This window comes from Oncorhynchus masou, chromosome 18 (genome assembly GCF_036934945.1).
Source record: "Oncorhynchus masou masou isolate Uvic2021 chromosome 18, UVic_Omas_1.1, whole genome shotgun sequence".
In the NCBI taxonomy this organism is placed as follows: Eukaryota; Metazoa; Chordata; class Actinopteri; order Salmoniformes; family Salmonidae; genus Oncorhynchus; species Oncorhynchus masou.
Genome location: NC_088229.1, coordinates 27027298 through 27099386, shown reverse-complemented (window position 1 = coordinate 27099386; position 72089 = coordinate 27027298). Strand labels below are relative to the sequence as shown.

General features: G+C 40.5%; 1 protein-coding gene across 1 annotated transcript; it reads left to right on the top strand.

Annotated features, from left to right (window-relative positions):
- Nucleotides 1-32695: 32695 nt before the first annotated feature.
- On the top strand, nucleotides 32696-61662 carry LOC135503660 (adherens junction-associated protein 1-like). Its single transcript, XM_064921812.1, has 5 exons — nucleotides 32696-32775; nucleotides 37663-38414; nucleotides 60126-60213; nucleotides 60371-60613; nucleotides 61590-61662. The coding sequence occupies exons 2-5, from the start codon at nucleotides 37667-37669 to the stop codon at nucleotides 61660-61662; spliced, it is 1152 nt and encodes a 383-aa protein (XP_064777884.1). The 5' UTR covers nucleotides 32696-32775; nucleotides 37663-37666.
- The last annotated feature ends 10427 nt before the right edge of the window (nucleotides 61663-72089 follow it).

Below are 72089 nucleotides of genomic sequence, written 5' to 3'. Positions count from 1 at the left end.
ATGTGTTGGCAGCAGCCACTCAATGTTAGTGGTGGCTGTTTTAACAGTCTGATGGCCTTGAGATAGAAGCTGTTTTTCAGTCTCTCGGTCCCTGCTTTATGCTACTGTACTGACCTTGCCTTCCGGATGATAGCTGGGTGAACATGCAGTGGCTCGGGTGGTGTTGTCCTTGATCATCTTTATGGCCTTCCTGTGACATCTGGTGGTGTAGGTGTCCTAGAGGTGCCAATTATCAAATTAAATCAAATCTATCCCCACTTCCAAAAAATCATGTCAACAATTAGCGGGGCTGATTTATCCCAACCATTTAGCCACTGTTATCCAAAGCCTGCCAGAGTGTGATGCTTATCTCTTCTCCAGACCGTCCCTAGTCACCCACCTTTCCCCCTGTATGCCCCCTCCACGACACTGATACTCTTTAGGAGGCCAAGCCCTTTCTATCTTCAATTAACTTAATGAAACGACAGAGCATATTAAGACCTTTATTGGAAAAAGGGAAAAAACATGGGCAAAAAAGGATTAAAAGAACTATAGACAAAATTGCTAATGGCCCTAGTTTGAAGCACTGCCACAATGTGACATTTACTCACAGGATTATGTGAGATAAGTAATGCATTGATGTCTCAAAAGAACACTTAATATTTTCCAGGCTTTGATAATAAGGCTGCAGATTCAGTGCCAACGGTAGTTTTGGATAGAATGCAAGCTACAGTAATATGGAATGAGGCACTTTATATCTTGTATTTCCTAATTCTGTATCCTGAGACTACCGGCACCGCATTTACTTATTGTCTGTGACTGTGCATGTCTTAAAGTGAGATAGAATAGGCCTAGCTTTTTTTCCATGATGATTTGACTGTATGAATGAATAACGAACTTGAAAATAGATTACACTTTTTCTCTTCTACTCATGTCAGAATATAGCACATTCAATAACAGAAGATATTTGGTTTTTCCCAAAGTCTGGAGGTCTGCCGGGCTGGAGCTGGATACATAAAATTAAAATTAAAATGTAATAATGGAAGCAGCCATGTATCCTCATCATTCATACATTTCTAATGCGGCTGCATTCATCAGTCCCTCCGAATCCCTCTCAGTATTTTGTATACATTCTGACGTATTCAATTTACCTTATCGTTAGTAATTCATTGAGTTTATTGGCCTGGAAAGCAGGGCTGCCATATTTTTCATTTGAATAACACAATTTTCAGTGAAGTCTGGCCATTGTAAATGTCTATATACCTCCAGCAAATGATAGCTGGTGTTTTCCCGACATCACGGATTGATTAGCTGAATTGTACGTTAGAGATGAACATAATTTCAGACGTTAGCTCTTGAGAGACACTTGCATTACAGTGCATTAAGCTTAATTCAGAGAAAGAGGATGCCATTGTCAATGAACATTCTCCCCTTTCTCTGCAGTGGACTAAGTGTTAGTCTCACTCAAACTATCTGTAGAATAACAATTGGTCAGTGATTCATCCATCATCTGCAGAATCAGAATTTCCCTTGATGGCTATGTTAACCATTCCTGACCAGGGTGATTGAGAATAAGGTCTTAAGAGTGATCAGTGTTGTAAATCTTCATAAGTACATCTCTAATAATTCCAGCCCAACCATTTATAAGTGCCAGTCAGCACTGTAATATATCTCTCCTTTTCCTAATGATATCTGAATTGTAATGTGAGGCCGGTGATGGAGGTATTGGGAAAGAATGCTGTGGAGATTGTATCTCCTCTGTTGACGTGAGTGCTTCACCTAATTGGCAAGGAAGGACCACATCATCTGCCCCCCTATTCCAACCCTCAAACCTACCTAGCCATAAAAGTGCTTTTTGAGCAAGCAAACCCACCAGCCCTTCAAAAAAAAACAGTATGAAACCACAGGCTTCTTGAGGCTTTATTTGTTTTAATCTCTTGGCTGTTTCAAGGTTCTGATGTAAAGAGAAATCAGCCTTGGAGACAGACTCCCTTTAACACAGCTCATTCACTTCTGTGCAATGTGAAAAGTTGTCATAAGGGGGACAAAAATGGGGCTTTTTGAAATCTCTCCGTAGTTTCCTTGTTTAAAAAATAATATTGATAGGGGCCAGTCCAGTCATTCAGTTCAGTCGTTTGAAGCAAGGCTGCTTAGCTATCTAGGGTTTAAAGTCCATTTCCACTGACCTCGACTTAAAAACAGTGATTATTCTGGGTCAGTCTCCCTTAAACCTGCAACGTTCATATTAATGGAAGTGCCATACCCTTCAGTAAAAGTACAAAGAAACTGCATGACCCGCGTTCTTCCTTATCTACTTAGGGTCAAAATAATCTCCCAGTGATGTCTAAAGCAATATAGAAAGCAAAATACTAATATGTAAAAAAAAAAAAATATATGCTGCATATGAATCATCGAGACACAACCACTTACTATTTTGGTAATTCACACTTCTAATGTAATTAATTATGGGGTAATGGCCATCCTATGGTGCTTGTGTGTGTTTTGTGCACCAATCTAGACTTCGGGGGGGATTTACTTTTCCTCTACTTCTGATAATAATCGTGATGCTAATATGAAATGCTCAACATAGTCTTCCAATATGAAAAACATGTTTTCCTATTCCAATCAAGGTGAACTTCATTCTTCTGAAACAACAATGAATGGTTGCATGGAAGCATGTTCATTAGTTTCTGTCGATGAAACCTTTTATGACATAGCTATAGCAGCATTCATTGGAACAAGACCAGCATGCTTTTTCCCATCTAGAATCACTGTTGAGGTCCACTGACACATTGTTGTTTGGGTTATGCACCAAAATGAAGTCAGCCTGTAATACCACATTCAGCTGCTGCACCAAAAACAATAGCAGAGCCCCGGTCCCCTCATCCCTCTCCCTGCATGCTTGAAGCTATTCATTAAACCATGGGCCTCGGCTCTTCTCCGCTTTCCTCTTAACTGCATTCATGGGACCATTGTTGTAGTTTAATGAAGCGGTCAAATTTGCCCTGCTGACAGTGATCTCCCAATCTCTGATTCTGTCTACACTGACCCTGTGAGTCAGATGAAAGGGATGGGTCCTTGTTCCATGGCCTGTATACAATCACATAGTTTCCCCCCAGTGGGGCAGGACTACCACACCACTGTGCAACTGTTCAAGAGCTCCTCTCAAGGTAATGCAGCCCCCCCACTCTTATATTTGAAGTATCATTACCCCTATGGGGCAGGTGCTCCGGGCTGCCAGTTTCAGGAGAGGGGAGGTAGAATGAATGGATTCACATTGTATGAGCTCCTGCTGATATTCAGCTAAAGTGTCAGATGACTTTCAATGCTCTTCATGCAGAGATGGACCTGGTTCTTAGTGTCATGACTCAAACTGTGTGGTTTAAGTATGTCGTACCCGACTCCCGCGTCCCCTCAAGGTGTTGGAAAGCCATGACAATGCTGTGTCTTTGCAATGAGAAATAAGGAATAAAAAGCAGCCTTTTTAGACAACTTGCCTAAAAATAACAGTCTTATGTCAGAATACACACAGGCATAAAATGAAAGAGGTCATAGAATTCCCATTCCCTTTCAGCCAACTGGAAATTGATCCTGTTATGTAAATCACCATACTCTTCTCCAGAGTTGTGAAATATGTAATTATTTATTAATTAAGGCACCCATTATGACAAGCTTTGTAATACATTATACCATTGTTCATATTGTTACATTTACATTTAGGTAATTTTAATAGCAGATGCTCTTATCCAGAGCTTGGGGTCTGACCGATTTAGATTTTTCAACACCGATACCGATTATTGGAGGACAAAAAAGCTGATTAATCGGCCGATTTTAAATTTGTATTTATTTAAATATATATATATATACACACACACACACACACATACACATACACACACACACACACACACATTTTTGTAATAATGGCAATTGCAACAGTACTGAATGAACAATGAACACTTATTTTAACTTAATATAATACATAAATAAAATCAATTTAGTCTCAAACAACATGAGAATATATGTTAAAAGGAACCACCAGCTTTCATGGGTCTTCATTATTCCCAGTTAAAAAGTTTTAGAACACACACAGAGCTCTGAAGTGACAATGATGCTGTCTGCTTAGGAGACAAATACTCTCAACTGTTGTCACATTCTGACCTTAGTTCCTTTGTTTTTGTCTGTGTTTTAGTATGGTCAGGGCGTGAGTTGGGGTGGGAAGTCTGTTTGTTTTTCTATGTTGGTTTTTGAGTTCGGCCTAGTATGGTTCTCAATCAGAGGCAGCTGTCAATTGTTGTCCCTGATTGAGAATCATACTTAGGTAGCCTAGGTTTCACTTTTGGTTTGTGGGTGTTTGTTTCCGTGTGAGTGTTTGGGCCACATAGTACTGTTTCGGTTTTGTAAATTCACGTTGTCATTTAATGTTTAGTGTTCTGAGTTTGAATTAAAAATCATCATGAACACTTACTACGCTGCAAATTGGTCCTCCGATCCTTCTCGCTACTCCTTCTCAGAAGAGGAGGATGAGATCCCTTACAACTGTTTGAATAAAAATAGAGTTTAAGTTACCTGTGATGAATGTTGAAAACAAAAACTAATTTCTATATGCAAATCCTATTTTAATAATGGGCATGGTAAGAATTGACTACCAAAGTTCGAGTCATAATTCCCATGACACCTTCTAGCAAAATCTGAAAAGCGGTTCCTTCATTCATTTATTCCATAGGATATTTTTAGATTCACTTAAAATAAGGTCTGTGTTTCGTGTAGGCTTACAACACCTTGCCAATTTTATAACTGTGTAGATATCCATAGGACAAGGTAACTCTGATCAATATTTGCTAAATATAAGCGAAGATAAAAAAAATTGTAGAGTGGATTTCTGAAAATATGTGTCACGCAGGACTAGGTGGGTGAGGAAGGAGTCAGGCGCAGAGAGTTCCACAGGGAAAAGGTGCACTTTAATGCGGCACAAAACAACAAGCCCACAACACAGGGCGCGGACAATAATATGGACCACCCAAAACACAGGGTGCCAGGTCCAGAACACAAACACCTCTACCTAACGCACACACGTAACACAAAATCAATCCCGCACAAAACAAGGGCGGGTACACGTACTTTAAATAAGGAAGCCCATCAAGCACGTACAACAGGACACAGGTGAAACTAATAAGACAAAACAAATAGAAAACGAAAAAGGGATCGGTGGCGGCTAGTAGGCCGGTGACGACGACCGCCGAGCACCGCCTGAACAGGCAGGGGAGCATGACAATATGTTGTGAACATATGTTGACAAACGTTACCTTATCCTAGTGAGATTTACACGGGTATCAAAACGCTGAGGTGGTTTAAGCCTGCACAAAACACAGAACTTATTTGAAGTAGATCAAGACATTCTCTATGGAAGACATGAACGGTAAAATAATGAAAGAACCCCTTTCAAGTTCAACCGCAAGTTATTACAGGAATTATAACTCGTTGACTATTTCTCTCTAAACCATATACTGTACCTTTGACTATTACAAGCCTGCTGCTGCCTATCACCCCTCAGTCAGACTGCTCTATCAAATATCAAATAATAGACTTAACTATAATAAACACACAGAAATACGAGCCTTAGGTTAAATCCGGAAACTATCACCTCGTAAACAAAACGTTTATTCCGTTCCGTATTTTATCTAACGGGTGGCATCCATGAGTCTAAATATTCCTGTTACATTGCACAACCTTCAATGTTATGTCATAATTATGTAAAATTCTGGAAAATTAGTTTGCAAAGAGCCAGGCGGCCCAAACTGTTGCATATACCCTGACTCTGCGTGCAATGAACGCAAGAGGTGACACAATTTCACCTGGTTAATATTGCCTGCTAACCTGGATTTCTTTTCGCTTAATATGCAGGTTTCAAAAATATATACTTGTGTATTGATTTTAAGAAAGGCATCGATGTTTATGGTTAAGTACACATTGGAGCAACGATAGTCGTTGATTGATTGTTTTTTATAAGATAAGTTTACCTTGGCTTCTACTGCATTCGAGTAACAGGCAGGCTCCTCGTGGAGTGCTATGTAATCAGGTGGTTAGAGCGTTGGACTAGTTAATTGTCAGGTTGCAAGACTGGATCCCCCGAGCTGACAAGGTAAAAATCTGTCCTAGGTTTCTAGGCCGTCATTGAAAATAAGAATGTGTTCTTAATTAACTGACTTGCCTAGTTAAAATAAATATGTAAAAAAAAAAAAAGATTTCCGATTGTTATGAAAACTAATTGGCTCTAATTAATCGGCCGACCTCTAATCCAGAGTGTATGACTGGTGTTATAAAGGCTTTATAAATGCATCAGGAGTACTGCAGTAAAGTGTTACCAATAAGGCATATCTGAAGATGGTGAATAGTTTACCAGCACACCTAAGGTTAACCTTGTTAACACCGCAAGTGTAAGGTCTCCACTAAACATGTCACCAGTTAAATGTTGTGCTGACTTTGCACATCCATTTTGGAGTAGGCCTACTGTAGCTGCTTAGTACATTATTTTTACTGTGGATGTTTTCCTATCTTATATCTAATGGCCAGTTAGGCATGTGTATTGGAAATTGACCCTTTGCTAAGCCCCGCTGCAGAATGTTGGGCAACCAATCGTAGCACGCCGGTGAATAGCAACTGTAGCTAACCATCTTGACTCTGATTCCTCAGGCAAGCTTAAGTTTCAAATGCATGCAAGCCAATAAGGGCAATGGCAAAAACAGTTTATCAAAAATAAATAGTCTAAATGGCTAAATAATTGAATAGTGCACCAGTGGTACTGACTTTCAAATCCAAAATTATATTGTTACATTATTTGCTAGCTGGTTAGCTAACTCTCGTTGACTGTCATTGAAGATGTTGCTAACAGTAGCATGCTAGCTAGCCAGTTAATAAAACATGTTTTTTTCTAAATGTATGTTTGCTACTGTAGCTAAGTTAGCTATATTATGAATATACTGTAACTCATGTGCTGTAGACATCAAGATACGATTTGAGAGCACTAGTAACTCCAAAAGTGGTTAGTAGCTTTACTGCATGCTGACAGAAAATTAAGAGCCATCCAGTGGCTAGCAACAATACAAACTTAATTTTATCAGGTTTCCCATGAAGCAATTGTAATGACAGTCCACCACAACATACTCCAAAGTCTCCAGAGTCCTATAATATGAATCAAGTTTGAGGAGTATCTTTGGGCAACACATTTTAGCCAGGTACATTTCTATAGCAACAAATCAATCAGAGGTAAGTGAGTTCAGGACCAATGAAATCAGATTCCCCCCTCTGATTGATTAAATATTTTATTAACACCTTTTTATTTGTGTGTTAAAAAATAGCAATGTTAAAATACATATCAGAATACACATTAGGAATGACAGAATGCATTTTGATGATTGATGATTGACGAATTGATGATTTAATACAATTATTTTATGGATTCAATTGGGATAAAAGGTTATTGTGCATTGATAAGCACACCAAAGCACACCAAAGGTGACATTAACGTTAAGTAATAAGATAAAGACTGCATTTCTAAAAGCCTGTTTCACACCATAGCCTGCTTTTGATATCTTTTCTTTCATTTTGATATCAGCACAAATGAAAATGTGGCACTGACTCGCCCATCGATTAATGTTTCGGCATTGTCTCAATGAAGAGCTTCGCGGTCGACTAGCCATGTGCGACATGCACACGCAGTTACAAGCCTGCTAGAGTTAGCGGCAGGTAGACAAGCAATATCCACAGTTGTAGTACAGATGAAGCGCTGGAATGTTTGTCAGCTGCACTGAAGGACTACATGAAAGATGAAAGTCCGTTTGTCTTGTAAAACAATCTCACGATAATTGAAATATTATTAACCTGTCTAGGACTGGGGTTCCGCTCGCAACAACCAGTGAAAGTACAGGGCGCCAAATTCAAAACAACAAAATTCTCATACTTAAAATATCCTCAAGCATACACCATTTTAAAGATACATTCTTGTTAATCCAGCCAGTGTCTGATTTCAAAAAGGATTCACAGCGAAAGCAACACAAACGATTATGTTAGGTCACCACCAAGCCACAGAGAGAAGTCACAAAAAGTACAAATAGAGATAAAATTAGGTCACCACCAAGCCACAGAGAGGAGTCACAAAAAGTACAAATAGAGATAAAATTAGTCACTAACCTTTGGTGATCTTCATCAGATGACACTCATAGGACTTCATGTTACACAATACATGTGTGTTTTGTTTGATAAAGTTCATATTTATATAAAAACAATCTGAGTTTACATTGGTGCGTTACGTTCAGTAGTTCTAAAACATGCGGTGATATTGCAGAGAGCCACATCAAGTTACAGAAATACTCATAATAAACATTGATAAAGATATGACTATTATACATGGCACTTTAGATAAACTTCTCCTTAATGCAACCGCTGTGTCAGATTTCAACAAAACTTTACGGAGAATGCAAATCATGCAATAATCTGAGTGCAGCCTGTAGACAACAAAGCAGCCAAAAAGATACCCGCCATATTGGGTAGTCAACATTACTCAGAAATAGCATTTTAAATATTCACTTACCTTTGATGATCTTCATCAGAATGCACTCCCAAGAATCCCAGTTCCACAATAAATGTTTTGATTTGTTCGATAATGTCCATCAGTTATGTCCAAATATCTTCTTTTGTTAGTGCGTTTGGTAAACAAATCCAAAAGCGCGTTCAGGTTGCACCGAACGTCGGGCGAAAAGTTCAAAAAGTTCCATTACAGCCGTAGAAACATGCCAACCTAAGTATGGAATCAATTTTTAGGATTGTTTTAACATTACACTTCATTAATTTAGGGTATGTGGGACGCTAGCGTCCCAACCGGCCAACATCCAGTGAGGTTGCAAAGCGCCAAAATCAATTACAGAAATGCTCATTATAAAAATTCAGAAAACAAAACATATTTTACATAGGTTTAAAGATTAACTTCTTGTTAAACCAACCACAGTGTCATATTTATAAAATGCTTTTCGGCGAAAGCATACCTAGCCCAGAACATACCTAGCCCAGAACATAGCCCAGTTGACAAATTATTACAAACAGTAACCATCCAAGCAGAAGCTTTACAAAACTCAGAAATAGAGATAAAATTAATCCCTTACCTTTGATGATCTTCATATGGTGGCAATCAGAAGACATTAATTTACTCAATAAATGTTCCTTTTGTTCGATGAAGTCTCTTTATATCCAAAAAACGTCATCCTTAGGCTCAAACTCAGTCAAAACAATTAGACAAAGAATCCAAATTCTATCCGTAAAGTTCATAGAAACATGTCAAATGATGTTTATATTCAATCCACAGGTTGTTTTTTATCCTAAATGATCTATAATATTTCAACCGCACAATAACGTTGTCAATATAAAAAGGTAAACAAGAAATGCACATGCGCCTGAAAAAACTATGCGTCACGTTAGGGTCCACTCATTCAGACTGGTCTTACTCCCTCATTTATAAGAAAACAAGCCTGAAACGATTTCTAAAGACTGTTGACATCTAGTGGAAGGCATAGGAACTGCAAATGGAGTCCTAAGTCAATGGATACTGTAATGGCATTGAATAGAAAATTACAAAACCAAAAAAGAACTACTTCCTGAATTGATTTTTTTCTCAGGTTTTCGCCTGCAAAATCAGTTCTGTTATACTCACAGAAACTATTTTAACAGTTTTGGAAACTTTAGTGTTTTCCATCCAAATCTACCAGTTATATGCATAACCTGCATAAGCAATTGGCCTTTCTTCACCTGATGGCATGTTGTGTGAGACAACCGCACCAACGCCATAAGGTGATGCACCACATGCCAACTGTAATGGCAAGTTGGGGTTGATGTGGGTTAGGGTCTCTGACTGAGCTAAGGCTGTTTTCACTTTCTTGAAGGCCTCCTCACATCTGTCTGTCCACTTCCACTGTTTGGGTTTGTTCAAAAGTTCATGCAGTGGCTTTAACATGTTAGCTAGGTTTGGCACACATTTTCGTAGTATGTCAGTAGTCCTAAGAATGATCTCAGCTGACTCACGTTCTGTGGGGATGGAGCTTCCGCAACGGCCTTCACCTTCGATGGCGCCTTGTGGAGCCCCAAACTGTCGATGACGTGGCCCAGGTACTCAACAGAGGGCCGGACAAACTTGCATTTGTCCTTCCGGACCCTCAGACCGTACTCCTCCAATCTCTGTAGTGTAGCGTTCAGGCCCGAGTAGCAGCCCGTTTAATTTGGACATGCTTTTCATCCAAAATTCAGAATGCTGCCCCCTACCCTAGAGAGGTTAATGTTCCAACTGGACAATTCCTTTGTCTGTACAAATTAAGTGGAACGTAGCTACCTTTCACGTGAGCGCGCCAGACCAAGGCTGTGGCACTCTGCCAGACCACTTACACAAAGAGCCCTTATGAGCCCCTGCTTCAGAGTAGAATCCTCAAAACAGGTTCTAAATACTGTTGACATCTAGTGGAAGCCTTGGGAAGTGAAAGATAACTAATATCACCCTGTATCTTCGATGGGGGCTGAATTGAAAAACTACAAACCTCAGATTTCCCACTTCCTGGTTGGATTTCTCTCAGGTTTTCGCCTGCCATATGAGTTCTGTTATACTCACAGACATCATTCAAACAGTTTTAGAAACTTCAGAGTGTTTTATATCCAATACTAATAATAATATGCATATATTAGCATCTGGGACAGAGTAGTAGGCAGTTCACTCTGGGCACGCTATTCAGCCAAAAGTGAAAATGCTGCCCCCTATCCCAAAAAGGTTAGTTGCCCCAATGCCTCTACTCTTATTACATGGAAACAAAGGTGAGATTAATGACTGCAAAAGGGCACCACCACCTTAGGGTGGGAAAATGGAATGCATTGCTGTTGAAAATAACAGGAAAACTGATTTCAAGGATAGTTTCATCCCCTGAAAATGCTAATTTAAACCCTCAGATGTATACATGGATCATCCAAACTGTACCACCTACTGTAGAAATGAATCACATGCTATCTGAAGCTTGCAAATTTTCCACCATTGATTTGACCTCGGGACCATTTTTATATACTTTGTGTGGGAGAGAGCGGGATACAACAATAGCTGGCATAAACACATCATCAATTGCTAGACACTTCCCAACAGAAAGCGTAACTTACTGTAAAGCCTCAAAAATTTTAACACGAGACCTGTCTCGGGGGCTATAAATCACATAAAAAAGAGGGGAGCTGAGTGGAGAGGCCAGGGGTGAACTAGATATAAAGGCCTGCCTTTCTCACCTCCCTCTGGTGAAGGACCTGGATCTGCCAAAGGCCTTGTGTCTGCTGCTAACTGACTCCCAGGAAGAGTTCTAATTACAACCTACATTAAACACAGGATTACTATACTGTGACCATGGCAGACCTTTGCTAGCCAAGCCAGAAGACAAACATTAAAGAGATAATAACTGATTTGTTTCATAGGCAATGTTTTTCAATAGCACTTTAAAAAATATATTGTGTTTATACTGTAGGCATATTGTGTATTTTGTGTGTTTTTATGGTCACTGGGTACATGACTGCCGACTGCATATTTTTCTATGTTACTGGGTACGTGACTGCATTTAGAGTATGCTGGAGATACAATGACTATAGAACAAACCTACAGTACTGCATTATTATTTTCTAGACCACATTCAATCAATCGATACAAACTGACAGGAGAGCACTATGGTCAGACCTTGTATATAGCAACGTGCATATTGCAAGGAACAGCCATTTATCCTTTGTGTTGTCTGTAGGATGACTTAAATGGTGTTTTCCCTAAACCTTTCTCGTTGGAGTGGTGTGCATAACCAGTTTCAGGTATCTGCCAAAATAAAAGAAGCACCGACAAAATGTCTTAACAGGGTGTTGGGCAACCACGAGCCAGAACAGCTTCAAAGCACCTTGGCATAGATTCTAGTGCAACACCATTCTTCCACAAGTCATTCCTTCATTTGGTGTTTTGTTGATGGTGGTGGACAACTCTGTCCAAGGTGCCGCTCTACAATCTCCCATAAGTGTTCAATTGGGTTTAGATCTGGTGACTGAGACAGCCATATGGTAAGCATATGGTTTATATCTTTTTCATGCTCATCCAAACATTCAGTGACCACTCGTGCCCTGTGGATGGGTGCCCTTAGCACGATGGAATGCTAATTACTTAATTAACCCAGGAACAACACCTGTGTGGAAGCAACTGCATTCAATATACTAATTTTCTGAAGTGTTTCCATTATTTTGGCAGTTACTTGTACATGGTGTTATTGTCCTTGAAACGAATACTTCGCAGCTGTGCTGAAACTGCATGAAACTGCACATCCCTGTGTGCCTTTTCCTGGATGGTATCGTTAGTCTCTATCGCTGCCAGTGTAACCACAACTGCATAGTGACACAACCCTCCTGCGTGAGATGAGGCTTTGTACTCAGTCCTCCTTGCCCTTTGTTTTCTCATAACCACTGAATGTTATCCAGCCTGGCCTCATAACACACCTGAGATCTGAACACCAGGCACAAGCGCTCATAAATCCGTTCCCAAACAGGGAATTACAACTTAACCATCCATTCAATTACTCTCTGATTACAGAGATGGATATCTCTCCCGGTCTTCCAGGTTTGTGCCTCTCGACCTTTCAGGAAACATTAGCCAACCATGTTCGATGACAAAAGCCCCCAGGGCAGACTCTGAACTCAAGTGGCCCATTGTGCGTTCGTCAGTGGCCCCTGAGTGGAGACCTGAAGGCCGTGCCTAAGACTGGGACCGTCTGTGAACTGCCAACAGTGGGAAGGGTAGAGGCAAATGTCACTGGTTCTCTGTTACAAGTGTCTTAGTCATCCTGCCATTGAGCGTGAGGACCATTGAACCGTTGTTGCCCTCTCTCAGAATGCATAGATCACAGAGAGCCCAGTGCTATAGACTTAAAGCACAGCAAACATGCAGCACAGTTCACTACATCACTTTGTCAATGAGCTGAAAAGGCATATAGGCCACATCCTCTATCCACAGCAAGATCCGAGCTGTAATTCCATAAATACATTGAATGAATGATTTTTTCTTACCTCCAAACATTCGAATCAGGATGATTTCCCAAATCCTTTGTTGAACTGACATCAAAAGAAGGTAATTCTATTATATGCTCATTTAGCCTTTGGATGGCTTTTTGATGCAAGTCATGGCATTAAGTAGTTGTGCAGAATGGATTTCTGATGAATATGCATTTCCTTTTTTTAATGGATCACAGTTTCTTGTTTTCTGTATGTTCGTATTGAAAGTTTGTTAACACTTTACATGAAGCTTGCAAGTATAATGCTGCACAAGCCTTAATATAATGTCTTACAATCAGGCTTATAAAATGCAGTTTCTCTAAGTATTAACATTTCAACTGACTTGAAATGTCTGTTATTTAGGCAGGATCATTAGGAGATGATTATAATATATTATAAGGTGGTCATTCTTGCTCATAACATGTCTTAGAATGTATTATAACTGCATCATAATGTATTATTATACCTTTAGGCTTTATCCGTTACTGAAAGTTCACACAATTTATTATATATTTTTTTGCGGAATGCATTTTCAGAGTATACTTTAATCTCATTTGTGAGTCAATTCACGAGAAAGAATGCTCTTTTAGGAAAGTGCTTTTTAGACCATGGGCCTGCTTTAAACATAATCACAGAATATCATTTTTCATGACTTACCCTAAAATGCAATTTAACTGTGTAAATCAAGTCTTGAGTCATATGCCAATGATATTTTTATTAATATGAAAACCTATAAATTCAAAAGCAGGGTTCAAAAGCTGGAATGTCCCGGATCCCTCCGGCACTTTCATTACGCACATCTGGCCCCTATTCCCAGTGATTAGTAATTGTATAATTGTGCCCTTGGTTTACCATTGTCCTGTCGATTATTGTTACATTGTCCGTTGGTCGTGTGAGTACCTGTGCTTTGTTGTTTTGGCTTTCATGCCATTGTGGAGTGCGTAGATGATTACGGGCGGCAGGGTAGCCTAGTGGTTAGAGCGTTGGACTAGTAACCGGAAGGTTGTGAGTTCAAATCCCCAAGTACAAATCTGAACAGGCAGTTAACCCATCCCAGGCCGTCATTGAAAATAAGAATCTGTTCTTAACTGACTTGCCTGGTTAAATAAAGGTAAAAAATTAACTTGTAAGTCGCTCTGGATAAGAGCGTCTGCTAAATGACTTAAATGTAAATGTAATCCCATGTGATAATCATTGTGCGCTAGTGTAATTTATTCAAGGTACTCCTCGCTCTTTTGTTTGGGTTTCAACCCTGTGTGTTGTATACATGTTTGTTTGGTATTTGTCCCCGTGCCTTTACATGGTACACTCTAATTTGGGGTAATAAAAAACACTATTACGCATTCCTGCACCTATCTCCCAAATCATTCATACCAATGTGACATGGAATTCAATGAAAACCTCACAGCTTTAGAGAGGAAACACACCAGAGCAACGGATGTCAGTGGATAGGGTGGCCATCCTATCAGCGCTGACCAAAATATCGGTTGCCAATTTCAGTTAGTTTCCAGACAATTCTAGATGTTGAATCGCAACTGTTTGTCTCCACCCAGCAGATAATCGCTAACACACTGCTGCTTCCCACTGCCATTCAACTCTGCTGTGTTTTTATTCTCTTACACCCACAGAAATAATATTGTTATTGCCTCAAACAAAAGCATATTTGAAATTCAACCCGTTAATTAACTATTATTAGGCAATATTTATGGGTTTTGTTGTTGATGAAAATTTAGATTTTTCCATGGATAAAGAATGGGATTCTTCCAGAGTGGAGAATATCTGCAGTGTGGGTTTGATTGAAATCATGCCTTAAGCCACTCCCTGTTCTGGGAGCCCCCACAGTGGCTAATGACTCATAACAGAAACATGATCCCATACTGCGTCTCTGCTCTGAGCATCATACTTGGAAGATCAATAGGTACAAGGAGAGAGAACATTCACTGAGTAAACATACACTGAATGCATACGTTATATTTCGACAAGGTGTGTGTGTGTACCTGCACTTGTATGTGAGCCTGTGTGTGCGTGCTCTCTCTTGTTGCCTGTTTTCTCCATTCAGGGAAGTCTTTACCTGACCTTCAAGCCCATGTCTCCAGGCGAACTGACACACTAATTAATGGGGCGCTCTACAGCTTCACAAAGTAATTCCCTTCCCTGTATGACTTCAGCTGCAGAATGGACATGCATATTGAGATCCAGGCACAGATAGCTGAGCCTGCCGGATGTCTAAAGAGAGCCTGAAAGATGCATATTGTTTACAATCAACTTATCCTTTGCCAGTCTCTAAGCACTAAGACGTGCATATGCATGTGGATATGTGGGCTCCCTTTCTGAGTAATTGTGTCCTTCCTCCTGTTTTACTGGGCATGAAGATCAATGAAGCTGCACCAACCATGATGACTCCCTTTCTCCCTTTCCTTGCCAGCACGATTCAGACACTAATGCTTGTGATGCAGAGATATATATCATGCTACATGTGTCATCACGTTTATGATCCCCTCATACAATGACCTTACTGCTTTCACAGAGCAACACGTTCATGATTACGGCATCGCAGGTGGCATATATGAACCACTGTACCATGGGATCAGGCAACCATGAGACCTACAACAACACTTTATTTTCTTTACCCATGATAATTCACACTCACATAGGGCTGCAAAAGAACAGTATGGTACTCTGCCAGTCTTCTATGTGGCTGTAATGGAACCCAGTAGAGCAGTTGGATAGATGCTGAACCAAGGTGGTCATTAAACATCCCCTGGCACTTTTTGACAGGGCAGAGGTGTTATCCCCCATCACCTACTAGAATCAACATTATTCAGGACGGGTAACAACTCCCCTTATCAGAGACTACATTCATTTCAGAACCCTTAGATATAGCAATCTTAGGTGAGAATGTAGTCACTTTAAAATTGTGCTTTTTAGAAAGTACACAGCTTGGTTTGAGAGCAGGACCAATCCAAGTCACTAGACGTAACAAAATACAGTAGACCATGTTTTATCTTTTAAGCTATAGTCATGTGAACTTTCACCCTCTGTCAAAAATGTGAGAACCGTTTGGTGTATTTTCCCAGAACCTTGCACACATCAACAACCCACCAAAATAAGTAAACACTGAAATAACTAATAATTGTATTAAATGTATTAAATTAAAAAATTTTCCTGCACTGTGCTTTTGAACACCAGCATTTTTTATAATATGGCAGTTGACTTTTTCCTTCTTTGTGGGTTTTTCATACCCCTCAGCAGTGTGCAAGTTTTTGCCCTTTTGATGTTTTATGATGACTGTGATTCCCATGCATGGAAAACAACTGATGTTTAGTATGCACAGTCCCATCCTACTTTTACTATGTTTACCGACCCCGAAAACCTTTCCATTGTCCAAATTCAATTCAATCATTTAGTGGATACAGTAGTTTAAACAAAATTGTTTAAGTCCTTGTTGAGTTTTGGTATTCAATTGTTAACTTGCTCAATGAAAAAATTCAAGCAATTGAAATTAAACTGACTGAGACTGACTGAGACTGCTATATCTTTTAAAAAGTCACAGTCGAAATGAGCTGGGAACTTGTCTTAAAATGTTTAAAATGTTTTAGGTGTGTATTTCTTTGTTTGTTTACTGCTAGGTATTACTGCTCTGTTGGAGCTAGAAACACAAGCATTTTGCTGCACCCGCAAAAACATAATCGAGGTACGCGACCAATAAAATGTGATTGTTTTAATGAAATTGTTTTCATTGAGTCGTTTTTCAAAGCTAAAGTTGGTATTGCTACTGATTTTGCGACGCGGTAAGAGTTTAAGGGTGGGACCACAAGTTTGTGTCCCAGATTCCTGTTAAATAGTAGTTAGCTGCTAGCCATCATGAAAATGGAGCACGGTTGGACACAAATGCTTCAGGTGTGAGATGATTTCCACACAATCACAAGATGCAGATAAGGTGGACAGTCTGCCCTAAATGCACCACCATCAAGCATCTTAGTGAAGAGATCTGGCTGTTATCTCGGCTGCGAGAAGAGGAAAACCTGCTTTCTAAGTACACCAACCTTGCTGTAACCCAGGAAAACCCGAATCTCAGTTTTAAATGCCTCATATAGCAAAGCTGTTGATGAGTCGGGTAGCGTTGATCTGTCCCAATCTAACGGAAAGATGTTAAGCTCAACTCTGCGACCCATGGGAGACTGGACACTCACAAGGCACAGGAGATCGGGGAGGCAGTCAGGACCCCCATTTATCTGAGAAGATCCAATCCGGCTATCAAACAGCTTTGCCCTGCTTGAGACAGATTTACCAGTCCCGGGAGTGAGCGAGGATTCTGGGTGCATGCCGGCGGCTGCCCAGTGGCACATTCCCCCATGGCCACCACAGTTCAGCAGGTCGTTTCCTCATCGGATTCCATCACCACAGTATTGACACCATCATCACTCACGTAGGTTTTAACGGCCTTCGTTTTAGGCGATCTGAGGAACTGAGGGAGGACTACAAACATTGACAACTTTGATTTGCTGTGGGAGCAACCAGCACTTTTTAAAAGAGATGGGATTCACTCTAACCTCTAGGGTTCCAAGATTATTTCCAGCAACATCGCAAACTGTTTTAGAGACTGACAGACAGGGTCTGGTAGTGCTCCAGTTCTCCCTGTCAAAACAAGCAAGTGGACTTGGAAACCATATCAACTCCTATAGAAATGGCACTATGGTTATTGGGAGTAACCTAATTTATGTTCCTTTAACTCCGCCTTCTGGTGAGTTTATACAAACTGTAATCTCCTACTATTCTGATAGACTGGGGAAAATGTGGTTGTAACGTTAATAATTTGGTTGTTATTCCATTGGTTACCACTAGGCAGATGCCCCAGGGGCAGAGTGGCCCACACTCATTGAATATAGTACTTTTAGATGTTAGAGCAATCACTAGTAAAACCTTTCTCATCAATGACCTCGTTACTGAGCTCAAAGTTGATTGCAAATTTCTCACTGAAACATGGCTGTCTTCAGACTGTACTGCCGCTCTTATTGAAGCCTCCCTCCCGGACTACAGCTTTTCATACTATCTGAATAGGGAAAAAAAGGTGGGGGGACAGCCTCTATATTTACTAATGCTCGCAGCTGTAAGGAAGTTTCATTTGGCAGCTTTGGGTATTTTGAACATCATGCTATACTGTTTCAATGTCAGCCACCAGTGCTGGCAATAACCCTGTGTAGGCCACCACCAAAGCCTAATTTTTTTGCTGATTTCTCTGAAATATTGTCTATTGTCCTTGAAAACTATGATAATATCATGGTGTTGGGTGATTTTAATATTCATGTTGAGAGACAGACTCAAAGGCCATTGAATCTTTTAAACTCTTGTGTTCTTTATCCAACATGTTACTAGGCCCACCCATAATCGCGGCCATACTCTGGACCTGATTATTACCAAGGGGCTTTCTATTGACATATCCTCTATTGTTGATGTTGCTTTATCTCATCACCACTGTGTATTTTTTACTACCTTGTTGCCCATAGCACAGGGTAATACTGAATGCATTATTAAGAAACGCTATCTTACCTCTGAAGTTGTGAAAGTCAAAGTTGCAGGACCCTTATGGTATTCTGAGAGTGCAACTTTGAAATATACTGTTTAACAAGGCAATTAGAAATGCCAGATGGGCTAATTTTTAGCACTTGATCACTAATAAACCCAAAATATTTGAGAGTGCTCTTCTCGACCATTGATGGCCTGATAAATCCTAACACCGCAAACCTATGTGAACTTTCCTCCACATCTAAAGTTATGATTTTGCTGCACATTTCAAAGATAAGATAACAAACATTAGGCTGGGTATCACTCAAGGAAGACCTGATGAGAAGTTTGATGATATGTGCCCTATCCTACCACGCAAAGGCACTATGGATTTATTTTCCCAGGTTGACACAGACATGCTCAGGAGAAAGTGATATCACAATTTAAGCCTTCTATCTGCTTTCTCAATCCTATCCCCACCACCTTTTTCAAAACAGTTTTTAATTGCATATCTGTAGAAGTGCAAGCTGTTGTTAATCACTCCCTGTTCACAGCACTTTCCCACTGCACTAAAAACTGGTGAAACCCATTCTGAAGAAAAGTAATCTAGATTATTCAGCTCTTAGCAAACCTTCCATTCTTAAGCAAAATTCTGTATAATTGTTTTTCAAACAGCTAAATGATTTTATTTTACATAACACATGTGACGTTCCACAAGGTTCGATTTTGGGTCCGGTACTGTTTTATATTTGTTACCCCTTGGCAGCGTTATCAGAAAGCACAGCATTGATTTTCACTGCTACACAGACGATAAACAACTTTACATTTCTGTGTCACCAGAGGATTTTTGCTCCACAGATACATTATCAAATCAAATCAAATGTTAGTTGTCACATGCGCCAAATACAACAGGTGTAGACTACAGTTGTCGTGACATTGTATTAGTTAATGTGACAACAGTTGCTCATCGAATGATTACAAGTTTCTAATTACGATATTAACTGAATCAAGCAATTATTAACTTATTAACCTGGGGCACCATGGGAAAACAAATTTTCTCTGAGTACACGTCCTGGTAATCCATCTGGCCCTGCAGCCTTGTGAATGTGTTTAAAGGTCTTACTCACATCGGCTACGGAGAGCGTGATCACAGTCGTGCGGAACAGCTGATGCTCTCGTGTATGCTTTCATGTTACTTGCCTTGAAGCGAGCATAGCAGTAATTTATGCTTGTGTCACTGAGCAGCTCGCGGCTGTGCACCCCATTGTAGTCTGTAATAATTTGCAAGCCCTGCCACATCCAACGAGCGTCGGAGCCGGTGTAGTACAATTCAATCTTAGTCCTGTATTGACGCTTTGCCTGTTTGATGGTTTGTTGGAGGGCATAGCAGGATTTCTTATAAGCTTCCGCTCCTTGAAAACGGCAACTCTACCCTTTAACTCAGTGCTGATGTAGCCTGTAATCCATGGCTTCTGGTTGGGGAATGTACTGTACGTACAGTCACTGTGGGGACGACGTCATCGATGCACTTATTGATGAAGCCAGTGACTGATGTGGTGTACTCCTCAATGCCATCGGAAGAATCCCGGTACATATTCCAGTCTGTGCTAGCAAAACAGTCCAGTAGCTTAGCATCTGCTTCATCTGACCACTTTCTTATTGACCGAATTACTGGTGCTTCCTGCTTTAGTTTTTGTTAGTGCACAGGAATCAGGAGGATAGAATTATGGTCAGATTTGCCAAATGGAGGGCGAGGAGAGCTTTGTACGCGCCTCTGTGTGTGGAGTAATTATTTAACATAAAAGGATTTGAGTTTTCCATTATTAAACTGTATTAGTGATATAAATACTTGGATGGCTCACAACTTCCTCCAGCTAAATCAAGACAAGACTGAGGTACTTACTGTATTGTTGGAGCCGAAGCACAGAAAGAGAATCTGGCCGCACATTTTAATTCACGGGCAAAGAAGATAAAACACCAGGTAAAAAACGTAGGTGTTATTTTATATTCCGAACTAAATTTCGAATCACACATTAGGAATGTGACCAAAATCTATTTTTAGAAGCATGTCTGACATGTATTGGGGTGCACAATTGTGGATTGATGTAATTAAGGTTCCGCCCCTTTTTTTAAATTTTCACCTAAAATTACATAGCCAAATCTTACTGCCTGTAGCTCAGGACATGAATCAAGGATATGCATATTCTTGATACCATTTGAAAGGAAACTCTTTGAAGGTTGTGGAAATGGGAAATGAATGTAAGACAATACAAAACATTAGATCTGGTAAAAGATAATACAAAGAAAAAAACAGTTTTTTTGTATTCTTTTTTTTACCATCATCTTTGAAATGCAAGAGAAAGGCCATCATTTATTATTCCAGCCAGGGTGCAATTTAAATATGGCCACTAGATGGCAGCAGTGTATATTAAATGTCTTAGACTGATCCAATGAATCATTACATTTAGGTTCAAACTTTTGTATCAAGACTGCCCAAATGTCCCAAATGTTTATTAAAACATTTTGAAGTTCATAATTGTGCACTCTCCTCAAACAATAGCAAGGTATTACTTCACTGGAACAGCTACTGTAAATTGGACAGTGCAGTTAGATGAACAAGAATTGAAGATTTCTGCCAATATCAGATACATCTATGTCCTCGGAAATTGTCTTGTTACTTACAACCTCATGCTAATCACATTAGCCTATGTTAGCTCAACCATCCTGAGGGGGACCCACCGATCCTGTAGTTTTAAGTTATGTACCCAGTAGGTCCCTCAGGTCCTCTGGCACAGGCCTTTTAACTATCCCAAAGCCTAGGACCAAGAGGAATGGAGAGACAGCCTTTAAGTTCAGGGATCAACAACAATATTCAGGCGTTGGCCGTTTTTTTTCTGGAGCCGATGGTCGGGGGGCCGGAACACAAATACAAATAATTTGTCAACTGCAACTTGACCGCAAGAAGCGAAACAGATATTTTTGACTAAAACAATCATTTCGAACCTTGCTTAGATTTGTGTACAATTTGTCTCTCTATTGTGTGTGGGAATACTTGGGAACAGATTTCTTAAATTAAAATCACTTGGAGCTGATTGTGGTGTTTTTACGGTCTTATGTCTAACAATGAAAGTTCCACAAAAACAAAATGGTTTTTTTGCTCAGAAAACTTGGAGGGGGTTGGGGGGGGAGATAAAACCACCTGCGGGCCACCAGTTGGGGAACCCTGCTTTAGTTATTGTCCCCAGTCTCTCGAATAGCCTGTCATATAACCTGAATGTGGGCAAAACTGTTGACAATTGTAAAATACACCTTTTTAGCTTAGCTTTTTCTTAGGGTGCTTTTTGGTCATTCAGTTATTCTTTAGTTTATCCTCTTATGTTTGTTGTGTAGTAAATATTTCATTCCCCCCCTGTAAAGCACAGTGTGTTGCATTCAAATAAAATCAAATCAAATTTTATTTGTCACATACACATGGTTAGCAGATGTTAATGCGAGTGTAGCGAAATGCTTGTGCTTCTAGTTCCGACAATGCAGTAATAACCAACAAGTAATCTAACTAACAATTCCTAAACTACTGTCTTATACACAGTGTAAGGGGATAAAGAATATGTACATAAGGATATATGAATGAGTGATGGTACAGAGCAGCATAGGCAAGATAAAGTAGATGGTATCGAGTACAGTATATACATATGAGATGAGTATGTAAACAAAGTGGCATCGTTAAAGTGGCTAGTGATACATGTATTACATAAGGATGCAGTCGATGATATAGAGTACAGTATATACGTATGCATATGAGATGAATAATGTAGGGTAAGTAACATTATATAAGGTAGCATTGTTTAAAGTGGCTAGTGATATATTTACATCATTTCCCATCAATTCCCATTATTAAAGTGGCTGGAGTTGTGTCAGTGTGTTGGCAGCAGCCACTCAATGTTAGTGGTGGCTGTTTAACAGTCTGATGGCCTTGAGATAGAAGCTGTTTTCAGTCTCTCGGTCCCAGCTTTGATGCACCAGTACTGACCTCGCCTTCTGGATGATAGCGGGGTGAACAGGCAGTGGCTCGGGTGGTTGATGTCCTTGATGATCTTTATGGCCTTCCTGTAACATCGGGTGGTGTAGGAGTCCTGGAGGGCAGCTAGTTTGCCCCCGGTGATGCGTTGTGCAGACCTCACTACCCTCTGGAGAGCCTTACGGTTGAGGGCGGAGCAGTTGCCGTACCACGTGGTGATACAGCCCGCCAGGATGCTCTCGATTGTGCATCTGTAGAAGTTTGTGAGTGCTTTTGGTGACAAGCCGAATTTCTTCAGCCTCCTGAGGTTGAAGAGGCACTGCTGCGCCTTCTTCACGATGCTGTCTGTGTGAGTGGACCAATTCAGTTTGTCTGTGATGTGTATGCCAAGGAACTTAAAACTTGCTACTCTCTCCACTACTGTTCCATCGATGTGGATAGGGGGGTGTGCCCTCTGCTGTTTCCTGAAGTCCACAATCATCTCCTTAGTTTTGTTGACGTTGAGTGTGAGGTTATTTTCCTGACACCACACTCCGAGGGCCCTCACATCCTCCCTGTAGGCATTCTCGTCGTTGTTGGTAATCAAGCCTACCACTTTTGTGTCGTCCGCAAACTTGATGATTGAGTTGGAGGCGTGCGTGGCCACGCAGTCGTGGGTGAACAGAGAGTACAGGAGAGGGCTCAGAACGCACCCTTGTGGGGCCCCAGTGTTGAGGATCAGCGGGGAGGAGATGTTGTTACCTACCCTCACCACCTGGGGGCGGCCCGTCAGGAAGTCCAGTACCCAGTTGCACAGGGCGGGGTCGAGACCCAGGGTCTCGAGCTTGATGACGAGCTTGGAGGGTACTATGGTGTTGAATGCCGAGCTGTAGTCGATGAACAGCATTTTCACATAGGTATTCCTCTTGTCCAGATGGGTTAGGGCAGTGTGCAGTGTGGTTGAGATTGCATCGTCTGTGGACCTATTTGGGAGGTAAAGCAAATTGGAGTGGGTCTAGGGTGTCAGGTAGGGTGGAGGTGATATGGTCCTTGACTAGTCTCTCAAAGCACTTCATGGTGACGGAACTGAGTGCATTTACATTTAAGGGCGGTAACCAGTCAAATTGTGAATTCAGCTCAGTTAAATCCTTAGCTTTCTTGGGAACAGAAACAATGGTGGCCCTCTTGAAGCATGTGGGAACAGCAGACTGGTATAGGGATTGATTGAATATGTCCGTAAACACACCAGCCAGCTTGTCTGCGCATGCTCTGAGGGCGCGGCTGGGGATGCCGTCTGGGCCTGCAGCCTTGCGAGGGTTAACACGTTTAAATGTTTTACTCACCTCGGCTGCAGTGAAGGAGAGACCGCATGTGTCCGTTGCAGGCCGTGTCAGTGGCACTGTATTGTCCTCAAAGCGGGCAAAAAAGTTATTTAGTCTGCCTGGGAGCAAGACATCCTGGTCCGTGACTGGGCTGGATTTCTTCCTGTAGTCCGTGATTGACTGTAGGCCCTGCCACATGCCTCTTGTGTCTGAGCCGTTGAATTGAGATTCTACTTTGTCTCTGTACTGACGCTTAGCTTGTTTGATAGCTGTACGGAGGGAATAGCTGCAATGTTTGTATTCAGTCATGTTACCAGACACCTTGCCCTGATTAAAAGCAGTGGTTCGCGTTTTCAGTTTCACGTGAATGCTGCCATCAATCCACGGTTTCTGGTTAGGGAATGTTTTAATCGTTGCTATGGGAATGACATCTTCAATGCACGTTCTAATGAACTCGCACACCGAATCAGCGTATTCGTCAATGTTGTTATCTGACGCAATACGAAACATATCCCAGTCCACGTGATGGAAGCAGTCTTGGAGTGTGGGGTCAGCTTGGTCGGACCAGCGTTGGACAGACCTCAGCGTGGGAGCTTCTTGTTTTAGTTTTTGTCTGTAGGCAGGTATCAGCAAAATGGAGTCGTGGTCAGCTTTTCCGAAAGGGGGACGGGGCAGGGCCTTATATGCGTCGCGGAAGTTAGAGTAACAGTGATCCAAGGTTTTTCCACCCCTGGTTGCGCAATCGATATGCTGATAAAATTTAGGGAGTCTTGTTTTCAGATTAGCCTTGTTAAAATCCCCAGCAACAATGAATGCAGCCTCCGGATAAATGGTTTCCAGTTTGCAAAGAGTTAAATAAAGTTCGTTCAGAGCCATCGATGTGTCTGCTTGGGGGGGAATATATACGGCTGTGATTATAATCGAAGAGAATTCTCTTGGTAGATAATGCGGTCTACATTTGACTGTGAGGAAATCTAAATCAGGTGAACAGAAGGATTTGAGTTCCTGTATGTTTCTTTCATCGCACCATGCCTCGTTAGCCATAAGGCATACGCGTCCACCCCTCTTCTTACCAGAAAGGTGTTTGTTTCCATGTCTGAAATGTGCTGTTTAAAAAAAGCTTGATTTGATTTAATATGCATTGTCCTCTTACGACAGCATAACTGTTCACTCCAATAGCTCCTTTTTTCAGCAACCCCTCTAGATGACTTGCTGGCTTAAATTGACCAAGGACAATACAGATTAGAGACACCCCATTTCATGACACAAGGTGAGACCCAGATGCAGACACAGGAGGCAGATGGTTGGAGTCTTACAATATTTATTAATCCAATAGGGTAAGGCAAGAGAATGGTCGTGGACAGGCAAAAAGGTCCAAACCAGTTCAGAGTCCAAAAGGTACTGAAGGGCAGGCAGAATCAAGGTCAGGGTAGACAGGATGATCAGGCAGGCAGAAAGTAGTCCAGAGTCAGGCAGGGTCAAAACCAGGAAGACTATCAAGAAGAGAATAACAAAAGGAGTACAGGAAAAACACGCTGGTTGACTTGACTAACATACAAGACAAGTTGACACAGAGACACCGGAAACACAGGGATAAATACACTGGGGTAAATAAGTGACACCTGGAGGGGGTGGAGACAATCACAGGAACAGGTGAAACAGATGAAGGCGTGACACCCCTTGATGAGGTTGTGCCCTCCCAATCGTTTTGCTTTGTCACATAGTTGCTATAGAAGGTTGCACCCGGCAGATCAATTCTTCTCTATATTCTAGTCAGGATCGTGAAAGGTCAATTCCACGGTAACAAAATGACGCTGAGACTCCGATTGTTCACTTGACAAAGCAAAAAACATTGATTGCAAAGTTAAACAAACCATACAACTCTATGCACAAGGACTACTGTTAATAATTTCCACACATTTTGATTGACAAAAACACATTTACTCAAAGAACATTGCAGATGTAAAGTTGGGTAACAGAATGACAGTACAATCTCCCTCAGTTTTTTATGTTACCATTTTTTCCAAAAACTCTATGATATGACACCTTGAGTTTGAAAGTGAAGTGGATTAAACACCCGGGAACAGAATGATGGTAATAGGACGACATCATCGGTCCAAGATCTGTACTATACAGAAATGCATAATTATGAATGGCATTCTCATTATGGTGATGTATCCTGAATAGGTACACAAATGAAGACAAATGTTATATCCTTGTTTGCATGTTTGGGTATTATTCTACACACAGGCTATTATTCTAATGAGAACCAAATCTTTACCAATCATAGTTTATGCAAGTTTGGACATCACAGTAGAGCACAACAGAGCTCAGTAGAGTAGAGTACAGCACAGCACAGTACGTTACAGTATCTTACAGTACAGTAAATTATACTCTACTCTACTCTACTCTAGTGTACTCTACTCTAGTGTACTGTATTGTACTGACATTTTCTCTACTATACTCTACTTTTCTTTACTGCACTGTACTGTGCTCTACTGTACTGTCCTGTGCTGTCCAAACTTGTGAAACAGATGGGTTCAGATTTGTAATGACCAAATTTAAGTACTTTTCAACATCCATGGACGTCTGGTTTCGGTCTGTGCTTAGTGCGTGAGAGGGCTGGTTACAGGTAATATAAAGAGAGGGGGCCGGGAGAGATTATATTAGAGAGAGAGGTTGTCCATATTGTTTTCACATTCTTGCTTTGACCACCATGCGACAGAAAGACAGAGAAAACATTGAGCCAACTGTGGTTTGTGACTACTATGAACTCCCATTGTAAATATTAACCAATTCAGTTGCAGTCATTCTGATACAGATTTTTTGGTCTTTCTGTTACCAATTTGATAACAGAATTACATGTTTAAATGTTTAAACCAAACTGTTATCAGTAGAGTAAAAACCCTATAACTAATTGGTAGGTCTACCTCTATGAACTTTCTGAACTCCTCCCTGTGCAACTGGGTCCTGGACTTCCTGACAGGCCGACCCCAGATGGTGAGGGTTGGTAACAACACCTCTGCCATGCTGACCGTCAACACCGGGGCCCCCAAGGGACGTGTGCTTAGCCCCTCCAGCACTCCCTATTCACCCATGACTGCACGGCCACGCACAACTCACACTCAATCATCAAGTTTGCTGACGACACAACAGTGGTAGGCCTGATCAGCAACAGCGATGAGACAGCCTAAATGGATGAGGTTAGAGACCTGGTGGAGTGGTGTCAGGACAATAACCTCTCCCTCAACGTCAACAAAACCAAAGAGCTGATCGTGGACTACAAGAGACTGATCATAGTGCAAGCTCCCATCCACATCGCCTGGGCCATAGTCTGGACAGTCAAAAGCTTCAAGTCCCTTGGTGTCCAATCACTGAGGACCTGAAATGGTCCCATCACATCGAAAATGCGGTGAAGAAGGCACAACAGCGCCTCTTTAACATCAGTCGGCTGAAGAAATTTGGCATGGCCCCTAAGACCCTCATGAACTTCTACAGATACACCATTGAGCGCATTCTGTCGGGCTGCAACTACACCGTCCTCAACCGCATGGCTTTTCAGAGGGTGGTGTGGTCAGCCCAACACACCATCAGTGGCACGCTGCCTGCCCTTCAGATCATTTACTGCATTTGGTGTCGAAGGAAGGCTAAGAAGAAGATCATTAAGGACTTAAGCCACCCGGGCCACAGACTGTTCACTCTGCTACCGTCTGGCAGATGGTACAGGTTCAACAGAGCAATGACCCAGAGGCTTGGAAACAGCTTTCATCACTAGGCCATCAGACCATTGAACAGCTATCACTAGCCATCTTCCTGCCCGGTACTCAGTCCTGCAGCTTAGAGACTTTTGTGCACACATACCCCCACACACTCACACAAAACATACACACGCAGACTCTTGCACTCACGTATACACTCACACCCGTGCATACGCCCATACTCACAAACACACACACACATACAGCCAATGCTGCTGTCCCATGTACAGTATATAGAGACATGAAACACTGAACACTTCCTGTTTCTTTTATACTGTTATTCACACTTTATTTACATACTGTATTCTCAACATAGCTCAGTCTAATATATCTACAACTGTACATCACACGCTTGTCATAGAAAATATGCCTACTGCTGAACATACCTATCATTTTTAGTATATATTTTCAGTGTTTATATGCATAGATTGCATTTAGATTACTGATACAGCCTTATTTGGTTTGTTAATTGGATTAGTTCTGACATTTCTTCATTTCATTTTTTATTCATTTTTGATTATTGTGTATTTTACTGCAATTAGGCCCTAGTAATATAAACATTTCGCTTAACCCGCTATAACATCTGCTTAAACTGTGTACGCAACCAATAAACTTTGATTTTGATTTGAACAATCATCATTCTCCCTCATGTATTATAAAATATAATTGTCTTAATTAAAGATATGAGTTTTTGGCAATAACAACTAGGTAGTATGGGGTGGCAGGTAGCCTAGTGTTTAGATTGTTGGGCCAATAACCGAAAGGTTGCTTGATCGCATCCCCAAGCTGACAAGGTAAAAATCTGTCGTTCTGCCCTTGAACAAGGCAGTTAACACACTGTTCCTAGGCCGTCATTGTAAATAATAATTGGTTCTTATCTGACTTGCCAAGTTAAATATACAACTATGTGACTGACTGCCTCATTTGTCTTATGTAGCAAAATTTTTAATTGTGTTTTTTACATTGGATAAAAGTAGAGACTCGAAAATAGAAAATTGTATATCATACACTGCAGTTGAGGAACAATGGGAAAGTAATTCTGCTTTGAAAGTAAACCCACTTTTGAGAAAATGGCACTTGAATGTTTTGATACCCCTACAGTGCCTTGCAAAAGTATTCATCCCCCTTGGAGATTTTCCTATTTTGTTGCATTACAACCTGTAATTTAAATTGATTTTTATATGGATTTTATGTAATGGGCATACACAAAACAGTTCAAATTGGTGAAGTGAAGTCAAATGAATAACATGTTTAAAATAATTATACAAAATAAAACCCGGAAAAGTGGTGCTTGCATATGTATTCACACCCTTTGCTATGAATCAAATCAAATCACATTTATTTATATAGCCCTTCGTACATCAGCTGATATCTCAAAGTGCTGTACAGAAACCCAGCCTAAAACCCCAAACAGCAAGCAATGCAGGTGTAGAAGCACGGTGGCTAGGAAAAACTCCCTAGAAAGGCCAAAACCTAGGAAGAAACCTAGAGAGGAACCAGGCTATGTGGGGTGGCCAGTCCTCTTCTGGCTGTGCCGGGTGGAGATTATAACAGAACATGGCCAAGATGTTCAAATGTTCATAAATGACCAGCATGGTCCAATAATAATAAGGCAGAACAGTTGAAACTGGAGCAGCAGCACAGCCAGGTGGACTGGGGACAGCAAGGAGTCATCATGTCAGGTAGTCCTGAGGCATGGTCCTAGGGCTCAGGTCCTCCGAGAGAGAGAAAGAAAGAGAGAAAGAGAGAATTAGAGAGAGCACACTTAAATTCACACAGGACACCAAATAGGACAGGAGAAGTACTCCAGATATAACAAACTGACCCTAGCCCCCCGACACATAAACTACTGCAGCATAAATACTGGAGGCTGAGACAGGAGGGGTCAGGAGACACAGTGACCCCATCCGAGGACACCCCCGGACATGGCCAAACAGGAAGGATATAACCCCACCCACTTTGCCAAAGCACAGCCCCCACACCACTAGAGGGATATCTTCAACCACCAACTTACCATCCTGAGACAAGGCTGAGTATAGCCCACAAAGATCTCCGCCACGGCACAACCCAAGGGGGGGGGGCGGGCAACCCAGACAGGATGATCACATCAGTGACTCAACCCACTCAGGTGACGCACCCCTCAAGAGGGACGGTATGAGAGAACCCCAGTAAGCCAGTGACTCAACCCTTGTAATAGGGTTAGAGGCAGAGAATCCCAGTGGAAAGATGGGAACCCGGCCAGGCAGAGACAGCAAGGGCGGTTCGTTGCTCCAGAGCCTTTCCGTTCACCTTTCCACTCCTGGGCCAGACTACACTCAATCATATGACCCACTGAAGAGATGAGTCTTCAGTAAAGACTTAAAGGTTGAGACCGAGTTTGCGTCTCTGACATGGGTAGGCAGACCGTTCCATAAAAATGGAGCACTATAGGAGAAAGCCCTGCCTCCAGCTGTTTGTTTAGAAATTCTAGGGACAATTAGGAGGCCTGCGTCTTGTGACCGTAGCGTACGTGTAGGTATGTACGGCAGGACCAAATCAGAGAGATAGGTAGGAGCAAGCCCATATAATGCTTTGTAGGTTAGCAGTAAAACCTTGAAATCAGCCCTTGCTTTGACAGGAAGCCAGTGTAGGGAGGCTAGCATTGGAGTAATATAATCAATTTTTTTGGTTCTAGTCAGGATTCTAGCAGCCGTATTTAGCACTAACTGAAGTTTATTTAGTGCTTTATCCGGGTAGCCGGAAAGTAGAGCATTGCAGTAGTCTAACCTAAAAGTGACAAAAGCATGGATGTGGGCCCTAAATAAGATCTGATGCAACCAATTACCTTCAGAAGTGAAATAATTTGTTAAATAGTCCACCTGTGTGCAATCTAAGTGTCAAATAATCTGTCACATGATATCAGTATATATACCTGTTCTGAAAGGCCCCAGACTGCAACACCAGTAAGCAAGGGGCACCACCAAGCAAGCGGCACTATGAAGACCAAGGAGCTATCCAAACAGGTCAGGGACAAAGTTGTGGAGAAGTACAGATGAGGGTTGGGTTATAAAAAAATATCTGAATCTTTGAACATCCCACGGAGCACCATTAAATCCATTATTAAAAAACTGAAAGAATATGGCACCACAACAAACCTGCCAAGAGAGGGCCACCCACCAAAACTCACGGACCAGACAAGGAGGGAATTAATCAGAAAGGCAACAAAGAGACCAAAGATAACCCTGAAGGAGCTGCAAAGCTCCACAGCAGAGATTGGAGTATCTGTCCATAGGACCACTTCAGCCGCACACTCCACAGAGCTGGGCTTTGTGAGTGTCCAGGAAAAAATAAGCAAACATGTTTGGTGTTCGCCAAAAGGCATGTGGGAGACTCCCCAAACATTTTGAAGAAGGTACTCTTGTCAGATGAGACTCAAATTTAGCTTTTTGGCCATCAAGGAAAATGCTATGTCTGGCGCAAACCCAACACCTCTCATCACCCCGAGGACACCATCCCCACAGTGAAGAATGGTGGTGGCAGCATCATGCTGTGGGGATGTTTTTCATCGGCAGGGATTGGGAAACTGGTCAGAATTTAAGGAATTATGGATGGCGCTAAATACAGGGAAATTGTTGAGGGAAACCTGTTTCAGTCTTCCAGAGATTTGAGACTGGGATGGACGTTCACCTTCTAGCAGGACAATGACCCTAAGCATACTGCTAAAGCAACACTTGAGTTGTTTAAGGGGAAACATTTAAATGTCTTGGAATGGCCTAACCTCAATCCAATTGAGAATCTGTGGTATGACTTAAAGATTGCTGTACACCAGCAGAACCCATCCAACTTGAAGGAGCTGGAGCAGTTTTGCCTTGAAGAATGGGCAAAAGCCCCAGTGGCTAGATGTGCCAAGCTTATAGAGACATACCCCAAGAGACTTGCAGCTAGACTTGCTGCAACAGGTGGCTTTACAAAGTATTGACTTTGGGGGGTGAATAGTTATGCACTCTCAAGTTTTCTGTTTTTGTCTTATTTCTTGTTTTTCAGAATGTAAAATATTTTGCATCTTCAAAGTAGTATGTTGTGTAAATCAAATGATACAAACCCCCACACAAAAATATACTTTAATTCCAGGTTGTAAGGCAACAAAATAGGAAAAATGCCAATGGGGTGTGAATACTTTCGCAAGCCACTGTACTGGAGAGATCTTCTTTGTCTACACCCATTCAGCACTGTTCACACCCACTTAAGCCTTAGTCCCACCCATCTCTTTAAGGATTCACATATGAGGCCATGTGGTAAACACACGCTATAGTAAAACAAGTCTAAGTTTATTTGTCACATGCACAGGATACAGAAGGCATAAACGGTACAGTGATAGTACTTGCATAGTAGCAATATCAAAAATAGAAAGTGTCCAGATAATTATCATTATTTTATCGTTATTAAATGACTCTTACCCGACACACTTGTCTAAATTGATGGGTCATGTGAAGGAAATGCTATAACCACCCCTCACCCACATCAAGCTAAGTGGATGGGTCACTATTGTCTAGACATGTACACATGCTCATGAAATACAATCAATGGCCGTAACCACCCCCAGACACACCTGTTCATTTGATGGGTCATGTAATATTACGGCCGAAGTGGAGTCTTTTGTTTAGACACGTAGATAGCTAGGTAGCTAGCTAGGTAAACAATGAACTGGCATAACCCCAACTCATACTACTACAAATACAAACATTGTCACAGCTGTAGTATGAATCTGCAGGTAGCTAAATCTAAGAAACTTGGTTCAATGTTAACTAGCTAACATTAGGCTATTGTCACGGTTCATGAATCCACTGCCTCCCTCTCTCTTTCTCTTCTCTCTCTCTCTCTCTCTCTCTCTCTCTCCCGTGTTTGTGTGGGCATGGTTCCCAATCTCGGCCTGATTGTCTGCGCCAGCTGGAACCACTTATCTTCCCTTTATATGTTCTGTAACCAGTGTTTCTTGTTGTCAGATCGTTGTTTCTTCCCTGAGGTTGTGTCGTGTGTCCGTGCTCTTCTCTTGTGTGGATTATCTGCTGTGCTCCTTCCTACTCATCCGGACACACTCCCCTGGGTTTTCTCAGCACACTATCATCGGAAGATGCGCCCGAGTCCCTGGGTCGGATTCCGTCTGAGTACAGTCTGACTGTCCTGTTGCTGCTGTGAACTATATTCATTAAACCATCGTTGCTTGCATCTTGCATCCGCCTCTGTATTGTTACAGCTATAACTAGCAATGCAATGCGATTTTATTTTTTTTACCTTTATTTTACTAAGCAAGTCAGTTAAGAACAAATTCTTATTTTCAATGACGGCCTAGGAACAGTGGTTTAACTGCCTGTTCAGGGGGCAAAACGACAGATTTGTACCTTGTCAGCTCGGGGATTCGAACTTGCAACCTTTCGGTTACTAGTCCAAATGGATTTCTGATTTGAATAATATTACTACACAGATCATACACGTAACCTTAGCTAGCAAGCCAGAAAGCTAAAGTTTGCTAGCTAACTAACAGTAGCTAACTAACAGCTAACTAAACTTTCTGACAAAATTAAAAACGTATCTGGAAAATTTAGCTAGACTTTTACATGGATGAACGCTTCATGGCAGACTGGAAACATTGAACTCCATTTTGTTTGTAGCTACATCTTGTTTGGCCTGCTTTGTGTCAAGTCACTTCTGTTCACACTGACCGTGGTGTGTGCAGAAAGTAGCCCATCACTTTTTCCTACTGATCTGACGATAGCGCCTGCTAAATTCAGGGTATTAATGTTGTTGAGAAAAGTAGTACAACTTTTGTAGTTCTTGATGGCTATCGTTATATCTTTTCAAAATCCGCACAGTAGACAGGACTGTCAACACATACTGAACAGCTCACGTTAAAGACAGAAGCGTGCTACATGGCAGACCAATCCAAACTCATCTCCTGTCATGTCCAGCTCATACATTAGTTCAGCCAATCATGGCTAGTGGGAAGGTTGCTTGCTTTTTCCATGGCTAAACCAACTAGGCTCATAATTTAACAATTGTATTCATGGAATACAAGTTTGTTATTAAAGCACATGAAAATTCACATGTTCCAGAAGGCATTTCTGCCCAAAGCAATTTTCTTCAGAAATAAATGTATACGTTCAAATGCTGCTCCTGTGAAGTAGTGACGTGCGACATACGCCTAGTTTCCTGAAATGAGTTACATATTTCCTAAACTTACAGAAGGCTTGTAATGTGTGGTGTACCGCACGACAGATCTCTAGGTCCGCTACTCTTTTCTATGTTTACCAATGTCCTACCACTGGCATTAACCAAGCATGTGTGTCCATGTATGCTGATGATTCAACCATATACACATCAGCAACCACAGCTAATGAAGTCACTGAAACCCTTAACAAAAAGTTGCAGTCTCTTTTGGATTGGGTGGCCAGTAATACACTGGTCCATAACATCTCTAAAACTAAGAGCATTGTATTAGGTAGAAATTATTCCGTATGTTCTAGGCCTGAATCTGGTAATGATTGGTGTGGCTGTTGAATATATCGAGGAGACTAAATTACCTGGTGTTACCTTAGTTTTGAAATTGTCATGGTAAAAACATATGGATTCAATGTTTGTAAAGATTGCGAGAGGTCTGTCCATAATAATAGATGCTCTGCTTTTTTGACAGCACACTCCACAAAGCAAGTCCTGAAGGCTCTAGTTTTATCTTATCTTATATATTGTATAGTCATATGGTCAAGTGCTGCAAAGAAAGCTGCTGCTGGACCAGAACAGAGCGACACGTCTTGCTCTTCATTGTAATCAGTGGGCTAATATTAATAATATGCATGCCAGTCTCTCTTTTGGTTTTAGTTGAGGAAAGACTGACTGTGCCACTCCTTGTTTTTATAAGATACATGAATGTGTTAAAAATTCCAAATAGTTTGCATAGTCAATTTACACATAGCACCATCAGACATGCCACCAAGGGTATTTTCACAGTCCCCAGGTCCAGAACCAATTCAAGGAAACCTACAGTATTATACAGAGCCACAAGTGCATGAATCCCTTCCATCTTATAAAGTGCAAGTGAACAGCAAATCTGGTTTAAAAAAACAAATAAAGCAACACCTCACGGCACAACGCCTCTCCCCCATGTGACCTACTTGTTGTATGTACTGACATGTATGTGTAACTGATAGATGCACACACACATTAAATACATGTTAATGTTGTTAAATATATGTAAATTATAAAGTATTTTGTCTGTAATGTCTTTTTCTTTATGTGTCGGACCCCTGGTAAGAATAGCTGTTGCCATTGGCGTGGGCTAATGGGGATTTACAAGCATTTCGCTACACCCACAATAGCATCTGCTAAACAAGTGTATGTGACCAATGAAATTTGATTTGATCCTAATAAATCAAAATCGAATAATAACTGCCAAACGAAATATAAGTCTTGATATTAGTTGGCAGGGGTCTTTACTTCAACATGATTGTGTTTTGATGTATTTGTAATACCTTTTAAGACTTTAAGACCCCTTTTCCATCTGTTTGATCAGAATTAAATTATTAAATTGTTTAGGATGGAAAATGGTTGAAAATGTATATATGCCTTTTCTTAACGTGTTCCCGCTACAGGTTCCCCAAGGGGAACCACCCCCCCCCCACTCAACTCAAACCGTGGCGCACAGAATGCAAAAATATTCTTAGAAATATTTAACCTCCACACATTAACAAGTCCAATAGCTCAAATGAAAGATAAACACCTTGTTCATCTACCCAGCGAGTCAGATTTCTAAAATGTTTTACGGCAAAAACATAGCACATATGTATATTAAACCACCACTAGGACACATACAATATGTAGCCATATTGTCAAGCAAAAGACACAATCACAAACGCAGGATTAAAAGAAAAATAATTCACTAACCTTTTGAAAATCTTCATCAGATGACAGTAATAGGACATGTTACACAGTACATTTATATTTTTTTCAATAATATGCAATTTATATCCATAAATCTCCGTTTACATTGACGCTATGTTCAAAAAAATGCTAAAAAATGTCCGGAGAAATTATAGATATATGGCGTTATCTGGCGGAGCTAACAGCAATACACATAATAAACTTTGACTAAATATACATGTTCTACATATAGTTAGAAAGATACACTGCTTCTTAATGCAACCGCTGTGTTACATTTATTTTTAACGTTACAGAATTCGTTCACTAGGCAATATTCTGAGGCGGCGCTCAGAAATAAGCAATATTTCTCTGCTCTGTTGGAGTCAACAGAAATACAAAATTACAACATAAATATTCCCCTTACCTTTGATGGTCTTCGATCAGAATGTAGTGGAAGGAGTCAAACTTACCCAATACATCATTTGGTTTCAAGTTGTGGGTCTCTGTATTAGCATATGCTAACAGCTTCAGCTGAAATGCACCCAAAATGACTTTTGGTCCCGCACAGTTGCGCATCAAAACTTCAAAATTACATATTATATGTCAACTAAACTGGTCAAACTAAGTGCAGATACAAGCTTTAGGATGTTATTAACGTACAAAACAATTGGCGATTCGACCGAATGAACGCAACTCTTCTCAGACAAAATGGAACAAAAGACTAGGCTGTATACAATTGCGCCAGGACGCACAGATATTTTCCAGTGACACGTCACTATTTTGCCCGCCAACGGGTCAAAGCTCCCGGGATTTTCCCCATTACTCGCCCTATTGAACAGACACATCCAGCCGAACAAACAGAAACTGATTCCAGATCCGTAGCTGGTTGGGAAGGGTGGGGGCGATGACGTCAAAGTTGGGGTAACTTTCCTGATGAGAGAGAGAGTTTGGGAGAATGGCTGCCCTGTGAGTTCTGCTTTACATACAGACATAATTCGAACGGTTTTAGAAGCTTTAGAGTGTTTTCTATTCAATAATAATTATTATATGCATATATTAGCAATTTTGGACAGATTGTTTTTCTGTTTACTATGGGCACGCAATTCCTCCAAATGGGGCAGTATTGTGCATAGCCTTAACAGGAAGTATAGACTCTTAGCTTTCATTTGACACCAAATTTGATGTTCTCTTATGAACTTCACATGTCAGTGCTTATGGGACAGGGTCCTGTTTATAGATATCAATCAGTGGAGGATTTGGAAACAGGGTAACATTTAACAGGTGTTTAAATGTTTGTTTGAGAGTTTTAATGATGATGTTAATGATGACTAAAGTGATAAAGAATGTATTCCTTCCAATGTTAAATGTAGTATTGGGGCGATGTCCTGTTTATAGATATCAATAACAGCAAAAACATTTAATCTGTCAATACTACCACTGAGCCCTCTTTTGAGACATGGCAATGGTGGCAGGTTTGACAGATTTGAAGTCTGTTGTTGTTGATATTTTATAAACAGGAAGTGGCCCCGCTGTGCATGCTGATGTCGTGTCTCTGAGTCTACCTTTAAGTTTTCATATTAAAAATCAAGCCATGTCTAATTCTGACTTTATATTATATGACACCCTTCAGTGCTATTTCGCAGCATAATCTTATTGCCCCTCGGGAATCAAGATGACATTCTATGCTGAATATTATGATCAGCTAAACTAGGCCTGACCTTTTTTTTTAAATCTTTTTTTTTACAGTTAATCATGACTGGATTGAAGAACTAAACCTGTAAAATCAAGGATAAATCCTTGCTGCATTTGACAGCACAGAGCATTATTTTAAAGCCTTAATCTTTGAAAATGTATTAAACTATTTTTTAAGTGTCTGACCTTTGCCATTTCAGGTGCTCAATTTGCCAGAGTTTAGTTAGTCAGAGAGCAGAATTTTGCCTGAGAGGAAAATTAAGATATGTCTGGATTTTAGTCCTAGATTAGGCCTAACGTGCTTTTTAGTCTAGGATTATGCTTATTGCATGTCTGGGAAACCAACCCTTCATCTACAAAACTACTACTATCCCTTTTGGTTTAAAATGTGCACCAACGCCATGTCTAAAATGGCCTCTCCTTTTCTCCCCAGTCCGATGTCTGCTCTACGGCCGGGGAGCTGTCTAGGGCGTCAGGTGTGGATCCTCCTGGCCATGACCCACCTCACCCTGGATTTCTCCCTGTGTAGCCCCCTCAGTCAGGGCCTGGGGATCAAGCTCATCCCCAAACCTGTGCCTCGCCCCCGGCCCCACTCGACGCCCCTCTGGGAAACTCCCAACATTCTCCATTGGAGGACTGTGAGCACTCTGGCTCACCGGCTCCTCAACCCCGTTCCACTGCCAGACAGCAGGGGAGGGCCAGTGCCAAAGGTCAGGGGTCAAAAGTACAGGAGACTGGCACACAAAAGACAGCCATGTAAGGAGTGCCGGTTGAAATACACATCCACCGAGGCGGGGGATTCAGCAGCAGCGGTAGGTCTTCCCAGGAGGAGCAAAACAGACGTGGTGAGGTTGTTACGGAGGGCTCGGAGACAGCTGAAATGGGACCCTGACGACAAATCTCAGGATGGCAGGACCACGACTGTGGCCGGATATATCGACTGGGGACCCACAGGGATGGAGGACAACTTTGACGATGGTGAGGGGAAAACGGCAGCCAACTCCACGCTGTCCACCAAGGCCTTGACCACTACTGTGGCCACCACCACCACTACCACCACCAAGAGCCCCCAGAGGACGTTCGCGGTGGTGACCACACCACACCCTAGGATGCTGACCACCACCAAGGCCAGCGTCAGTTTAGGGGAGACTGTCAAACCACCAAAGCCATATGGAGACACACCAGGTAAAACTCCTTTCCTATGTTTTCTATCATGCAATTTCGAAAGTTATTCATCTGTATTTCTATCCTGTTTTAAGTGCAGCTGGATTTGGCGTGTCAAGGCTAGTCAGGAAGACAGCAGGAGTGCATCACGTTATTATACACCCATTGCTAACTGTTTGAAGCAAGATTTTGGCACGAATTGCAGTTGTCTGGTACAGACAAGTAAAGAATGTGTTGAATATTTGTGTAAAATAAGTAAAATATCATTCAGGTATGTAAGTGTTCTTATTTAGACATATCTAGGGTATTGAGAGGGATAGGCCCCTCAAAATTGTTCAACTATTCAAAGCACATCTTCCCTAACCATCGGCCAATTAATATTTTAGGACACTTAATCTTTCCCCTGAATTTAAAGGAGCTGTGACTTAGAGCAAACTGTTTTGTTTTATTCAGCAGTTTTTGTTTTCAGAATAGGCATATGCCATGTTTATACCTCTGTAGTTACATTGCCTATCGTAAGTATTCACCCCCTTAGATTTCTTAACATTTTATTGTGGGATTAAAATGGATTTAATTGTCTTTTTTTGTCAACGATCTACACAAAATACTTTAATGTCAAAGTGCTAGAACAATTCTAAATGGAAAAAAATAAATGAAAAAATAAAAAACAAATATATCTTGAGTATTCACACCCATTAGTCAACACATGCTAGAAACACTTTGGCAGCGATTACAGCTGTGAGTCTATTTGGGTAAGTCTCTGAGCTTTGCACACCTGGATTGTGCAATATTTGCACGTTATTATTTTTTAAATTCTTCAAGCTTTGTCAACTTGGTTGTTGATGGTTGGTAGACAGCCATTTTCAAGTCTTATCATAAGATCATCTCCCAGTCTCTGGTGGAAAGCAGACTGAACCAGGATTTCCTTTACAGTTTTGCCTGAAAAACTCCTCAGTCCTTGATGACAACAAGCATACCCATAACAGGATGCAGCCACCTCCATGCTTGAAAATATGGAGAATTGTACTGAGTGATGTGGTGTTGGATTTGCCCCAAACATAACAATTTGTATTCAGGACAAAAGGTTAATTCCTTTGTTACATTTTTTTGCAGTATAACTTAAGTGTCTTGTTGCAAACAGGATGCATGTTAAGAACTACTTTTATTCTGTGCAGGCTTCGATTAGTATTGTAGAGTAACTACAATATTGTTGATCCTATCACAGTCATTAAACTCATACTTTTTTTAAATCACCATTGGCCTCATGCAACTCAGTTTGGAAGGATGCCAGTATCTTTGTAGTGACTGGGTGTATTGATACACCCACCAAAGCCAAATTAATAACTTCACCATGCACAAAGGGATATTCAGCTTTTTTTTTTACCAATCTACCAATTGGTGCCCTTCTTTTTGAGGCACTGGAAAACCTCCCTGGTCTTTGTGGTTGAATCTGTGCCTGAAATCCACTACTTGACTGAGGGACCTTACAATTACAGTATGTGTATGTGTGGGGTACAGAGATGGACATTAAAAATCATGTTAACTTTACTAGGGCTGGTGTTCAATCCCTCAACAACATTCTGGCACAAAATTCATTTTTAAAAATGTAATTATGTAACTTTCACACATTAACAAGTCCAATACAGCAAATGAAAGATAAACATCTTGTTAATCTACCCATCGTGTCCGATTTCAAAAATGCTTTACAGCGAAAGCATAACATTTGATTATGTTAGGTCATAGCCAAGTAAAATAAACACAGACATTTTTCCAGCCAAAGATAGGAGTCACAAAAAGCAGAAATATAGATACAATTAATCACTAACCTTTGATGATCTTCATCAGATGACACTCATAGGACATCCTGTTTCACAATAAATGAATGTTTTGTTCGATAATGTGCATATTTATATCCAAAAATCTCAGTTTACATTGGCGCGTTATGTGCAGTAATATTTTGATTCCAAAATATCTGGTGATTTTGCAGAAATACTCATAATAAACATTGATAAAAGATTCAACTGTTATTCACAGATTTAAAGATAGACTTCTGTTTAATGCAATTGCTGTGTCAGATTTTAAAAAAACTTTACGGAAAAAGCATAATCTGAGAACGGTGCTCAGAGCCCAATCCAGCCAAAGAAATAGCCACCATTTTGGAGTCAACAGACGTTGGAAAAAACACTATAAATATTCACTTACCTTTGATGATCTTCATCAGAAGGCACTCCCAGGAATCCCAGTTCGACAATAAATGACTGATTTGTTCCATAAAGTCCATCATTTAGCCACTTGTTGTGAGCGTGTTCAGGCCAGTACTAGGCAAACGATGTATGGAATCAATCTTTACGATGTTTTTAACATAAATCATTAACCTCTTGAAACTCCCCATCCCGGATCCAGGATTGTGACTAAGCCTCAGGCTCATTAGCATAACGCAACGTTAACGATTTCTGAAAATCGCAAATAAAATTGAAACACCCTGCCAGACCACTGACTCAAAGAGCTCTCATGAGCCCCTTTTATAAGAATCCTCAAACCATTTTCTAAAGACGGTTGACATCTTGAAGCCATAGAAATTGCAACTTCATCCATATCTCACTGTGAATTCAATAGGGACTTTTGTTGAAAATCGACCAACCTCAGATTTCTCACTTCCTGTTTGGACTTCTTCTCAAATTTTTGCCTTTGAAGAGTTCTGATGTTTTCACAGACATCATTCAAAAAATGTTTTAGAAACTTCAGAGTGTTTTATATCCAATACTAATAATAATATGCATATATTAGCATCTGGGACAGAGTAGGAGGCAGTTCACTCTGGGCACGCTATTCATCCAAAAGTGAAATGCTGCCCCCTATCCCAAAAAGGGTAACTCATACTATATTAGTCCATGCAACTTATTATGTGATTTGTTAACATATCTCTTCATTGACATGCAGTTCTTTACTCCCGAACTTATCAAGCAATGGGGGTTACTCTCTACATGGAAAACCAAGACATTTTATTTATTTATTTTGTAAATATTCATAGAATGTCCATTTCACTTTGACATTATGGAGTATTTTGTGTAGATCAGTGACAATTAATCACAATTAAATCCATTTCAATCCCACTTTGTAACGCAACAAAATGTGAAAGAAATCCAAGGGGGGTGATTTCTTATGATAGGCACCATAGGTCTATTCGTTTATACGGGCATTGTATTACTGTTTTGAAAGTGTTAAATATATTGTGATTTGCAGATAGAGCATTGTTAAATTGTTCTTACCACATGCTTGTGGTACCATGGTATAACTAAATATACAGTATCAGTCAAGGGTTTTTCTTTACTTTTACTATTTTCTATGTTGTAGAATAATAGGGAAGACATCAAACTATGATATAAGTCATATGGAATCATGTAGTAAGTTTAAACTTCCAAAATATGTTAATAGTAGCCACTTTTTGTGTAAGAGGTTAATAAGGTTCCAACCGGATAATTTTATTGTCTGCAAAATATATGAAGAAAATCATTCACTAGAAATGCTTTTCCAACAGTCTTGAAGAAGTTCACACATATGCTGAGCACTTGTTGGCTGCTTTTCCTTCACTCTGCGGTCCAACTCATCCCAAACCATCCCAATGATAGTCCCACTAAGCGCAAACCAGATGGGATGGTGTATTGCGGCAGAATGCTGTGGTAGCCATGCTGTTAAGGGTGCCTTGAATTCTAAATGAATCACTGACAGTGTCCACAGCAAAGCAACTCCACACCATCTCCGTGTTTCACGGTGGGAACCACACATACGGAGATCATCTGTTCACCTGCCAGTTCTGCCTCACAAGACATCATTCAAAAAGTTTTAAAACTTCAGAGTTTTTACTCATCAGACCAAATGACATATATTAGCATCTGGGACTAATGCCCATTGCTTGTGTTTCTTGGCCACGCAATTCATCCAAAAGTGAAATGCTGCCCTTTATCCCAAAAAGGGTAACTCATTTATATTAGTCCATGCAACTTATTATGTGATTTGTTAAGCAAATTTCTACTGTTGAGACTTATCTAGCCTTGCCATAACAATGGGGTCAATACTGCATTAAGAAAAAAAGAAATTTTACAAATTTATTTTGAACAAGGCACACCCATTTAACTTCTTGAAACTCCCCATCCCGGATCCGGGTTTGTGACTAAAGCCTCAGGCTCATTAATCACAATTAAATCCATTTCAATCCCATTTCTGAAAATCGCAAATAAAATGAAAAAATAATGGGTGATTTCTTATGATAGCTTAGGTCTATTCTTAACAACACTGTCATCTCAGATTTTCAAAATATGCTTTTGAACCATATAAATTGACTAATTTGTGATAGAGTATTGTTAAATTGTTCTTACCATAGCATTTGGTACCATTTTAACTAAAATACAGATAACCAAATAAATAAAATCATTTACTTTTAAGAACTTCTATGTTTTCAATGAGGAGACATCAACATATGATATAAGTTTTATGGAATCATGTAGTAAGTGTTAAACAAATCAAAATATATGTTATATTCTTCAAAGTAGCCACTTTTTGCCTTGATGACAGCTTTGCACACTTATCATTCTCTCAACCAGCTTCATGAGGAATGCTTTTCCAACAGTCTTGAAGAAGTTCACCTACATATGCTGAACTTGTTTCCGGATTAACTACATAATATTCACTCTGCATGGCAAATGTTGTTTGGAATCATCCTCAAGGTGTTTTCCCACATATCTCTTCCAGATATGCAGTTTGGAAGAATGCTTTCCATGCTGTTAAGGCATGGAAAAATACTGGCAGGTGACAGTGTCCACAGCAATATCGGCGCAGGACACCGGGCGGACACCTGTTAAATGTGGTCTCTTATGGTCAATCTTCCAATGATCTGCCTACAAATGCGCCACAATGCTGCAGACACCTTGGGGAAATGAACAAAAAGGGCAGGCTAATTCCTTGGCATTCACAGCCATATAAGGAGACAATGGAAAACAGAGCCTCAAAAATGCTTGTGCCATTTCTTGGTTTTGCCTGAAGCCACGTTCTAGGGCACGCAAGAGAATATCTTCTTATTTTTGGACACGTTACTGGTGGTTTCTTTGCAGCAATGCTATCAATTATATGCATAGTCGAGCATCTTTTTGTGACAAAATATCTTGTTTAAAACGGGAACGTTTTTCATCCAAAAATGAAATAGCGCCCCCATAGATGTAAGAGGTTAATTGAAATTCATTCTCACCTCATGAAGCTGGTTGATAGAATGCCAATAGTGTGCCAAGACTGTCATCAAGGCAAAGGGTGGCTACTTTGAATAATATTTCTTTTTGATTAACACTTTTATGGTTACTATATGATTCCATATGTGTTATTTCATAGTTTTGATGTCTTCATTATTTTTATACTGTGTAGAAAATATTTAAAAAATAAGAAAAACCGAGGGCCTTAAGTAAAATGAATGCCATAAAGATTTGCACAATAGGAGAGATATGCACAAACATGACAGATATGGCAAACCTGCAACGCCATATTTGGAAGTTATTACACCTGACTTTTGGCAGGGATTTGATGACAAGAAAAAGACAAGAAGTTTACCCACAAAGAAAAAAGGTTATTACGATAGAAAGCGATTTGTAGTCGTAAAATCCCAGCCAAAAGTTAGGTGACATAAGTGCTTCCAAATATGGAGTTGCAGGTTTCCCATATCTGTCATGTTTGTGCATACCTCTCCTATGTGCAAATCTTTATGCCAGTCATTTTACTTAAGGCCCTCGATTTACATATACAAATCAAATGGCGTTTGTTTGTTAATAGTGAATTGCATTTGTGGATAGTGATTTACATTTGTGGATTGGTGATTTATATTTGTGGATTGGTAATTTACATTTGCAAATTCATTTGACGTGATATTGATCCCATATTAAATGTTGTTACCGATTACTGTCCATTTGATGTACAATGTAATGTGTGATTTTATGGTCTCTCCAAGTCTCTCCATGCCGCAAACACATGAAGTTGACTGGCTATGCACATTAGATTTACCATTTAATGAAATCAACAAAGAGGCTCTGCTTCTTTAATGGACTATGCAGGTGGCAGTAAAATCAGTGAGGTTTAATGATGTATGACCTAGCACTATGTTAACTGACTTTTCCCATTGGGTAAATTTACATGAATGTCATACAATCACGTTCCCACTGCAGAGGGCAACCAAAGGGTCCGCTGGAATATATTGACCACTAAACTGTACAAGTGTTAAAACATCTCAAGACATTGTAGACTATGGACATTTGGCCAGATGTGGTAAATGCCAATACATAACTATACAGTAGGATGATGTCATTGAACATACAGTGCCTTCAGAAAGTATTCATACCCCTTGACTTGTTCCACATTTTGTTGTGTTACAGACTGAATTCTGAATGGATTACATCTTTTTTTTTCTCACCAATCTACACAGAATACCCCATAATCACAAAATGAACACATGTTTTTAGAAATGTTTGCACATTTATTGAAAATGAAATACACAAATCTCATTTACATATGTATTCACACCCCTGAGTCAATACATGTTAGAATCACCTTTGGCAGCAATTACAGCTGTGAGTGTTTCTGAGTAAGTCTCTAAGAGCTTTGACCACCTGGATTGTACAATATTTGCACATTATTATGTTTCAAATCCTTCAAGCTCTGTCAAGTTGGTTGTTGATTATTGCTAGACAGCCATTTTCAAGTCTTGCTATCGATTTTCAAGCTGATTGAAGTCAAAACTGTTACTCGGCCACTCAAGAACATTCAACGTCATCTTGATAAGAAACTCCAGTGTATATTTGGCTTTGTGTTTTAGATTATTGTCCTGCTGAAAGATTAATTTGTCTCTCAGTGTCTGTTGGAATGCAGAGTGAACCATGTTTTCTTCTAGGATTTTGCCTGTGCTTAGCTCTATTCTGTTTAGTTTTATCTATAAGAATATTTTGAAGATAAATACACAGCGCAGATGATGAGAGGACGAGAGTACTAATGGTCAATAGGGAATTGTCAATGTAAATACTTGGTCTTCAGTTTAACACCTGTTTAGAAACTGTGGAATGTCAGTCCTGGACTCAGAACGACATGTGCCACGTGTTCATTGGTCTGTACATTGAGTCTGGAGCAGGATACTTATTATTGTTATTTGGCCATTGGCCCAGGTGCACTGCAAGAACTTCTGATTGGTCAACCCAAGGCTAGGGTGGGGGGTTATAAATGGCATCCTGTTCCTTTTTTCTGTGGAGAAAAGCTGAGGACAGGGGAGGCAGAACATCTACCTCCCAGCATAACAGCTATGATTTGTCCTTCTCGGATAAATCTATTTTTCTCCCCCTGGTTTGCTTTGGACTTCAACTGCTAACATATCCTAAAAAACTCCCTAATCCTTGCTGATGACAAGCATACCAATAACATGATACAGCCACCACCATGCTTAAAAATATGAAGAGTGGTACTTAGTGATGTGTAGTGTTGGATTTGCCCCAAACATAATGCTTTGTATTCAGGACATTAAGTTCATTTGTTTGCCACATTTTTTGCAGTTTTGATTTAGTGCCGTTTTGCAAAGAGGGTGCATGTTTTGGAATATTTTCATTGAGTACAGGCTTACTTCTTTTCTCTCTGTCATTTAGGTTAGTAAACACTCAGTGTTTTCCTATCACAGCCATTAAACTCTAACTGTTTTAAAGTCACCATTGGCATCCTGGTTAAATCCCTCAGTGGTTTCCTTCCTCTCCGGCAACTGAGTTAGGAAGGTCGCCTGTATCTTCACGGTGACTGGGTGTATTGATACACCATCCAAAGTGTAATTACATATTCAATGTATGCTTTTGTTATTTCCTTGCAGGCATTGGAAAACCTCCCTGGTCTTTGTGGTTGAATCTGTGTTTGAAATTCACTGCTCCACTGAGGGACCTTACAGATTATTGAATGTGTGGGGTACAGAGATGAGGTAATCATTAAAAAATAATGTTAAACACTATTATTGCACTAAGAGGGAGTCCATGCAACTTAATAGTGTATGTGACTTATTATGCACAGTTAAACTCATTAACTTATCTAGGCTTGCCATATCATAAGGGTTGAATACTTATTGACTCAAGACATTTAAGATTTTCATTTTTAACAACAACAAAAACATCTCAAAAGACAATTCCACTTCGACATTATGGGGTACTGTGTGTAGACCAGTAACACACAATTTCAATTTAATCCATTTTACATTCAGGCTGTTACACAACACAATGTTGAAAACATTAATTGGTGTGAATACTTTCTGAAGGCACTATATGGCATAGTGAAATGGGAAACTGCCATACTTCTACATTAGACTATATCTTAACTTTTAGCTTTGACCCAGTGGTACAGATGTTTCAATTCATATGAACCAGCCCCATCCAGACCTACTCAGCTGGATTTTCTCAGAATGTGCAGAACACGCACTCATGACTCCATTCTATGTGCACCAAAGTTACAATCTGTTTGTCTGAAGGGCCTTTTGAAAGTCTAACACTGTAAGATCATATTTTATAACTTAGCTAGCCATGTAGGCAATATAATAAGCTTTCAAATGATGCACACCTGACCCATATTGCAATTTATAATGGTATGTTTTTGGATTACGTAAACAACAACAGTAATTGTGTGTTGGTGGGGATGCAGGGCTGTGTTCGAAACAAAAGACCTCCAGCATGCTTATGTTACTCAATGCAAATCTAGGAGAGCACAAAAAAGTACCTTATAATTGAAGAGTGTATGTTCTAAGTTTAGGTTTAAAACAAATAACAACTGTCCATTTTTCCTGGTGGATCAGAAAAAGTGTGTCCTTGATTTGGTTAAACCTCTTAGAGATCGGGCTACTTTTTTCAACATTCTGTTAAAAATCGTGCAACATTTCAACATCCTGCTACTCATGCCAGGAATATAGTATATGTATATGATTAGTATGTGTGCATAGAAAACACTCTGAGGTTTCTAGAACTGGTTCAATGGTGTCTGTGACTATAACAGAACGAGTTCCGTGGTCAAAATCGCAAGGAAACCTGATCACAAAATCGACGGAGAAAAAATCAATCCGCCAGTCTATGTATTGTCTATTGGAAGGAAAAGTACTTAAGGGTGGGATTACAGTTCCTACAGCTTCCACACGATGTCGCCAGTGTTGTGATTTTGATTTAACTAAATCCTTGGTCATCTGAGTAATAGCCACATCCGGTTTTCAGGTCCACAGCTGTGAAAAATGGAACCGGAAAAGCTGGCTACGTTTCCCAAACTTGTGCCTATTGAATACAGATCACTCCGTGATCAATTTGATCGTTTATTAACGTTTACTAATACCTAAAGTTGGATTACAGAAGTAGTTTGAAGTGTTTTGTCAAAGTTTATAGGCAACTTTTTTAATTTTAAAAAATAATGTTTTTTCTGGATCTGACGGTCTTCATAAATGGACATTTTGGGTATACAAGGACCGATTTGATCGAAAAAAAGACCCAATTGTGATGTTTATGGGACATATAGGAGTGCCAACAAAGAAGCTCGTCAAAGGTAATGAATGTTTTATATTTTATTTCTGCGTTTTGTGTAGCGCCGGCTACGCTAATTCCTTTGTTTACGTCCCATTCTGGTATTTCGGGGTGTTGCATGCTATCAGATAATAGCTTCTCATGCTTTCGCCGAAAAACATTTTACAAATCTGACTCATTGGCTAGATTCACAACGAGTGTAGCTTGAATTGAGTACCCTGCATGTGAGTTTTAATTGAACGTTTGAGTTTTAACGAGTGCTATTAGCATTTGGCGTAGCGCATTTGCATTTATTGTTGGCAAGGTGGGACGCTAGCGTGTCGGGTGGGCCAGAGAGGTTAACACCACATAGTACTGTGGTTCGTCCTTTACAAGTTGCAGCTTACTGCAGCACAGCTTGCATGGTGCCGCAGAATTATATGGCACGTTATTTAAGATTCAGCTATTGTGACCACTAAAGCTAGTTAGAGCTAGTTTGACCACCAGAGGGGATCTTTGAGAAGCATTTCATTGCCTTCAATAGTGGCTGTGCTAGAGAATTTTGGAGCTTTTTTTGTAAGAACATAGTATATGGGACTGATTTTAATTGTGCTTAATTAATATGATTAATATTGTTGTTTCTATTCCAAGAAAAATGAAAAACCCTCAGGGTTTCCGTGAGGATGAAAGGATGAGGCTACAATACTAAGAGCATAACATTTCCACACCCTTAAATCTCATTGATTTATCAAGACCAGTCCCCATGCTTGTCTCAGTGCAGCGTGAAAAGGTGCTAAAATAGTTGACCACAGTGAGTAGGCTATTACTTCGAAATGGTCTTTAAATAAATAAGACCGACACCACTTTTAACAGCACATTACTGAACACTAGTGAGACTCATGTTGCCTAGGGTAGGCCTACAGTATATCAGAATATTTTTTGTTCAATGACGTGACCGCCAATAATTACATATGGGTCTCGCCGTGGCGGCTGGCACGGATATCTGTAGCAACGCATCTTGCACTGTGATGCAGCGTCTTAGACCGTTGCGCCGATCAGGAGGGCTATTATAATACTGTACATGGTGTCCAGGTCAAGATAACCAAAACATGTCTTTATTAAAGTATATCATAAAGAATGTTGGTACTTATTTATTTTGATACAAGCCATGAATGAGTGAGCTTTATGTAGGTGCTGGGCTATATGACTGTGCCATCAACTTGATAATATATAACGATATTTTGTAGGTTATTTTGTTTTCAAAAAAACAAAAGTGAGAGATTGTAATCTGAATAAAGGACATTATAATATTTGTGAAGGCCAAAACATTTATTTCTGTTTTTAGAGAGAGAGAAACGCTGGGCCAATTGTGCACCGCCCAATGGGACTCCCAATCACGGTTGGATGTGATACATAATAATAATAATAATATTTTGTTGTATTATTTGTTTTGTCTTTTCTGGTGGATTATACTGAAATTGCAACCATTTGGTTGTGATACAGTCAACCTAACTAAGAAATAAAAAAAATAAACATCCTCTCACTGTCAAATGTGTTTATTTTCAGCAAAATTAACATGTGTAAATATTTGTCTGAACATAACAAGATTCAACAACTGAGACAAAAACTAAACAAGTTCCACAGACATGTGACTAACAGAAATGGAATTATGTGTCCCTGAGCAAAGGGGCAGGGGGGTCAAAATCAAAAGTAAAAGTCAGTATCTGGTGCAGCCACCAGCAGCATTAAGTACCGCAGTGCATCTCCTCCTCATGGACTGCACCAGATTTGCCAGTTCTAGCTGTGAGATGTCACCCCACTCTTCCACCAAGGCACCTGCAAGTCCCCAGACATTTCTGCAGGGAATGGCCCTAGCACTCACTGTCCAATCCAACAGGTCCCAGACGTGCTCAATGGGATTGAGATCCGGGCTCTTTGCTGGCCATGGCAGAACACTGGCATTCCTGTCTTGCAGGAAATCACGCCCAGAATGAGCAGTATGGCTGGTGGAATCGTCATGCTGGAGGGTCATGTAAGGATGAGCCTGCAGGAAGGGTACCACGTGAGGGAGGAGGATGTCTTCCTTGTAACGCACAGCGTTGAGATTGTCTGCAATGACAACAATCTCAGTCCAATGATGCCCCAGACCATGACGAACCCTCCACCTCCAAATCGATCCCGCACCAGAGTACAGGCCTCAGTGTAATGCTCATGCCTTCAACGATAAATGCAAATCCAACCATCACCCCTGGTGAGACAAAAACGCGATTCGTCCGCGAAGAGCACTTTTTCCCAGTCCCGTCTGGTCTAGCGACAGTGGGTTTGTGCCCATAGGCAACGTTGTTGCCAGTGATGTGTGGTGAGGACCTGCCTTACAACAGGCCTACAAGCCCTCAGTCAAGCTTCTCTCAGCCTATTGCAGACAGTCTGAGCACTGATGGAGGGATTGTGCGTTCCTGGTGTAACTTGGGCAGTTGTTGTTGCCATCCTGTACCTGTCCCGCAGGTGTGATGTTCGGCTGTACTGATCCTGTGCAGGTGCTGTTACATGTGGTCTGCCACTGTGGGGACGATCAGCTGTCCGTCTTGTCTCCCTGTAGCGCTGTCTTAGGCGTCTCACAGTACAGACATTACAATTTATTGCCCTGGCCACATCTGCAGTCCTCATGCCTCCTTGCAGCATGCCTAAGGCATGTCCACGCAGATGAGCAGGGACCCTGGGCATCTTTGTTTTGGTGTTTTTCAGAGTCAGTAGAAAGGCTTCTTTAGTGCCCTAAGTTTTCATAACTGTGACCTTAATTGCCTACCATCTGTAAGCTTTTAGTGTCATAACAACCATTGCATGTTAATTAATTGTTTCTGGTTCATTGAACAAGCATAGGAAACCAAGTTTAAACCCTTTAAAATGAAGATCTGTGAAGTTATTTGAATTTTTACAAATTATCATTGAAAGTCAGGGTCTGAAAAAGGGACATTTCTTTTTTTGATGAGTTTATAATTCCTAATTAATAATAATAATAATAATAATAATCGCTTTGTTTAACAAATAACAATATTTTGGATATTATTTTGTTTTCAAATAACGTAAAATTAGCAAGAAAAAGGACATTCTTGAACATGTGGTGAGACATTGCTACTAATTTCTAAATAAAGACAGTTTGTTATTTAGAATGATTCTGTTTTTAGAGGGAGAGAAACCAATTACCTACAGTCATCTCATGGGTCTCCCAGTCAAGGCCAGCACAGATATTGAACCAGCATCTGTAGCAACATAGCTTGCACTGCGATGCAGTGTCTTAGACCGGCACTCAGGCACTGTACAACGTGACTGGTCGGGAGTAGGCTACAGAACTACAGTAAGAGCAAAAATAATCCTAACATTTCCACACCCTGATTGTAGTCTAAGTTTCTCTTAGAATGAAAACCTTAGTGTAACAACAGTTTTGTATACTGAAGTCGTGTGTAAAAACACTTTTAGTAAGTAATACTGAAGTCGTGAAGTTCTATTTAGGTATATGTCACCCATTCCTTGTCAGTTAGAGACACAGTAGCGCCATGGGACCCAAAAGCATAATCAGTGCTCTATCTCCCGCTTGCGCTGGTCTGGAGCAATGAAGTAGTGACGCAGGGTACCGTACTAAACCACAAGTCCCGCAGCATAATCTTAAAACCTTTTGTGGAGCAACCACTGTAATTTGTTCCTGAATATATACTGCAAATCAGTTTCACAAAAAATGTCTAACAATTTTCTGGCTCATGAATAGCTATGACTCAGGTCACTTTTTTTGTGATTCTGGCATATTTATCAGCATGTTCCACATTTTTGCCTAATCACACATGGTTCCCAACCTATATCTCCACAGATGGCCAGGTTTGGAGTCAGTTTGTGCACACCAGTAAGGCAGCAGATTGCTCGGTTTCAAACATTGTTACAATTAGTATGCACTTTGGATCCTCATACCCAGCAGCGTAGTCCATCACCGGACACACACAGGATTTATACACATTAACCAAGATCTTTATATAGGTAGATTCTGCAGGCTCTACTAGTGATCTAATGCCATTTTCCAAGGTCATGTGTTCATCCAGAGTGAAACCAAGATATTCATAGAGCACAATGTAGAATAATGGGGTTGTTCCAAAACAATAGTTGTGTGCACTTCTCTGCACTCCCTTCTTTATGAAATGATCAATCTTGATTTAACTCTAGTCTCCATTTATTACACCATCAATTAACAATATTCAACATATTCTGGAGGTCATCTTCGGTCTCTGCAAGGAGAACTATGTCAGCAGCATACAACAAGATGGAATATATCCGCAACTTCAACACCAAGTTCAGCATGTTTGATTTGTAGGGCTAAATCATTAACATGTTGTGGAAATAAAGCGGGCGAGGGTGCGTCTCCCTGCTTTACACAGTGAAAAGTTGGAAATCAGCCAGTCCTTAGGTCATTGGCACTGGTCACTTTAATAATGTTTACATATTGTTTTACCCACTTCATATGTATATACTGTATTCTGGCTCTGTAACTACTCCTATAGACACCTTTACTGTTCATATACTGTCCATATCTATACACACAATCATATACATGCACTGTATATATTTACATTCCAGGCTCTGACAATGCTCATTCTAGTAGTTATATATTTCGCATTATTTTGGGGATTTGCATGTATTGTTTTGTATTATTAGGTATTACTGCATTGTTGGGGCAAGGAAAATGAGCATTTTGCTACACCCGCAAAAACATCTGCAAAATACAGTTGAAGTCGGAAGTTTACATACACCTTGGCCAAATACATTTCAACTCCGTTTTTCACAATTCCTGATATTTAATCATAGTTAGAATTCCCTGTCTGAGATCAGTTAGGATCACCACTTTATGTTAAGAATTTGAAATGTCAGAATAGTAGTAGAGAGAATGATTTATTTCAGCTTTAATTTATTTCATCGCATTCCCAGTGGGTCAGAATTTACACACACTCAATTACTATTTGGTAGCATTGCCTTTAAATTGTTAAACTTGGGTAAAACAAGTCGGGTAGCCTTCCACAAGCTTCCCACAATAAGTTGGGAGACCCTCCTGACAGAGCTGGTGTAACGGAGTCAGGTTTGTAGGCCTCCTTGCTCACATACGCTTTTTCAGTTCTGCTGTCACGCCTTGGTCTTAGTATTTTTTGTTTTAGTTTATTAGTTAGTCAGACCAGGGTGTGACATGGGTTTATTTATGTATTGTAGTTTCATATTGGGGTTTGTAGTAGTTGGGATTGTAGCTGATTAGGGGGGTGTGTGTTTAATAGGTTTGGCTGCCTGAGGCGGTTCTCAATCAGAGTCAGGTGATTCTCGTTGTCGCTGATTGGGAACCGTATTTAGGTAGCCTGGTTTTCGCTTTGTATTTCGTGGGTGATTGTTCCTGTCTCTGTGTAGTGTGCACCAGTCAGGCTGTATTAGGTTTCACGTTCTGTTTGTTGTTTTTGTATTTATTAGTTATTCGTGTATAGTTCGTTCGTTTGTCTTCCTAATAAACATGAGTAACTTACACGCTGCATTTCGGTCCGACTCTCCTTCAACAAAAGAAGAACGCCGTTACATCTGCCCACAAATTGTCTATAGGATTGAGGTCAGGGCTTTGTGATGGCCACTCCAATACCTTGACTTTTTTGTCCTTAAGCCATTTTGCCACAACTTTGGAAGTGTGCTTGGGGTCATGATCCATTTGGAAGACCCATTTGCGACCAAGCTTTAACTTCCTGACTGATGTCTTGCGATATTGATTCAATATATCCACAAAATTTTCCGTCCTCATGATGCCATCTATTTTGTGAAGTGGACCAGTCCCTCCTGCAGCAAAGCACCCCACAACATGATGCTGCCACCCTCTGTGCTTCATGGTTGGGATGATGTTCTTTGTCATTATAATTGTCATTATGGACAAATAGTTATAATTTTGTTTCATCAGACCAGAGGACATTACTCCAAAAAGTACGATCTTTGTCCTCATGTGCAGTTGCAAACCGTAGTCTGTTTTTTTATGGCGGTTTTGGAGCATTGGCTTCTTCCTTGCTGAGCGGCCTTTCAGGTTATATCGATATAGGACTAATTTTACTGTGGATATAGATACTTTTGTACCTGTTTCCTCCAGTATCTTCACAAGGTCATTTGCTGTTGTTCTGGGATTGATTTGCACATTTCGCACCAAAGTACGTTCATCTCTAGGAGACAGGACATGTCTCCTACCTGAGCGGTATGACGGCCGCGTGGGTCCATGGTGTTTATACTTGCGTACTATTGTTTGTACAGATGAACGTGGTACCTTCAGGCGTTTGGAATTTGCTCCCAAGGATGAACCAGACTTGTGGAGGTCTACAATTATCTTTCTGAGGTCTTAGCTGATTTCTTTCAATTTTCCCATGATGTCAAGCAAAGAGGCACTGCTTGAAGGTAGGTCTGGAACTACATCCACAGGTACACCTCCAATTGACTTGAAATGATGTCAATTAGCCTATCAGAAGCTTCTAAAGCCATGACATCATTTTCTGGACATTTCCAAGCTGTTTAAAGGCACAGTCAACTTAGTGGATGTAAACTTCTGACCCACTGGAGTTGTGATACAGTGAATTATAAGTGAAATAATCTGTCTGTCAACAATTGTTGGAAAAGTTACTTGTGTCATGCACGAAGTAGATGTCCTAACCGACTTGCCAAAACTATAGTTTGTTAACAAGAAATTGGTTGAGTGGTTGAAAAATTAGTTTTAATGACTCCAACGTAAGTGTATGTAAACTGCCTACTTCAACTGTAAGTGTACGTAACCAATATAATTTAAATAGATTAAATGTAATATCAGTGAAGCACCTAGGTGCACAGCAACAAGCTCTGACAATATTTGTGTATTTGCCTTTTTCTGATCATTATTCTTTAGTGATCCTGTGGCCCACTGTGTGAAGTAGATTTAAGCCTCCAGATGCTGGCTGATTGTTCCCGGTGATGTTGTGCTCGCTCCGCTCAGCTCTCTCAAAGCCGCGCAGATGGAGCTGTCAGCTTCATTATGGATATGAGATGATTAAAACTGCCGTCCATCCTCCTTGCTGATCGCTCAAGTCTCCTTATCGCGTTCTGAAGTCGAGAGGTAAAACGAGGCAGTGGAGTCAATAAGTAAAAATGAAATCCCACCAAAAATGTGATGAATGCATCGAAAATGTATAGAACCTGCTGCAGCTGCTAATTCAGGTCTTGTTATCACACTCTGAAGAGGTGTGGTGAAACGAACAGTCAGTTAAATAGGCAAGTCCAGAATCCACCCGAAGCACATATAAAATGTACGTTAAGTACAGTACTCGAGTGCTGCAGTTAAGTATCTATATTTAAAGAGATGTGCAAATTTGGCAAACGCCACGCCACCAATGCTACATTGTGACCTCTGAGAGCCTTGTAGAGGTGTAGGCTACAATAGAGTGAGAGGCTCTTCAGGCAGAAAGAGAGAAACTTTCCCCACTGGTTACCATGGCAATCTAATAATCTCACCATTACTCTATATTTACTCTCGATAAGCTGGGTAAAAATGAATTTTCTTCCCGAGCGTTAAATCTGGACTTAAATGCTGATGCCCGGTGACAGCCATGCAGAGTCGAGCCTTCTGATTTATAGAAACTCGGCCAAGAAGAGATGAAGAGTAGCCAGAATGAACAGATGCTGTTTTACTTCATGTTTCCAATGCAGAGCTCTTTCATGTCTGACATCTCCTCTGAGAGGAAAAGGTGCACTATTGGCAAGCGACCATTTTAAAAACCTTTTGTTGTTTCTGTATTGGCTTGTAAGACTCCAACACCTTATTCATCCAAACAGGTCAGGAGATAGCAAATTGTTCCTTTACCCAATGTCAACTAGAAATATGAGGTGTTGGTGTACCTATTTTAGAATGCAATCTCAAATGGCATTTGTTTGTTTTACACAAATTCAGACAGCATGGAGAAACATCAATATCAATTCAGATAATTGAGTGGGGAGGTTAACTGCCTGTTCAGGGGCAGAATGACAGAGTTGTCAGCTCGGGGATTAGAACTTGCAACCTTTCAGTTACTAGTCCAATGCTCTAACCACTAGGCTACCCTGCCGCCCCACTATTCCAGGGATTACGGTTGAATACATCACACTCATAAAACTTTCTCTCTTTTATGTAGTCCCACTTGTTGGTGGCAATCACCTTTCTGTACTTAAAAAGTGACTGCCTATACAAAGCATTGATTCAATGAAGAAATAGTTCTGTCAAAATTGACCACAAAGTGTAAGTAGAATAATTTTGGTCATAAAGTCAGCCTCATCTTAAAGTTTGAAACATCTGTGCATCACAACAGATAAATTAAGTTTAGGTGTTAATTTGACGATGTTCATTTGCCAACTAACATGGGGTGAACAGCTGCAGTGATTGCTCTATATCCAATAGCATAGAGAGTGAGACAGACCTGCCCAGCAGCTCGATTTGTTTAGATAAGACAAAACTTTGCAAATTCTTTTACTTGAGAAATACTGCACCAAAACCTTAATTAGATGTCAAATTGCGCAACTAAAACATCCTTGGCAAAACCATAAAATCAAACTACAGATTTCTTGAGTTATCTTAGATTAATTCTGCGTAGAAACGGTGAGGAAACACACCTCCAAGACTGAAATCTTGTTTTTCTAATGAGCAACTGAAAGACACACGTGCCAATTGTTGTGTTCAGTGGCTCTTTAACACTAGAAGAAGTATTTCATAGCCAACTGTCCCCAAATGAAGTACAGGAATGCATGACAACTGCATTTACTGGTAAGTCACAAAATCAGCGGAACTTGAGCAAGAGTCTGACCAAATCTCCTCGACTGTTAAAGTTTGCTATCTCGAGTGATTGAATTATGCAATGCTGCCTTTGACATTGGGAGAAAAGGTGTGTGGAATAATTGGCTCTGATCTCTCTCTCTCTCTCTCTCTCTCTCTCTCTCTTCAGAAGCACCCTCTCTTCTTCTGTAAGTGTTTTAGATTGCTCGGTGACTCAGTGGAAATCAGGTCAGATTGACACTTTGACACCAGCGTTAATTGGCAATTTTGAGCCATCAGCAGGCTTTGACAGAAGGTTTCCCCTGCCCCATCTCTCCCATCCCTCCCCACTCAGGTACCACATTTGGGAGGATGGATTGGAGAGGGGCCACGGGAAAGAGCGGAGGGGATAGGGGGGTTAAGTCTCACTGCATGTCAACCCTCACACTCTCCAGGAAGTTTAATGCATTATAAATGAGGGACAGATTCCGTACATTTGCAATGTGTGGGAGGAAGGGAGGGCTGGCTTGCTCTCGACAACATATCCATTCACAAATGAGGGCTATTCCCACATTTTTCATGAGCTTTAATGCTGCTAGCGGACGTGGGCTGTACAGAGGCATTAGGCCTTAATGCTCAATGGCCATTTAGAATGATTGCTTTATAGCGCCAAATAACTCCTTGCTTAGAAACTGAGTTCCACATATTTTTCCTTTGCTCGGCAATGCTTTTGTTATTGAGGCCATCTTGGGAGGACAAACCCGCTCAAAAGCAGTTCCCGCACAAATGGTCTGATAACAGTTTAAAATCAATGTCCACAAGCAATTCAAATAGCCAGGCTATGAAATTGAGCAAAGGTCAAGGGTCCCCTGTGATTGGAAGCTAAGCCAATGTCCATTTATAGAGGAGAACACAGTTTCTGGTTCAAAAGTGGATGGCTTCATTACTAAATGCACTGTTTATTCCGGTACCATTTTCAGCTTGACGTCAGTGTTCCATTTCGTTTTCAAGGTTGGCAGTATGTTTTTTGTTGTTGTTGCCAATTAAGAGCTATAGTGCTGCTAGATTTTTATCAACTGGCTGTGGAGTTTTGCCACAGGCTTTTATCCATTACTGTTTAATTAACTGGATGTGCATACACATAGGTACTGTACAGTATATATGTATGTTAAGGTCAATGTGTTTGATAAACTATTTACATCTGTTGCTGATATTATATTCTATTGTTCCCCTACTGGGCTGGGCTAGGTAGTCTTTAATAAAGGCAGATAGTGAGATTTTCTTAAAACGCCATGCTTGTCAATGGCATGTTCATCAAACTGACAAGACCATGAAGGTGAAAACCTAATTTATTTCTCTCCGGGAGCCTTGGTGTGCCCCAAACTCTGCTGACACAGGGGTCAGTAGCTCTTTCTGTCCATCTCTCATTCTCTCTCTTTCCCATTCTCACACCCCCTCTCTTTGTCTGGCACTGACTCTTCCAAACAAAACATAACCCAGCACCCTCTAAAGCAAGGTGACTGCTAAAGGTGATTTTTCAGCCTCACTGCTAGAGCACAATGAGTTTGAGCTAGCAGGACCAATTCTTTCAGTTCTGGACAGGGATAGAGAATCATCTGGACTGTCTCCCGGTTGTGTCAGTGGAATCATTTTCTGACATTATCTTGTCTTGTTAATGCACTGCCCTAAAAGTAGGTTATAATGAGACCTAAGACTGTATTTGAATGGCCAGTAGCTTCAGCCTGATATGAATTTGGTATAAGCTGGAAATCTCTGCCAGAGAAGCCTTTCATGCCGACATGAATGTAAAACGAAACAATTCTCCATGGAGGCGTGGGCTATCGATCCATGATCTATTATCCATGAACTTGGACAGGTGTTCATTTATTACTCCACACTTTCAACTTAAGCCTTGATGTCAGCCAGGAAGGAAGGCATGCGAGTGAGCAAGAGAGAAAGATGCAAATGACTGCCAGATAAGTTCATGTGTCTTTGCTGCAGAGGGACTGATTGTGGCGAAGGAAGGGAGGCATTCCTGAGACAGCCAGAGAAATCATTAATCCAAGGTTGACCTGGCTGCTTTGTGCCCTGCCCACATAAGTTTGTTATCCAAGGGAATGTATATGCACAATGAGGGAGCTAGCATTTTACAATGACTGAGTGGCCGCTCCTTTGAGCTATCCCGAAGACTAACTAGACTGAATCAGCAGACAATCACCTTGGTTGATGAGGGTTTGGATGTATGGGCCCGCAATGACGTTTTCATCATGAACAACTTGGCATTCTGCTGCATGTGGCCCACTCATTGCTGGTGAATTGCCCCCTCCCCTTCCCAACCCCACACCACCTCATCATACTGTATGTCGGCCATAGAGAGAAATCTGTGGTGCTGACATGTACTGCGTCTGTGTCTGTAGATGACCTTATTCCTCCTAAACTGAGGGATCAGCACCTTGCATGGTTCTCCAGGGTTTAAGTAAAACAATACAGTGTTTTGTAGTTCAGTCATACGGAATTATTCGAACCAGCGAAACATCTGGAAGTCCGCATTTGTTTTTCGGCGTTGTGCAAAAGCAATGCTGCGATTGGTGGATGGAGACTCATGGTTGGAGGTTTGTGTCACAATAAGCAGAGAGGGGGCACCACTGTGAACCATGTTATATGCCCTGTAGAAATTTGCAAATATTTTTGTTTGTTCTTATTGGTGCCTTGATGCACATGAATTGATATTGTGGTGGATGTTTTTTCAAAATTCTAAATATGTTACAGGATCCTAGGCTTATTATATATTTTACAAAACCTTCTGTAATTGGAGAAAGTAACGGGAATGTAATGCTGCTTTGAAAGTTGACCCCAATTTTGAGTTGGAACATAGCTAACCCAAAATATGAACTTAAAAACTGTCTGGGTTCATCAAAAACAGCTTAGGCATGGATAACATGTACATTTGTATTTGAACTGAACTATTGGTTATTTTGAGGTAAAGACTTTGAGATTAAGTTTTGACAAGTGAAAAGTATTAGTGCTTTGAATTCACTTTGAATCAGGGAAGAGTTAAAAAACTCAAAGTGAGGTTTAAGGTTCCCACCAGTTCAGGAGAAGTTGTAAAAAAGTTGTACAAAAATAGATAACTAATCTAATATGCAGGTGGTTGGCTTTGATTAAATACTTTATAGATCTGTTAAATAATGAAGAAAGAATGATCAATACCTTCACAGATATCTTCCTCTGACCTTGAGTAGATTGCCCTTGGTGTTATGTGGAGCGCATATGTTTATTCAAAAACATCCTTAAAATGTTACTAGTTTTCTGTAACATGGCAAATTACTACCAGCCTTTAAAACCGTTCCATTCGTGACTAAGCTCTTCTTTGTGTTTTGTGTCCTTCTTTCTTTGCAGGTCTGGCAGTTCACCAGATTATTACAATCACTGTGTCTCTCATTATGGTCATTGCAGCCTTGATAACTACACTTGTCCTTAAAAACTGGTAGGAAAGATTCCTTTACTTTGCAAGTTCTTCCTGACACACACACAACACATCGCTTTTGAAAGTTTCAATTAAGCTTTTACCAGAGCCACTCATCCACAGTGGTACAAGGTATGATTTTATGTTTGTTTCTTGTCTTTGGTACGTGTTTTTGTAGCTGTGTACAGTCGGGGAATGGCCGTCACAGTAGCCATCAGCGGAAGATCCACCAGCAGGAGGAGAGCTGTCAGAACCTGACCGACTTCACCCCTGCCCGCGTGCCCAACAAAGTGGACATCTTCACCGCCTACAACGACAGCTTGCAGTGCTCGCGCGAGTGTGTGCGCACCGCTGTGCCCGTCTACACAGACGAGATGATCCAGCAGACCCCTATATACAAGACCACCTATAACGGAAATAGGTACACCGGCTTTAAATCGCTCTCAGCGCTAGGTTTCTGGGTCAGTTTAATCACTGTTTGTGTAAGTGCTTCCTTCTCACTTTTGGGTTGGTTATTATGAACAGTGCTGGGGTGTTACTCAAAAACCAAATATATTACCTGTAACTCGTTACTTCTTTCAACAATAACAAATTACTTTACTTATTACTCCCTGGGAAAAGTCAAAAGTTACCCCCCAAAATGTTGCGCATCCTCACACAATGTAAACGTTACATAGGTCCTATACACCAACACAAGTAGCCTAATAATGAGCAACACAAAAAAGAGGGGTATAGGGCAGTATTTCTGCTACACACCCAGCTACAAGCTTGTTTAGCTCTCACAGCCTGTCCTCCTCAAAAAAGCCTTGATTGTTTGGATGAGGTAGGCCTACAGTCATCTTCAGTCAGGCCTTGGGGTTCTTTCGCTATGAATTTTGTCTTGGCGTGTTGCTTTTGAAGGTGCTTCAAGAGATTGGAGGTTGCATTTCTAGCAGTGGAAAAGTGTTTCTCTCCTGGGCACAGTTTACATTTTACAGTTATATTCTTGTCATTTTGTCATCCTACCAAATCAAAATAATGGGAGTACTTCCATGCTGAGAAACAATAAAACGGTCAGTTTTTTAAATTGGTACAGAATAATCATCACATATAATAACTATAATAGGAATAGGATACCTACTGTATCTTTGATCAATAACTGTAATATTGTTTCTCAAATTGGTACAAAAATTACTCGTAATAATAGTATTAATGTAACGCATTACCCCCAACACTGATTATGAGTCAGGACAGGAGTTTCACCTGGTATAATCACATATTTCGGAAAAAGTCCTTGCCCTAAATGGTGTAAATCCTCTTTTTGGAAGTGGTATTGTTTTCCTTGCAAAGTACCTCTATACAGTGTCTCCTGGACTCAGGCTCTCGTTATCTTTGTGTCTCAATCCTTTGTCCTACAGACCTTCTCCCACTGAAAGGCAGCTGATTCCTGTGGCCTTTGTGTCAGAGAAGTGGTTCGAGATCTCCTGCTGACTATCTGAAGCCTTTTTTACATCACGTCGATGGAACAAACTTCCTGAATTTATGCTCTGGTGAGTACTATGTCACTTACCCCTCCGCAAATCCTTTCCTGAGCCTTCCCAACCTTGATCACTGTGGTGTTAGTGTCCCAGTTTGGGAATAGAAGGGAAATGGCATATGGTTGTTATTTCGGCATGGATTTTTCATAAACTGCCCTGGAAAATATTATTTAATGGCAAGATCACCAAAGGTCATTCATTAGCAATTATAATTCCAATTATGTTTGATTCATGCTCTTCAACAACCTATACTTTATGAAAAATATTACGCATTTATGGGGTTGCAGCCCTCATTCAGGTGGACAGTGTAATATTGTTTCAATGTTTTGTTATGGGAAAGGGGAACTTTCCCTTGACTTTCCTGTATTTTTTATGCATCACCGATAAGCTGGACTGCCTCCATTTGAAATTCCAAGCGTGAAAGTTAAACACATGCACTGGGCTAGTGTGTGGCTAAAATCCCAGGGGGCCACACGTCTGTTATTGACCCAGCTTTGAAAAGGAATAGAACGACTGCAGGAACAGTAGCAGGAGGAAGAGGGCCAAGACCATCGTCTGTACAGACATTGGTCTCAGTCAGAGAAATAATTAAAACGCCCCAGCACTGCAGACTTAAAGACCATGGAGAGCCGTTGTAGTTAGATGGGCATAAACAATGTTATTGCAATGTAGATGCACATTGTGACATGGTACTTACAACTGGCAGTTACGCAACATATTGTAGGTTATTCACTGTGTTTAATGTTGAGTTTGACACATGTTTACTTTGCTTTAACTACTGCTACTGGTTTTCTACAGCTCTTCTGACAATTTTACTTACTAATGTCAAGATTTTTCTCCACAGGATCCTTTGGTAAACTTTTCCAACCAAGATAAAGAAGCGACTCAAACGACACAGATGAAGATATTTATTTTTCTATAAATGATGACAAACCGAGCAGCCATACCGCTGCCATTCTATACTATTTTCCAGAGACCTGTGTTAATTTAGATATCTAGTTAGAGTTAATATATAACTACATTACTGGATGTGCCAGAGAAGACCATCTACGTCAGTGTCACCTTGAAGGGGACTAGGTTTCTTGGAGAGCTAGAAGACTTGGAGGATCTGCTCTCAGTGGAAAAAGCTGAGCTGTATTACTGAACAATGTGCCAATTACGCCACTATGTGCCATAATCTGTACAGAACAACAATTCATGGACAACTAAAGACAGTGCTATATTAACCTTGTATCAAACATATTCTTTTTAAAGAAAAATGAAGAAAAAAACATGCTTAAAGTATTTGAATATGTTTTCTGAAATAGTCCAAAAAATATATATTATATGAAGCACTAATCATTGAGGGCAAGGGGGGAAAGAAAGGGAAACGGTAAATGCTTTAGTCAACACCTACATTTAATGCATTGTTACTATGTCCCATTTTAAAACCAGAGTAGTCTGTCTATTTTTATATACGCAAAGAGGTCAGTCAGTCAGAACCCAAACAGTAGAATTCCATGCCACATGATGTTTGGACAGCGGAACGCCATTAACAGTCCAATCAGAGATCGAATCCAAGCCCAGATTATTTTCCCTTTCGCTATGTCCTTTTTGTCAGAGGTTTTGGATTGTGCTAACTACATAAAAAAAGGGCTCTATGGCTGTCGAACATTGCATACCCAGCAATTGTGTTCAGTTCTATCTGAATTTGAATAGCTAAAGCAAACAGAGAGGATTAGCAGTATGTTTACATATGTACTGACTCAGGTCAGTGTCCAATACACAAGTCTTCATTTCATTTTCCATCCCAAGCATTATTCACAAGGATAAGACATGATGAGTTACTTTGAGTGGTGGTAGGATATGAGCGGTACCACACAAGGGTGGAATTTAGAATTAATTTATTAGAATATAATTATTCTAACTCAACAATTACAGTAAGTGAAAAATATTGAATATCTCCTCTGAACTATATGAATTGTCAGTGTTTACCACTGTTTCCCAGTGTCTAATTGCAAATATTTGTCTTATTAGTCTTAAAACAACCAAGGGTCAGATGTATCAAACCTGCTCCTCGGGCCACTAATAAGTGTGATTTCTGTGTATTATTGGGGGAATCACAATACCTTTTTGTGTTGCATTTATCAAGCACATCCTAATTGGAATTATAATTTGAATTATCATATCATCAAACACCTTTACAAATGGTGCCCTGTGCGAGAAGTTTTTACATTCAGGAGTAGTATTTTCAATACCATAATCTCTGAAATACATGCAAATCAAGAAATGGAAATGAACAGGACATCTGAATAAAAATGGTAAAGCATTGCTCCAAATTAGGTCCAAATTAGCTGTATATCTTGTGCTGTGAATGCAGACACAACTATTGTTAATAATTTTCCTCCCTAAAGCTCACTTATATGAAGGAATACACTATCTCCTTTCATGTCAAGTGCAGTACAGTGAAAAACAACCATGTTCTTTCCTGGTTCCTGAGGGTTGCTCATAGATGCGATTTTGTTGAACATCAGCCTCGTCTTAACCTCCAGCATCATCAATGAGATGTGGAACTAGGGGGATTAGGAGCAGCCAATCAGAGTCTAGAAGACTGGGCCACATGTAATACATTAATTAATTGATGAGTTCATACAATTCCACTATTAGTGAGTCAGGACACTTGAACATAACACAAAACATTTCATTACGCTAGTGGGTAGGTAGAAAGCACAAAAAAGAACAACACGTGATTGCAATTATTCGGTGTCGACAGCAATATGTACATATTTAAAGATAGACTGGATTCTTGTCCGGATGTGGGCTGATATCTGCACTTACTCAATGAGATGGACAAGATTCAGGCTTCAGCTATTCTGTTTCCAGAGCTAAAGGTAGAGGTGGACCCATAGTACAGATCCTAAATCACAAGCGTATGTAACTGGAGGGGTAAAGAACTGACCTTGGATCTGTGGCTGTGGTGCAACTGTGACTCCTAGTACACCACTCTCACAGCAAAACACCATGAACGACCATGCCAATTCATCCAAACATGTACGCTGAGACCAAGTTGCGTCAACATAACATATATTTTTTGAACAAAAAGTATTATCTTGATAGTCTGAGGGTTACTAAACTGTATATTATACATGTGTAAATGTATTTTCTATATATTTACTTCTATTTGTGTACAGGTATGTTCTATTTTTAAAGACCTGTCTCTTTTTGGGAAAGGTTTGGCTAGGTCGGGATAGTGTCTTTGTTTACATGTGAACTACCGTATTTCTTCACAACACAAAATAACCTTGTGCCAAGCTTCCTACCTGCACTTTCAAGCAGTACCTGTATTATATATTTGGCTAATCAATACAATACTTAAATAGACACTGCAATATTTCACATACTGAAAAAGTTGTTAGAAGTAACAAAGCTAGGGAGAGAAGGTCTTTTGATTGTAATACTATGATGAGATCGGCGTGCTGATGCTTGGGGTTTGGTTGATAGAAGATGCGCAATTATCAAATGCTGACAAACCATTTTCATATGAAATCTATTTGCTTCTGGAAATAAGATTAGTCATGGTGAAAAGGGGAAGTAATGTAAACCCAAGAATAATTGTTATGAGAGAAAGTTAGACAGTGAATTTTTTGTTCATTTTTGCTGTAATATTTAAAACTACATGTAACTACTCTAGAGACCAAGACATATGTGTCAGTTTTCTCTTTAAAGGCAGGGAAAACTATTAAGTCAATGACCTTGTACTATTTAGTATGAGTTGAATCCACAGATAAATGATCAGAAAGAAGTACAGTAGTAAAGAGAACAGGGTTTTTAGGGTAAATATTTCACTCCCCTTTGCATTTGCAGAGAACAAGTTCATGAACAAGGATTTGTATGTTTTGGTTATGCTGGTACTGAAATGTATCGGGTATGTAATTATTATGTCTTTCTTTCATATGATGATGACAAACACCACCAATGTTTTGCAACAAAATTCTCCACTTTCATGAACATCGTCATGATCAGATTTTTAGATAGCATGATTGTTTAAAGCCAGCTACATACTACACCATTTTTACCTCAATACTCTAAAGGAAGTTTGGAACATCATAGGAATATCAAGGGCACAATTTCTTTAATGTGAAAGGTTTCCTCGAGTGCTGTCTACAAGCCTCAGATGTTCGAATATCCTCCCAAGCATTGTCCCCAATGCGCATTTCTTACATTTCTAATATACTTTCAAATTGTTACATATGAAAGTGTTGTCTTGAAATACACTACATGGCCAAAAGCATGTGGACACCTGCTCATTGAACATCTCATTCCAAAATCATTGGCATTAATATTGAGTTGGTCCCCCCTTTGCTGCTATAACAGCCTCCGCTCTTCTGGGAATGGTTTCCACTAGATGTTGTAACATTGCTGCGGGGACTTCCTTACATTCAGCAACAAGAGCATTAGTGAGGTCAGGGACTGTGGTTGGCCGATTAGGCCTGGCTCACAGTATGCATTCCAATTCATCCCAAAGGTGGTCGATGGGGTTGAGGTCAGGGCTCTGTGCAGGCCAGTCAAGTTATTCCACACCGATCTTGACAAACTATTTCCGTATGGACCTCGCTTTGTGAATGGGGACATTGTCATGCTGAAACAGGAAAGGGCCTTCCCCAAACTGTTGTCACAAAGTTGTAAGCACAGAATCATCTAGAATGTCATTGTATACTGTAGCATTATTCCTCATCCACCAAACTTTACAGTTGGCACTATGCTTTAGAGTAGGTAGCAATTTCCTGGCATCTGCCAAACCAAGATTCGTCTGTCGGACTGCCAGATGGTGAAGCGTGATTCACCACCCCAGAGAACACATTTCTACTGCTGCACAGTCCAATGGCGGTGAGCTTTACACCATTCCAGCCGACGCTTGGCATTGCACATGGTGATCTTAGGCTTGTGTGCGGCTGCTTGGCCATGGAAAACCAGTTCATGAAGCTCCCGACAAACAGTTATTGTGCTGATGTTGCTTCTAGAGGTGCTTTGGAACTCCGTAGTGAGTGTTACAACTGAGGACAGATGATTTTTACACCCTACGCGCTTCTGCACTCAGTGGTCCTATTCTGTAAGTTTGTCTGGCCTATCACTTACCACTTCACGGATGAGCCGTTGTTGCTCCTAGATGTTTCCACTTCACAAGAACAGCACTCACAGTTGACCGGGGCAGCTCAAGCAGGGCAGAAATTTGATGAACTGACTTGTTGAAAAGTTGGCATCCTATGACGGTGCCACGTTGAAAGTCACGAGGTCTTCAGTACGGGCTAATCTGCTGCCAATGTTTGTGGAGTGTCCATGGATGTTGGCTCCATTTTATACCCCTGTCAACAACGAGTGTGGCTGAAATAGCCGAAACCACTAATTTGAAGGAATGGCAAAGTAAATGGCAAAGTAAATGTAACTTGACATAAACAACTCACAGTTGCTTCTCTCAGTTCCCTCAGTTCAGTTCATCCCTCAGTGTGAAATCACTATCAGTGCCAACAACAGCACCCATGCTTCTCTGTAGGTAATGTGGACGTAACAGAGCTATTCTTTATTATATCAGCTGATTTTACAGTTAGCCCATAGTGGTTGAGGCAGTTCAATTGACTGTGAAGATTATTAATGGAGTTTCAGTAAGATCAGAGAAATATGAGACTGAACAACTTTTGTGAGCAAACAAATATCTACATAAGAGACAGACTGTATGTCTAGCTGTCTCTTCAGTGATCCTTGACACTTATAGTACAGCATGGGGCGGCAGGGTAGCCTAGTGGTTAGAGCGTTGGACTAGTAACCTGAAGGTTGCAAGTTCCAACCCCCAAGCTGACAAGGTACAAATATGTTGTTCTGCTCCTGAACAGGCAGTTAACCCACTGTTCTTAGGCCGTCATTGAAAATAAGAATTATTGCTTAACTGACTTGCCTCGTAAAAAAATAAATGTCACCTATGAGACAAAAAAACAGTCAAGTAATGAAAGGACGCAGTCAGTGCCAGCAAGAGGAAAGGTGTCACACATATTGTGCTGTATTTTGCTTCATGTTAATAATCAGTCATATTGATTCCGACCTTTTGACATATTCAGAACGTCAATTCCATGTTTGCCTGACATCTTACTGGCCCACTCTTTTTTTATCTATGAGATAGGATCCAGAACTTGAATGATCAATCTGTTTTGAGTCTTAGTCTAATCACAGGCCAGGGGGTTCAGGCTTAAGGTATTTCAATATGGCACTATACTGTTAGGGAACATATTATTATAATGAACATTGTGAGTAGCCGAGCAACGACTGATTGATAGCACTAGAATTAATCTGGCCAGAGGCTAATTACGGTACAGGGGGATACTGATACTCCTTGTTGTTCTGAAATACTTAAGAGAAAGGGGATAAATGCGTGATGTTTGGATTGTTTTGGGTGCATATTTTTGCTTTACACAGGGTCGTTCATTCACAAACTGCTTTCCTCATCATGTTTTTATGACTTTACATATTGTGCGCTTAAACTGTGTCTAAAGAGGAGGACTCCAATTATCCTTGCGGATCATGTTTTTATTTTTCTATTCAAAAGAGCTATTGTACTGATATAATCACCAGTGTTTGTCAACAGTGTTAATGACTTGAACTATGATTTAATGACGTCACCATTTCCTATATGGCCATTTTGGGTCAAGCAGAGTCTGGTTGCATTAAACACATTTGCCTATGAGCATAGCTATATGCCACAGCACAAAATAGGGCCTCAGTCTTACACTCAGTATGATGCCTTGAACATGGAGTGTATATTGATCTGGACTGGTTTAACATTGATATTTGAGATAGCACAGCTCAATCGATATATAGTTATCACTGGACAGGTCGTCAGATTGGAACATAGTCAGCCGTGACAGTGAGGCATTGCCTCAGCATTGCCTTGTCACTCTCTCAGAGCAGATGAAGTCAAACCGATATATGTCTGAGAGATATTGGTAAGATGTTTGTTCAGGTATTGAAATAATTCGCAAAGCTAAATGGTAGACAAATATGTCTGACTGAGATGACATTTTTTTCTTTCTGGTGTTTCACACAGGTGCACACAACAGTTTGTTCAACAACACAATCACAAGAATCCATACTACTACTACACAGAACCTGACTGAAGTCTTGTTGTTGCCATAGAAATGAAACATTTGTACTTTGTGACTCTTAAACTTTTTATATTTGTGTTAAATATATCAATGAGTAAATCTGTTACTTTTATATATGATCTATCTATGACTGTAGTACACACAAACACACACAGAAGGACTGTATAAACAGTCAATTTCTGTGTCAGCTAAATGTTGTATAATTTTATTTTGTGTCTTATAGATCACATCTCTTTTTGTAGGTATTGGTAATGTTTAAATTTACAGGTGATTTTGATTTGGTTACTATTGTACTTCTAAGCTCTGTATTTGCAAGCACTGTAAATGCGATTCTCATTGGATTCGTCCTCTGTACATTTAGTACTCTGATGTTCCTATAAATAAAATGTAAAACAACACAGACTGTCTGTCTAAATTCATGCTGGGGAGTTTGTCGAATAACACAAATAAACTATTTGAATATGAGGAGTACCCACATACATTTGAGCTCCTTTCCTCCCATATCTCTCTCAAACAAAATGTCTAAGCAAAGCACCCAGGGGGGGGTTGTCTCTCCCCCTAGTTACCCAGAAGTTTGCTGTGCCTGCTTGCCTGACTACTTGACTGACTGCCTGATTCACAGTAAAAGGCAACATAAAATAAGAGAATGTAATAAAATCACACGTACATATAACTCATCTAATTATTTATATAACTCATTATTAATAAACGCAGCAAAAAAATAAATTACCCTGTCTTTCAAAGATAATTCGTAAAAATCCAAATAACTTCACAGATCTTCATTGTAAAGGGTTAAACACTGTTTCCCATGCTTGCTCAATGAACCATAAACAATTAATGAACATGCACCTGTAAACTTAGGACACTAAAAGGCCTTTCGACTGACTCTGAAAAACACCAAAAAAAAGATGCCCAGGGTCCCTGCTCATCTGCGTGAACATGCCTTAGGCATGCTGCAAGGAGGTATGAGGACTGCAGATGTGGCCAGGGCAATAAATTCCAATGTCAGTATTGTGAGACGCCTAAGACAGCGCTACAGGGGGAAAGGACGGACAGCTGATCATCCTAGCAATGGCAGACCACGTGTAACAACACCTGCACAGGATCTGTACATCCGAACATCACACCTGCGGGACAGGTACAGGATGGCAACAACAACTGCCCAAGTTACACCAGGAACGCACAATCCCTCCATCAGTGCTCAGACTGTCTGCAATAGGCTGAGAGAAGCTTGACTGAGAGCATGTAGGCCTGTTATAAGGCAGGTCCTCACCACACATCACTGGCAACAACGTTGCCTATGGGCACAAACCCACTGTCGCTAGACCAGACGGGACTGGGAAAAAGTGCTCTTCAGTGACGAGTCGCGTTTTTGTCTCACCAGGGGTGATGGTTGGATTTGCATTTATCATTGAAGGCATGAGCATTACACTGAGGCCTGTACTCTGGTGCGGGATCGATTTGGAGGTGGAGGGTTCGTCATGGTCTGGGGCATCATTGGACTGAGATTGTTGTCATTGCAGACAATCTCAACTCTGTGCGTTACAAGGAAGACATCCTCCTCCCTCACGTGGTACCCTTCCTGCAGGCTCATCCTGACATGACCCTCCAGCATGACAATTTCACCAGCCATACTGCTTGTTCTGTGCATGATTTCCTGCAAGACAGGAATGTTAGTGTCCTGCCATGGCCAGCAAAGAGCCCGGATCTCAATCCCATTGAGCACGTCTGGGACCTGTTGGATTGGAGGGTGAGGGCTAGGGCCATTCCCCCCAGAAACATCCGGGAACTTGCAGGTGCCTTGGTGGCAGAGTTGGGTAACATCTCGCAGCAAAGATCTGGCAAATCTGGTGCTATCCATGAGGAGGAGATGCACTTCAGTACTTAACCTCTCTGGAATATGTGGGACGTCCCACCCCGCCAACAGCCAGTGAAAGTGCAGGGCGCCAAATTCAAAACAACAAAAATCTCATAATTAAAATTCCTCAAGCATACAAGTATTTTACACCATTTTAAATATAAAATTAGCGTTAAACCAGCCACAGTGTCTGATTGCTTTACAGCGAAAGCACCACAAACGATTATGGTAGGTCAGAGGCATATCACAGAAAAACACAGCCATTTTTCCAGCCAAAGAGTAGAGTCACAAAAATCAAAAATAGAGATAGAATTAATCACTAACCTTTGATGATCTTCATCAGATTACACTCATAGGACTTCATGTTTCACAATACATGTATGTTTTGTTCGATAAAGTTCATATTTATATAAAAAAATCTCAGTATACATTGGTGCATTATGTTCAGTAGTTCCAAAAACATCCAGTGATTTTGCAGCGAGCCACATCAATTTAGAGAAATATTCATTATAAATGTCGATGAAAATACAAGTGTTATACATGGAAATATAGATAAACCACTCCTTAATGCAACCGCTGTGTCAGATTTCAAAAAGCTTTACGGAAAAAGCAAACCATGCAATAATCTGAGTATGGCGCTCAGAGAAGCAACAAGCCAAAAAGATATCCGCCATATTGTGCAGACAACAGAAGTCAGAAATAGCATTATAAATATTAACTTACCTTTGATGATCTTCATCAGAATGCACTCCCAGGAATCCCAATTCCACAATAAATGTTTGAGTTGTTCGATAATGTACATCATTTATGGTCAAATAGCTTCTTTTGTTAGCGAGTTCGGTAAACAAATCAAAACTCACGAAGTGCGTTCACTAGTTGCAGACGAAATGTCAAAAAGTTCTGTTACAGTCCGTAGAAACATGTTAAACAATGTATAGAATCAATCTGTAGGATGTTTTTAACATAAAATTTCAATAATATTCCAACCGGAGAATTAATTTGTCTTCAGAAAAGCAAATGGAATGGGAGCTCCCTCTCATGTGAATGCGCGTGACCAGCTCCTGACTGCAAGCAGAGCTCTGACTCATTCCCCTCTCATTTGGCCCCACTTCACAGTAGAAGCCTCAAACAAGTTTCTAAAGATGGTTGACATCTAGTGGAAGCCTTAGGAAGTGCAACATGACCAATATCCCACGGTACCTTCAATAGGGGCTGAGTTGAAAATCGACCAACCTCAGATTTCCCACTTCCTGGTTGTTGTTTTTTCTCAGGTTTTTGCCTGCCATATGAGTTCTGTTATACTCACAGACATCATTCAAACAGTTTTAGAAACAGAGTGTTTTCTATCCAAATATACTAATAATATGCATATATTAGTAAATGGGACTGAGG

What these genes read in the sequence shown, in the direction of transcription:
- LOC135503660 (XM_064921812.1), top strand. Translation starts at nt 37,667, where the DNA reads ATGTCTGCTCTACGGCCGGGGAGCTGTCTAGGGCGTCAGGTGTGGATC. An exon ending in GCCATATGGAGACACACCAG is followed by an intron (nt 38,415 to 60,125) that starts GTAAAACTCCTT and finishes CTTTCTTTGCAG; the next exon opens with GTCTGGCAGTTCACCAGATT. An exon ending in ACCACCTATAACGGAAATAG is followed by an intron (nt 60,614 to 61,589) that starts GTACACCGGCTT and finishes TTTGTCCTACAG; the next exon opens with ACCTTCTCCCACTGAAAGGC.